The sequence below is a fragment of the Notamacropus eugenii genome, chromosome X (genome assembly GCF_028372415.1).
Source record: "Notamacropus eugenii isolate mMacEug1 chromosome X, mMacEug1.pri_v2, whole genome shotgun sequence".
Taxonomy (NCBI): Eukaryota; Metazoa; Chordata; class Mammalia; order Diprotodontia; family Macropodidae; genus Notamacropus; species Notamacropus eugenii.
Genome location: NC_092879.1, coordinates 9,001,817 through 9,073,905, shown reverse-complemented (window position 1 = coordinate 9,073,905; position 72,089 = coordinate 9,001,817). Strand labels below are relative to the sequence as shown.

At 38.7% G+C, this 72,089-nt stretch overlaps 2 pseudogenes; both read left to right on the top strand.

Annotated features, from left to right (window-relative positions):
- The first annotated feature begins 23,311 nt into the window (after positions 1 to 23,311).
- Positions 23,312 to 39,910, top strand: LOC140516243 (peptidyl-prolyl cis-trans isomerase FKBP7-like; annotated as a pseudogene).
- A 5,821-nt stretch (positions 39,911 to 45,731) lies between these two features.
- Positions 45,732 to 47,134, top strand: LOC140516181 (Y-box-binding protein 1 pseudogene; annotated as a pseudogene).
- Positions 47,135 to 72,089: the final 24,955 nt, after the last annotated feature.

The window sequence follows — 72,089 nt, the reverse complement described above, 5'->3', positions numbered from 1 at the left end:
AGTAAGTACTACACATCCCTACGCGTCCTTGAACCTCTGGCTCCTCTTCAATTGAATGGGTAGGTTAGATTTGATGGCCTCGGTGATCCCTTCTGCTTCTACCTCTATGATCCTTTGAGATTGTCTGAGCCAGAGTTTTCTCCATGTGCAAAATGAGGTGTTTACTTTTTTTTCCCCACCATTACGAAACTGGATGAATAGTAGCAGCAAGCCAGTCCTAACCACGCATTCTACATTCTAAGGATGCACCTTGCTCCGACCTGCCAGTTTTTCTTTTCACTTTATTATGTGTCTTAAATTTAAAATTACATAAAATCAAAAACAGTTTCCCCTTTAAATGCTGGGACCTTAGCACCTTATACTATTCAAAATATACTCCTTAGTTATTACCAGTATTTGCAATTAATGAGTCTTGTCTAGAACAGTTAGGTGCTGCTGCAGTGGACAAAATGCTGGGCCTGGAGTCAGAAAGACTCCATTTTATGAGCTCAGATCTGGGCACAGACACTTACTAGCTGTGTGACGCTGGACATTTCACTTACCCCTGCTTGCCTCAGTTTCACATCTGTAAAATTAGCTGGAGAAGTAAAGACAAAACCACTCGAGTACTTTGCCAGGAAAACCCCAAATGGGATCAAGAAGAGTAAGACATGACTGAAATAAATGAAGAGCAAGACTCACCCAAGAAAGGAAGTGCCCCTGCCACCATGATTGGCTTGGAAGCTTATGCCAAGTGTCCAGTTTAACACAAGTGGCCCCTCAAACTTACCTCAACTGGAAAATTGAACAAGGAGGGCATAGCATCAAATTGCATTCCTTGTTGGTTTTTTGTTGTTGTTAATATAAAGAAGGCTCAATATCTTCATCTTCACTCATTTCCTGGGTGGCTTAGCACCTGAGTTTTCCTTCAGAGCATCACCATCTCGGTGATAGAAACTATATTAAATGTTGCATCTCATGCCCAAATTATACTTTCATTTTTCTCTAAGTTAACCTTTCCCCAAATTTTGGCCCATCTGCCCATATAGAAAACTTTCCTAGCTACAATACGATGTGTGTGTAAGCTCCCCCTAACCTCTGAATTTCTGTGTTCTAAGAGTCCTCCCAATTCTGACATCCTTTGGTATTAAGACCACTTCTACTTCTGATATTGTGTTTTCTAAAAGTTCCCCTAGCCATGATACCTCTTGCTGCCAATGTCTTCTTAACTATGACCCAATCTTTATTCTCTGTGATGACTCTCACAACAACTTTCTGTGTTTCAAGGTTTCACTGACTGTGACAATTTGTCAATTTACCACTTTGTCTCAAGTTCTATCCTCCTGGAACTTTCTGTATTGTATGGCTCCTCCTCACTCTCCTTTCCTAGGTACAAAAACCCTACCCAGTTCAGGTATTCTAGGTACTTAATTTCCTTTAAGCTCCAACTTTTTATACCTTAAATACCCTCCGAGGTCTAAGGTTATCTCTCCTAGTTCTGGCCCACTTCTAGACGAAATAACACTTCCCCATCTGAAAATCTTATTCTTAGTGCCTCCAACAACATTTTCTCCCATGAAATTTACCCTCCATCTCAGACAATAATTTCCTCAGTCTCAAAATTGTTTGTTCTAAGAAATGACCATTCTCTTATATCTCAGAGGATTTGTTTATTTTTTAAAGTTATTTTCCCTTATTACTCTCCATGTAGCATCATAAATATATAAAAACACGAATGATGTTCCTTTAAAATTCTACCCACATAGAAAATTGGCACTTTAATTCATTGTTGGTAGAGTTGTGAACTGATCTAAGCATTCTGGAGAGCAATTTGGAATTATGCCCAAAGGGCTACAAAACTGTATATACATAACCTTTGACCAAGCAGTAACACTTCTAGGTCGGCATGCCAAAGAGATCATAAAAACTAGAAAAGGACCCTCATGTATAAAAATATTTCTAATAGCTTTTTCCGTGGTGACAAAGAATTCAAAATTGAGGGGATGTTCATCAGTTGGGGAGTGGCTAAACAAGTTGGGGTAAATGAATGGAATGGAATATTATTGTGCTATGAGAAGTGATGAGCAGGCAGGGTTTAGAAAAACTTGGAAAGACTGCAATGAACTGATGCTGAGTGAACTGAGCAGAACCAGAAGAATATTGTACACAGTAACAGCCACATTGTGCAGTGACTGACTTTTATAGACTTAGTTTTCTCAGCAATGCAAGAATCTAAGACAACTCCAAAAGACCCATGATGGAAAATCCACATCCAGAGAATGAACTTTGGAGTCTGAATGCAGATGGAGCCATAATATTGGCTCTTCTTTTCTTTTATTGTTGCATTTTGTTTCTTCTTTCTTGTGGTTCCTACCATTAGTTTCTAATTCCTCTTTATATCATTACTAAGGTAAAAATACGATTGTCTTTTTCCTTCCTTTTCGAAGAAGACCATGATATCAGAAAAATGATGACATGACTTGCACTGTACTTCGTTTTGAGTGAGGGAGGGCTGTGCAAGGTTACAAGCCTCATTTTCCCCTCCTGAGCCATCTGAATCCAGTGACCAGATATCCCCCAGGATGACCTGGACAAGGCCCAGGATGCAGTGGGAAACCTTGGCCTAATCAGGAACTCACTTAGAGTGAGATAATGCCCTTTCAGGTCTCTTTAAGAAGTAGCCAGGGAATGTTTCATTTAATGAGAAAAAGAAAAAAAAAGATAAGTAAATCAAACTGGAAGGGGAAGAGCAACAGTTACTATTGATAATCATTCTGAAGCTAGGAAGGTCCTGAAAAGAGCCATTAAGAGGAGTTTGGGCAGGGCCCAATTATTGTGCAATGTATGGGCTTCAGAATGAACTGGGTTTAAAGTTTTGGGAGAGAAAGAAGGGAAGAAAGAAAGGAAGAAAAAGAAAGAAAGAAAGAAGGAAAGAAAGAGAGAGAGGAAAAGAGAAAGAGAGAAAGAAAGGAGGCAAGGAGGGAAGAAAGGAGGGAAGGAAGCAATCTGACCCTTAAACTCCAAGTTAACTGGACCTTCTCGGGCCATCCAAATTTACTTTCCTTTGGAGAGGAGAAAGAAGGGATGGTGGTGGCAGAAGGGAGCAGATGAAATGAGTTACCTAGCTAGCTGAGTCCTCGTTCAGGCAGCTCAATCCAGTCACAGTTCTGTGTTCAATATGGTTAATATGAATGCATAATTAGAACCTGTATCAGATTGCATGCCATCTTGGAGAAGGAGGAGGACAGGGAAGGGGAGAAAATTTGAAATTCAAAATCTTGTCAAAGTGAATGTTGAAAACTAAAAATAAATTAATTTTTAAAAATTGTGCCCGTATCTCAATTTATTATAAAATTCCCTATTGAGAAAAGTGACTCTTTTTCTATTATATAAATAACTAATTATCAAATTAAGATTGAGGTTTTTCTTTTCTATGTCCTCATCCAAGGGCCAGTCTCTATAGGTCATTCAGTCAGTCACTGAAGCATGAGGTTCATAGATGAGTTTGGCCTAATTCTTGGAATACATGCTCTTGATCTTAGGTAAGATCTCACCACACTTGAAGATCTAACTTTTGTTTAAGGTCTAAAGAGAACCTAATCTAGGTGCATTTCAACCTCCCAAGCATGTGGGTCCCTCTCAACTCCCCTCCCTGTGCCCTTGCAATACTCCATTGCAGTCTAGGGGAACTCAATTAATGAAGGAGAAAATCAACCAGAGTGGTCTAGGTAAAGATGGAGTCTTTGTCTGGATTGCTGGAGGTGACTAAGGCTCAGGATCAAGTCACATTCTAGCAGAAGGTGCTAAAGACTTTTAGCCCAACTTCTCATTAATATGTCCACACTCCCTGATTAATTGTTCACCAATCAGGGTTGATTTCCACCTGTCAAGGCCACACCCTTTTCCAAACCATTTAAGCATTCAGTAATCTCCATGGTTTTGTCTTTGGTCACTGAGAGAAAGCACTAACCAATTCAGGTATTTCTGATACTTAATTTCCTTCAAGCTCCAACTTTCTATATCCCATGTCTTTGAAGGAAAGGAAGCTGTAGAAAGGGGCCAGACTTAAGCAGCTTGTTTCAGGAGTCATTAGAGAGACCATTTTGCAAGATATATTGCAGATTATATCTAAACATCTCTGGGCATTTCAAAAGTGCTTCTGCTGTGAGAGGAAAGGTCACATTACTGAAGACCATTTTAAGAGAAAAAGGTATCCTAGAAATCAAAAGGAGAGCGGTCCGTAAAGGACAATAATACAGGGGGAGAGAGAGGTAAGGATCTCAAAGACAGTTTTAAGTTGAATAACTACTCTTTCTATTGTTAATTACCTAAGCTGTTGTGTTTGTTGTTGTTGTTGTTGTTGTTATTGTCGAGTTTGTCCTTCGTTCTCAAAGAGGACCATAACATCAAGAGGATGACATGACTTGCAGTTGACTTTGATTTGAGGGAGGGAGGGCTGTGCAAGGTCATCAAGCTCATTTTCTTCTACTGAGCCATTTGGATCCAGTGCCCTGATGCTGCTGGGAGATGATGCGAGGATACAATGGGAGACCTTGGACCTTTCAGGCTATGGTCCTGTAGTATTGCCACTTTGAGTGAGATACACCCATTCAATGAATAGGCTTCTTCAAATAGTTGCTCAAGGGATGGCCCCTTTAACAAAAAATAAAATGAAAAGAAACTGAGATTTGTGATTTGATTTCAAAGCCAATAAGAGGATTAGGAGAAATTTGATAAACAAGGTCTTCTTAAGTATGACAACTAGAATAAATTACTGTCACTGAAAATCTTTTGAAGTACGTTAGTAGATTAGTAGAAATAGTAAAGCTCATAATATGAAACGGTTTGGAATAAATGACCTTTGAATAAAATATGATACTAAATAATTGAAACTATAAATTGAGGTTCTCAATGGTAAGATTTGGAAAATAGGTCCAGATATAACTGAATCAGTTTCGGTCACATTTTAGGTGGAATTCATTATTATCATTATTCTAAATCGGGAAACTTGTAGGTTGGGTGATTTTAGGCCTAGTTACCGTTATGTGATGTGTAATGTGTATAAAGAAAAGTACCTAACATTAATCTGATAATTCATTATATTAGAAATATTATTAGAAAAGTAAACTCTTGAGCAATTCTTTTCTGTTATGGATGCAATTGTTAAAAGAATGATGTAAATATGTTATTAAAAAAAGCCTTTTTAGAACTATAGAAGGTAGTAATAACATTTATCTGTGAATTTGGCATAGTAAGGAGCCTTTCAAAATGTCCTCATCTGTGAAAGTCAGAGCCTTAAAATCTTACCAGACTGCTCATAGTTTAAAGTAACATTGGGTGTTTACCTTTGCAGCAGTTACCTTGGCAACTAAGTAGGGTGTCAATATTTTAAGACTTCAAGATCTAACGCATGCTCAGCTTAAAGTACATTGACTGGATATTAGTTAAGACCCAGACATTACTGAGGAAAATATTTTTATTCCTTAAAAATAAAAATCAAATATTGGTCTCGAACCATTGGACTATACTAGCCTGAGGAAGATTTTTTTTCAACTTTTGCTTTAGTTTAGTACTTGAGTTTAGTTTAGTACTTGAGTACTGTTATATAAGGATCTGATTAATTGTGTCAGCTCACCTTTCAAGATGGTTTGTAGGCAGCTCATATCATAGACCTCATATTATAGACCTGCATAAATAGTAGATATGGTGAAAAATATTGCGTATTGTGATCTGTGACTATTATATAGGACCTTAAGTGTTTTCTTGAACTGCTCAAGTTGAGAATTATTTAATTAACTGGTTCTGTGAAAATTCAAAGATTCCTTCCTGGGGAAACACCAGGCCCTACCAATATTAGATCAAATTAATTTGTTAGGTCTCTTTTTTTGCCTCAGCCAAAAATCAATCATCTAGGATCTTAGAAGAAAAAATTCTAAAAGCAACGATATAATACATAGCCCAGAGTATTTTAAACTAACCAAATGATAACAGGCATTAATTCAAAATGGTTTGTATGCAATTCTTTACTTGATAATATCATCATGAATTGAAAGATAGACACTTTGTTTATTTGAATGTTGTTAGGTCTTAAATTCAGTGTTAAATGAAGGACGAACACAGACAGATTTCACTTTATACAGATTATAATAATGAAAAATATTTCTTCTTTGTTTCTATCTGGATTTTTATCTACATTTTTATCAAATATCTTATTTGACAAGGTTATAAATTAAAAAAAAAGTTCATAGATCAGTTTGTGGAAGTTCCACTTAAATTTGTTCAGAATGATTTTCTGTGTAAAGTAATTTATAGATACATTCAACTGACTTGAGATACCTTGACTAGAAATGGGTTTTATGTTTCAAAATCCATGATATTGTTTATGACACTGTACAGATATACTATTGCTACATTATGAGTTTAACTGTTAAAAGAAAAAGAAAAAATGTTTCCAAACTGCTGTTTCTGAAGTACTTGTCTACAGCAAAGAGAAAGTTTCATCTAAAATCATTTAGCTTTCACTTATGAAAATTGTAAGATTCTTGATTAAATTATTAGGGGTTATTTTAATGAGGCTAATCTAACTAGGTATATTTTTAGCATTGCATTCCTTAGAATATTACATCTCGTTGTAAACACTTTTTCATGAGAAGGAATTAATTTTGTTTGGTAATTTAGAATTTATTGATGAAATTTAGGGCATTTTATGCCAAATTAGGTTTAACAGAGTCCAATTTTTTTTAAATGCATTTTTGCTTTAATGTTTGAATAGGACATAGCTGTCAGTCTGGAGATTTACAATTACCATATAAACAATTTCTGTGAACTTACAGCTATCACATATTACTTCAGTAGGTTCTAGTAACTGCCCTTTTACATCAGGGTAAATTTTAACTTGCTTTTGAGAAAGACAAATACTGGTGGAAAGGAAAGTGAAGTAAAATCTTCTGAGTGATTATTTTAGAAGGCTTGATGCATTTTAATTTGCTAGCTAATTTATTGCAATTGTTGTGTCTTGCCCTACTGTGATTAGTGAGACTTTGCTGTTTGATGTGAAACCTTTTTAGGCTTCTGAATATTCTTTTTGAGCTTCATTCTTAGGTTTGTTCTGTCCTTGGGTCAACCTCAAATGAGCACTTCACACACACACACACGCACAAGGAAACAAAAACAAAAAAGCATCCGAAATTCAACGACAGTGTCATTTGTGATCTAAGGCCAATGGCCATATCTGTCACAGTAAATAGGGTTAGTAGGGTGATCTTGAGAAGGCTAAAGATAGACTATCTTAATTCATTTTCCCATACAAGAAATCTGCCCACCTGGTTCCATATACTTGGCTGTTTATGAAGGCTACTGAGCCTTGGGCCTACGCATTTAGGATCAATGTATGTAAAATCTGTCAAATGGTGGCTTTCTCTAGCGTGGGGTAGGGAGAGAGTGTTGGAGATATATCAGAACTTAAAATGTTAAAAATAACAAATTTAATTTAATTTAAAAAATTGTTAAGGGCTTAGTACATGCCAAGCATTGTATTAAGTGATTTCTATAAGTTAAGAAGTTAGAAACAAATTCATCTGAGGGGTTGAAATAAGTAGGGACTTTACCTGGGAGAAAAGGAGAGTCCCCAACCTTGGTCTCCTTGCCACTACCTCTGCCTCTATTTTGGCTGGAGGAGAGGGACCTCGTGAACAGAGAGATCAAGAAGATATTGTACCTCATATCTTCCCACTGTGTCTGGACATAAAGACGAAGGGAGGGAGGGAGAGAGACAGAGAGAGAGAGACGGAGGGAGAATCTTTCCTTTTGCTGTTGATCTTGCTTGACCATCCTTCAGTAAAGAAATAGATACCATCCTTGCTATCAATACAATGCTCTGTTCAGACGTAACAACCTACATCCTGCTTTATTCTTTGCTGCTATTTCTTGAAATTAATCAGTCTGTCAGTCAGTCAACAAGCTTTTATTGAGGTTAGAAAGCAGTAGGGGATAAGAACCAGTTTCTTGACTGGGATAGAAGCAGATATGAAAATGGCTAATCTGAAATACACGAAAGCAAAATAAGCGCCCTATCTCAGAAGCTTCAACCACCTGCTAAGGTACCCTGACTGGTCCTGCAGAGGAATCAATGGTGGTAAATGGTGGAATGACGTCAGAGCTAGTTGCCACATTTCTGACCTTACAAAACTGAGTGAGGATCTCTGCAGAAAGATATGATTCTGAACAGCCACCACGGATGAGGCCTGACCCCGCAGCACTTTCTGTGAGGGAGGAACTCAGTTTCCACTGAGGGTACAGAAAGCAGCAGCTCCTGTATATTTTTTTCCATATTGCAGCAACACTAGGAAATGGTCAAAGTATAGACCTCTCTCCACCAAGGGCTTAGGCTGGTGGTGTTGGGGGTGGGTGAGCTTCGATGCTGAGACCCTGGGTGACTCCTCACTGCAACACATGCTGCTACGGTTTCTTAATAGCCTAGAGTTATTTTTGAGATTTTTGTCCCATATTTTTTCCTTATGTTTCTTCAAAGATAGCAAAGATGGTGGCAGCAGCTTTTTCAATGGATTTTGCAATCAGATCTCAGCCAATAACTGGCTGTTAGTTTGGAGGCAGTTTGCCAATTGAATTCTGATTTTTATTTCAGAGGAGATGCTCTCATGTGCTAGCATAGAGTCTTAGAGTCTTGTCCTTCACTGAGGGTGTCAGCTCCTGGAGCTGGAAGACAGCTGGAGGGCACAAAACTTTGTGTCTCCTGACTGCCTCCCTCAGGTCCCAGCAGGGATAGGTGCATATTTAAGTGGCACCACGAAGATTTGAATTCAGGGCCCTGGGTTCCACAACATAACATTAGGCAAAGCACTTCTATTTTTGAGCCTCCTTTTACTCATCTGCAAAATGAAGTGATTGATGTAGATGAGTATTAAAAGTTCTTCTTTCCTCAGGCACTCTATGATTCTATATAATGTCATCTGATTGATTTCAGTCAATCTGAGGAGGGGAGAGGGGAGGGTATTTATTTACTAAATAGTCAGAAGGATCTATGATCTCATTGCAGTGGATACTCCCTAAAATGATGGAAGGCAAACCCATCCAAATGGTCAATTCTAGGTGATTTTGGAGACAGCAGAGCCAAGATGAGGGATCAGAGACCGCAACCCAGATGAAATCTCTCAACAATTTATAGTGCTAGAGCCAACAAAAGGTCAGGGTGAGACATTTTTACAGTCTAAAAAGCTTGGAAGGTTCTGCAGTAGAGGGCTGTGACACCATGGTGGAGGCCTCTCATCAGATATTGATTGCAGCAGCTGCTTCAGGAGCTCTGAGACAGGAGACAGAAAGGGGGTCAGAAACTGGATCAGAAAGTGATTACAGGGATCTTCTTCCTAGCACTTGGTACAACTGGTGCTGATTGGCAACCCTATTCCCCATAGTAATTCTGGTTGTGGTTCCATGATGGAGAGGGGTGCTAGTGCTCACAGGTACAGGGGAGCAGGGACCACATCTTTGCCAATATCTGATCCACCTTGGAATCATCAAAAACTTGTTGACTCCCAAAACTAGCTCTGAAAACAGCAGTGTAAAAAAGTTTCAAGATTTGTAGAGTGCTTCTGCATACCCAGGGGAGATGCCCAGTTTTAACACATAGTTCAAAGTCAATAAATAGTCTGGAAAAATGAGCGAACAACAACAAACAAACAAACAATACTAAAAAAAAATCCTTGACCATAGGAAGCTACTGTGGTGGCAGGGAAGATCAACACACAAAAATCAGAATAGGGCAATGGGTAAAAAGTTGCAGCCAAAGTCTCAAACAAAAATGATAATTGGACCCAAGCCCAACTACAATTCCTGGAAGAGCTAAAGGGTGGTAGAGGAAAAATTGGGAAAATGAAAGAGACTAATGCAAGAAAATCATGAAAAGAGAATTAGCAACTTGGTAAACAAGGCACAAAAAAAATAAGTGAGGAAAATAAAAACTTAAAAAACAGAATTGCCCTAATGGTAAAAGAGGCACCAAAAATATCACCTAAGAAAAGAACTCCTTTTAAAGCAAATAGGCCACAATACAGAAAGAGATACAAAATCTCACAGAAGAATATAATTCACTAAAAATTAGAATCACGCAAGTGGAATCTAAGGATTCTGTGACAAAACAGGAAGAAATATAACAAAGTCAAAAGAATGGGAAAAATGGAAGAAAATGCTAATTATCTCATCAGAAAAACAACTGAGGTGGAAAATTGATAAAAAATAGATACAATTTAAGAATTACTGGGCTACCAGAAAGCTATGATTAAAAGAAAAAAGCTAGACATTACAGTTCGAGAATTCATAAAGAAAAATAGCTGAATATCTTAGATCCAGAGGGTAAAACAGAAATCAAAAGAATCCACTGATCACCTCCTAAGCAAGATCTCAAACGGAAAACTCCCTGGAATATTGAGGCCAAATTCCAGACCTCCCAAGTCAAGGAGAAAATATTGTAAGAAGCCAGAAAGAAGCATTTCAAATATTGTGAAGCCACAGTCAGGAGCACACAAGATTTAGCAGCTTCCGTGTTAAAAGAAGCAGAGGACTTAGAATATGATATTCCAGAAGGCAAAGGAGCTAAAAGTATAACAAAGAATCACCTACCCATCTATACTAAGTACAATCGTTCAGGGGGGAAAAGGATATTTAATGAAAGAGATGTCTTTCAGGCATTCCTGCTGAAGACTAGAGTGGAATTTAAAATCTGACATTCAAACAGAAAATTCCAGAGAAGTATAAAATGGCAAACATGAAAGAAAAATCATAAAGGAATCAATAAAATTAAAGTGTTTACATTTCAATATGGGAAGATAATTCATGTAACTCATTAGGACTTTCTCATTATTAGGGCAGTTAAAAGGAGTACACATAGTCAGAAGGTATGAGTGTGAGTTGATTACGATCTCCAAAAAAATGAAGGTGGGAGAAAGAGGGATGTAGTGAGAGAAGGGAAAAGGAAAGGTAGCATGAGGAAATTTTCACATAGAAAAGAAGTACAAAAGGAAGAGCTTTTACAATGGAAGAGTAAATGAGATGGGGGGGGGGAATTCTTGCACCTCACTCTCATTGGAAATGGTTCAAAGAAGGAAGAATATATATACACACACAGATACACACACCCATGGCTGTGTATAGAAATCTATCTTACCCAATAGAGAAGTTTGAAGGAAAGGGAACAAAGAAAGAGGGAGGGTGGAATCAAAGAGTCAGTTGTTAGAGCAAAATAGACTTTTGAGGAGGGATAGGATAAAAAGAGAAAGAGAAGAAATAGAAGAAAACGGGATGAAGAGAAATAACACAGTTAGTGATCACAAATGTGAATGGGATGAGGTCTCACCCATCAAACAGAATAAGATAACTTGGTTAGATGGAATGGATTAGAAACCAGAATGCAACAATATATTGTTTGCATAAGACAAATTTGAAACAGAAACACACACAGAAAGTTAAAGGACTGAAGTAGAATCTAATGTGCTTCAGCAGAAATAAAATTACAGCAATAGCGATCATGATCTGAGACAAAGCAAAAGCAAAAATAAACCAAACAAAGAGATAATGGGGGAAACTATATTTTTAAAAAATGTACCATAGACAGTGAAATGATACCACAAAATTTTTGTAGGTAGTTTCTCTGATAAATATATTAATGGTTAAATATTAAATCAACCATTCTTCAAATATATAGAGAATTGAGTCAAATTTGTATAAAATAGCATTCATTCCCATATTGATAGATGGTCAAAGGATATAAACAGGCATTTTTCAGAAGAGGTCAAAGCTATCTATGAAGTTTTATGAAACAAAATGCTCAAAATCAGTCTGGATTAGAGAAATTCACATTGAAACAGCTCTGAGGTATCTATGATGAATGACAAATCTTAAACAAATGTGGCAGTCAGATATCACTAGTAACTTGAAAAATCAGTCACTGCTGAATGAGGCTTTAGAAACTCAATGATCGCTATGCCCCATTCACTATCAGAATGAAGATCGTTCTGAGCGACCAGACCGTCGACATCCCAGATAATGTTGACATCTCTCTCAAAGGTTTCACAGTTATTGTGAAGTGGCCAAGAGGAATCCTCCACATGGACTTCAACTGTATCAATATTGAGCTCAGTCTCCTGGGAAAGACGAAAAAGGCTCTGGTGGACAAGCGGTGGGGAAATTGAAAAGAACTTGCAAACACGTGAGCACAATCTCTAATCATGTACAAAACATGACCAAAGGCTTTACCCTGAGTTTTCCTTATGAGATGAGGTCTGGGTGTGCTCAATTCCCCATCAATGTTGTTATTCAAGAGAATGGCTCACTTGCTGAAATCAGAAATTTCTTGGGTGAAAAATATATCCAAAGAGTGAGCTTGAAACCAGGTGATGCTAGTGCTTTTGCTTAGGCCCCAAAAGATGAGTTAATTCCTGAAGGAAATTATACTGAAATTGTTTGAAACTCAGTTACCCTGATTCAACAGGACCCACAGTCAAAAACAAGGATATCAGAAAATTTTGGATGGCATCTATGTTTCCGAGAAAGGCATAGTGCCACATGCTGATGAATAAGTTGGAAAAGGTAAAGCAAGAGATGGACTTTCAGTGTGTGTCACGTGACGAGATGACTTAAGAAGATAAAGTATAAAGCATTTTGAAAAAACCTTGAAGCACTGTATAAATACGAAGTTATTTCGATGAGAGTATATTGTATTATAAAGACAAGACTGGCATATTTTGCCATGGTTTTCTCGATTTCCTTCACTGATCTGCAAATGTTTCTCATGTGTATTGGTCTGTGTCAGTTCTATAAGAATTTTGTTTCTTTCTACAGATGCCAAAGGCTATGAACTGAGGATGTCATTCAGATGCCAAAATAAAAATTTCTTTGTCCAAAAAAAAAAAGAAACTCAAAGATCTTTGTTGAGCAAAAGCTAAAAAAAAATGTATAGTTAGTCTATTCCTTTGATAATCATAAGTTCCTTTTGGTTTATTTCTGTCTTCCATTCATCTGAACTTTAACTCTTAGGGTTTTTTTTTTTTTGAACAATAAAAAAATTCTTTTCAGTTTGCTTATAAATAAAGAAGTTTGCAAATTTTCATTTGTGCTGTATGTCACAAGAATGAAATTATTAAATATTGACTATTATACAGATTTTTATATCTTTCATATTTTGCCTTGCTTGAAGTCCTGCTGCATCTTTTGAAAGTGATTACCACTATTCTCCTCAATTAGTTTCAACCTACGTTTCTACTAATTGTGTTGTTTTACAGAAAATTGTGGAAATAAAAAATGATGCATATGCTGAAATCACTTAATATTTTCCACTTCAGAATTCCACCTGGAATGATATGGATATTAAAATAAAGGCTCACCTTAGGAAAATTAGCATTCTGGTTTTGGGGAGGCAACAAAATTGATATTTACAATTTTAAATGTTTAGAAAGTGACCAGAGAGACCTGAAATGTGTGTGCTTTTCTCTCCCTCCTTCTTCTCAGTAATTGATGGAATTAATATTTTCCGACAAATGTATAATTTCATCATCTGTATACATTCTCTGATTGGATGTGTAAATTAAGCTACAGATGAAAACATTAAACCACCTACTTTTTAACCGCAAATGATTTGCTGCAGTTTTACTGAAAAATGATTCTAAAAATAGAGTTTTGTCATCCCTTAGAATAGTCAGTTTTATAAATATGACTCTAGATCCCATTGAAACTTTTTGAGCATTGGAGCGTCATGGTCACACCTATGCCAGATGAACTGGATAGAAGAAACTCCTGAGCCAAGAAGACTAACTGTGGATGGTGATGGGGGAATGGTGTGGGGGGTGAGGAGTGGAAAAATTTTTTTTATTATCTTTTATTTTAAAATCAGTCATTTCCAGCCACACCCCTTCCTGTCTACCTCCCCAGCGAGCTTTTCCTGGTAACAAAGAAAAAGTTATAGAAAAGCAACTGATTTGGCAGCAGCACACACAACATTCCAAACCCATATAGTCCCCCACCACTCCAGTGGAAAGAATCTCTTCTCCGGGGCCAATTATAATTGGTCATTGTAATTAGTTGCATTTGTATTGCTTCTACATTCACATCATGTCTCACAAGACTTGGCAAATGATCACATTTTGGAGATGAGGAAGGGTAAACATTCAAGGATAGTTCTTAAGTTTCAAACCTGGGTTGAAAGGAAGGATGGTGATATTCTTGTATGACAAGATGAAGTTAATGTTTTAGGAAATTAATTTATTAATTTATATATATATATATATAAATTAATTTATCTGGATTGAAGAAGGGAAGAGATGGTGATATAGGGAGAAATGTGATGTCTAAAGGGAAGGAGTATTTTAAATGTGTTACAAGTTTTTTCACATAGCACTTTTTTTTTCAATCAAGGAGGTAGACATATTCCTGGAGTTTTATAATCAATGTACACGGAGGTCTACAATCTCTATCACCCTTGTAAAAGGCCCAGTGTTTCACAATATTGCTAAATCGCTTAGTTTTATTTTCTAGCACTTATTTTCTTCATTTCACAACAAACCAAAACACAGGAAGCACTTCTGCAAATTTACATGGGGTGGTCAAGAAAAATTCAGTACGTCTTACCTTCCAGTCTCAAGTGTTCCAAGCTCCTTTCAAGAGTGACCATCTCTAAGAAAGAGAAAATGCAAATTGTACTCTTCAGCTACTTACTTTTGAAAGACCAAGGAAAAGGTGAGGTAAGAGCCATTCACCAATTGATGAAAGGTTAGTGGTTGCAAGGAAGCAGTTTTTTCGCTAATGACTATAAGAGAAAAAAAAACAACACTCCAACTCAGCAAGTGGTGCAACAGAAATTAAAACAACTGAGAGTTCACCTCCCTGGCATGGACTGGCAAAGATGAGAAAATTGGATGATGACAAATGTTGAAGGGGCTGCAGGAAAATGGGCAAGCATTTATTTTTGGGTGAGGTTGTGGCTTGCTCCAGCTATTCGGGAAAGGAATTTAAAATCAAGCTCCCAAAGTCACTCAACTGTGCATATCCAAAAATCTATAGGTATTACCCCTAGGCCTACACTCCTAAATATGTCAAAATAAATGAAGAAAAGGACGCAGCTTGTGGCAAGAAGGCAGAAACTAAGAGGGTGCTGACTAATATCGGCGTGGCTAAACAATTATGGCATTTGTAAGAAATCAAAGGGGAGGCTTTGAGAAACTGGGAGGATTTGTATGAAGTGATGCAGAGTGAAGGGATAAATAGGTGAATCATTTAAACAATGACATCAGTAAAAAAAAATAACTTTGAAGGGCAACTTTTATCCCTGATTAGGCAATGCCCACAATTCGAGAGGACCCTTGATGACGTAGGCTACCCATGTTGAATATCACATACATTTTTGGAAGTGACCAATGCAGGCAGTTTGACTTGACAAGGAATTTTTTTCTCCGTTTCTTTCTTTCTCTATCGGAGCATGGGGAGAGGTGAGAGAGAAAATGTTAGTGAAATGAATAATAAAACTCCAAGTCCTACAAAACATTGAGGGGGTAGGGTTGTGGGCACAATGCCTCTGCCAACACTCCCAGAATGCAGCCCGAACCAGCTTAAAACATGTATAATTGAGAGACGTTTAACAAAATAAATGAAAATGCAATAAAACACAGAGGATGTTAATGTATGGTGCTCTAAGTCAATAAGAGTCCCATGCGGACGGAGGCCTCAGTTTCTGTTTTATTCCACTGAGGCCACCCTCAGCCAGGGGTGTCCAGGAGAGGATCCTTCTCTCCCGTGCCTGGAGCCAAGCACAAAGTAGACCCTTCATAAATCCGGGAGAAGATGAGAAAAGTGGCGGTGCAGTTGAAGCAGCTGGATCTCTCCCTTCGCCCTTTCCCCCCTCCCTCCCACCCACCCCCGTTCGGCGCTCGCTCCTCCTCCCCCTCCGCCCACCGTGACTTTGCGTCCTCACCGTGACAGCAGTAGAGTTAAGGTGCTGGACAGCGAGGGAGCTACAGAGACCCCAGAACACGTGCTTGACGTCTTCCTGCCCTCTGCGCTGCCTGTCCGCTCCCAGCCTAGGAGGTCCAGTGGCGCCGCGCGCAAGCTGTTCCCTCCCCTATATCTTCAGGAGGGCTGCGCCAGCACGGGAGCCCAGAGGGGGCAGAGCTCCGGGAGAGGGTCCTGAGCCTGCAGGGCACTAGAGAGCCCCGGCCCCACCCGGGTCCAAACTTGGTAGCACCTTGCCCCAGCACACCCCGTCCAGGCCCAGGTCCGACCCTGCCCCCAGTCCCGCCCCTGCCCGTACTTGGCCACGCCCCATAGAGAGTGCAGGGCAGGGGGGAGTCCAGCGTGCCCTCTGACAGAGTCGCTGCCTTGCCCTTCTAAGGCCCCGCGCCCAGCATGCAACTGAGAAACAAGACATAGTCTATGGGGTATAGAAATTGATCTTGCCCTACAAAAGAGTAGAAAGGAAGGGGATGAGAGAAAGGAAGTGTGTGATAGAAGGAGGGCGAATTGGGGGAAGGTTTAATTAGAATGAACTACGTCTTGGGGTGGGCAGCGGGGAGAGGTGGGGAGAAAATTTGGATCTCAAAATCTTTTGAAAGTGCATTTTATGAAAGTGATTGTAGAAACCTAAGAATAAATTGATCAATAAAAAAGAACCCCTTCCCCCCCAAAAAAACAAAAAAAAAAGCTAAACAGTCAGACAGATGGAGAGATGTATAGATAGTTAGAAGATAGATGAATAAAGGTAAATAAAAAAAATATGAGAATGGTATGCACATGGGCATCACTGATGATGAAGATATGGAACTTTCAAAAATGATCTACAGTATATTGCATTTTTACTATCACACAATTGTTTCAGAGATACTGAGAATTTAAGATGCTGTTTTTGTTCAGTCGTTCAGTTTTGTCTGACTCTGTGTGACTCCATGGATTTTGTGCATGGAATATTCTTGAATGCTTTGGCAATTCCTTCTCCATGTAATAGAACATCCTTCTGCACTTATGTTGTGTGTTATCGATAAAAGAAAGCATCGGACTTGATAGACACAAACCTCTCTTTTCATTAGGCTGTTTCCCATAACCTATCAAAACTATTAAAGATTCCTTGAATCGTATAACAATAGAGATATCTTTCGTATCTCACTGACCATAAATGTCAGGTGAGTTTCAAAAGGGGGAGAAATATGATGACCAAATGTGGTCACCACATAGGGGCAGCTAGGTGGTGCAGTGGGTAGAGCACCAGTGCAGGAGTCAGGAGAACCTGAGTTGAAATCTCACCTCAGACACTTGAGCGACCTTGGGCAAGTCACTTAACTCCAAGTGCCTCATCCTGCGTCATCTCCAGTCATCCTGATGAATATCTGGTCACTGGATTCAGATGGCTCTGGAGAAGTGAGACTGGTGATCTGGCAACGAAGGACGAACACACTTTTCTGTAACTTTTTCTTTGTTCCCAGGAAAAGCTCACTGGGGAGGTGGTCAGGAAGGGGTGTGGCTGGAAATGACTGATTTTAAAATAGATAATCAAAATTTTTTGGTCCACTCCTCACCCTCCATACTGTTCCCCCACTACCATCCACGGCCAGTTCAGGATCTCTTTGCTAGGCTACTTACAAAACAGCAGCCTTCAGATTTACTCTTCCTGACTCAGGATTTTCTCCTTTCCAGTTCATCTGGTATGGATGTCTCCATGACACTCTGATGTTCAAAAAGTTTCAGTGGGATCTAGAGTCAAAAACAAACTCTTGAGTTTAACACATACATACACAGGAAAACTCTTGCTTCTGCCTTCCTTTTCAGATTTTTTACACACTTCTCCCCTCCATGCAACCTATTTGTAGCCAAACTGCCCTACTTGTAGTTCCTCTAAACATTCTATCTGCTGTCTTCATGCCTTTTTATCAGCAGTCCCTATTGCTTAGAATTCACTCCTTTATAGGAATAAAACAATCATAGGAGTATAAGACTTTGAAAGACTAAGTTTCTCTTTCTGGCAGCTGGAGAAGGGAGGATTGACTAAAGATTAAGTTCCTCTTTATTCTTATGTAAGGTGTCAGGCATTGGTCTATGCCTAGTTTCTGCCACACTGGCTGAATAAATTTCTGGTATATGAGTGTAATGGAATACTATTGTGCTATAAGAAATGATGAACAGGAAGAATTCAGAGAGGCCTGGAAACACTTATACGAACTGATGATGAGTGAAAGGAACAGAACCAGGAGCACAGTGGGCGAAGGATTTTTCTGGTAGACTTAGTATTTCATTGCAATGCAAGGACTTAAAAATTCCCAATAATCTCTTAAGACAAAACGCTTTGCACATCTAGAGAAAGAACTATGGAATTCGATTGCAGAATGAAGCAGATCATTTTTTTTGTATTATGTTTTGTTTTATGATTTCTCCCTTTCATTTTTAGTTCTTCTATGCAACATGACTAAAGTGAAAATGTATTTAATAGGAATGTATTGTAGAACCTATATAAAACTCTATTTCATCTCAGGGAGGGAGTGGGGAGATTGGAGGGAGTGGAGAGATAGGAGGGAAGGGAGGATAGAGGGGAAAAAATCTAAGATATATGGAAGTGATTGTACAACACCAAAAACAAGTAAAATAATAATAATAAAAAACAAAAACAAGATGAAGTTCCTCTTTCCAATCTTAGTGGATAAGGTTTTTTTTCCTTTTCTTTAGCTAGAAGTTAAGTCTAAGTTGAGTAATGAAATCTTCTAAGGTTAGCAACTGGAAGATGGGGCAAGGGATGGGGTAATGGTGGGTAGTATGTGACTGCTAACCACAGACCACACACTTCTTTTCCAAGTAAGCATTCTGGTTACAAAAAGGCAGAGCAAGGACTTCTGGCTTAATCTCACTTTGAAAATTTGGGTAATAAAAGCCTGAGAAAAGCAAACTGGTCAGATGACCTGTCTTATCCAGTTGAATGGTGTTCAAAACAACTATGCTGGCTTGTTTATTTTTTTAAATTCTTCTCTGTTATAAAAATAATCTATTTGTATCACTCCTTAGTCACTAATGATAATATCGAAGATCATATTTGGACATTAATAAGGGCCAGAGCTTGAATAAGAAGATTCAATGAGAAGAAGAGTCTGGATCTAACATCTTTGTTCTCTGAAGGAAACGCAGAGCATACTTCTTCTTATATCAACAAGGCCAGATGGAACTGACTGAGCATACTTGATGAGACCTGTAAACCGAGACACTCTCTTAAATAATGGAACTTTTTCCACATCTTCTTATTTTGTGGAAATATGCTGTGTAATGCCATGTTAATGGTGAAGAACACACAGATATCCTGGTTTGTAATTTCATTTGAAGCTTTGTCAACTGTGTTATCTTATTGTATTTACAACCTAACTAATTAAGAAATTCCTCACTCATGGTATAATTAAATATATATGGAGACCATCAAGATGAGGGACACACACACTCTTGGATTGTCCTTCAACAGATTTAAGTCATGTTATTCCTGTAATAGTCAGTCAGAAGTTTTTCCCGGCTTCATGATCATGTAACTGCTAGCTTTGAGGGAATAAACAATATGTATTTAGCCTGTTTACTGTTTTTAACCAAACTTTCAGGTCGACAGGTACAGTACTGTGACTCAGATTGGAACTGATAGACTAGGATGGAAGAGCTCCCCACTTAACAAAACCAAAAGATTTAGGCACTTCAGGATTCATTTTTCCTGAAGTCTTAAACCTTGATGGGGTCAGGTAAGTCCTACGATTCCCAGGTTCCAATGGACTCCCACTAGTTTAGTTGAAGTCCGAAAATTTCCTTTAAGCTAGCTTGGGGGGGGGGCGGGGAATCAATTCGTGTTAAATCACTTTGCATTATTTAGGTCTCCTTTGACAATCAATCTTAGGAAAATTAGCACAAGTGTTGTTAGCACTAGTGGCAGTTAACTAAAGATGGGCTAAATTATGTTGGGCAAGATAGGGCTCTTTAGGACTGGTCAAAGTTGCTTTACCTTAAACCAAATTAATACAAAGGCCAAGAAAACATCTAGCCATCAGTGGGAATGTTTTCATCTTGGACTTCCTGACATGGCTGAGGAAGGACAAAAGGCAGGAGTCACTTCCCTTAAGTCTCCCAAAGCTGTTTCAGCACCAATCAATTACTCACTAGCTCCCTCTACCCCAAGAGCCCCAGTCTATCCTTCCCTTTCACTCTCTCTGCCCTATTCCTCCCCTCCTTCCTTCTTCTCCCTTCCCTTAAAGACCTTGATCTGGGAGGATGACTGCACCCATCTTTATCTCCTCCCTCCTCACCTTCTATTACTGCTCTAACCCTGAGGAGGATAGCTTTGTTCTGCCTCAGTTGCTTCCTCCTTCTGCTCCTTCCCCTCTCTCCCTTAAGTGCTCTGGTCTTGAGGAGGACAGTTACAATTCACCTACATACTAGAGGCCTGGATGTATTCCCATGGTGCCTGCAGCTTTAAGAAAGTCAGGAACTTTAGGCGTGCCAAGGCTCCCCACCCTTCCAATGACCATAGGGGTACCCCGAGCAAAGGGTGCAGGATCCACCCTTAGTCTGGCAGGTCTTCAATCCTTGCAACCCCCTTTCCTTGGAATAATAATAGTCAATTCATGATGAGGATTTTTTCACAAGCTTCTGATTCCCCATCTCTCTGTTGTTGTGAGCGCTGTGTGTATTTCACCTGTCGTTAATTGTCAATTTGTCTGTCAGTGTATGTCTCTGTATCGTGTGTGCTGTGAATGAGTTTGTTATCTTGTAAGATCTAAAATGCAGGCAGCCAGAGACTCCTAAGGGCTGCAGCTAGGGAAACAAAGTAAAAAAAAAAAACTTAAAGAGTTTCCCTTGTTATTCTGCTCTGGCCAACCTGGATTTACAAAGAAAAAATGAGAACATTTTAGCTGAAATCATCTTAGCAGACTTTGTAGGTTGTGAGATGAATCATTAAAAAGTCTTGAAACTGATCATTTGGAATTATTGGAATAGGATTCCTAAGAGTGTTAGTGGCTCCAGGAGCTCACCTTGCTAAAACACTGCCTTCCAGTCCTGATCACTTAGGATTCCCCACTCCCTCCAAGAGTTAAGAGAGTATCTCAGAATGGGATAAATAAAGCCCACAAGGGTTATGTTAACCCTTCTCATCCCAGATCAGATTAAGAGAATGCAAGAGAAGTGTAGGGCAAACTTAAATCACCTTTCTCCAGCTTGCAGTAGGAAGTGTAGGGGCAGCAACTCGCAGACCAGCAATAATTCTAACAGTCCTGTGCCCTTGGGCACCTTGTAGCCCGCCCTTCTATGTGAAGCTTGGAAATATCACATAAGTCCTATACATTCTGCCCACCCTGTCCCAGCAGCTGCAAACCGCCCCAAACTAAGTAAATTCTGCAGCTCTGCAGAAAGGGAGAGGTGGATGGATCAGACCTGTGACCTGCATTCCCTATTGCCTGCGTACAAGAATCATCACCCCTAGGACACCAGCCTCTCTGCTCTTGGTAAACTTCAAACTTCTTTGTTCCAACAGCAAAATTTTATTTTATCTCTGTTTGACCCGTTTCCTAATTTGTAAAAGTAAAAATAAAAATGGTTGTTATGGGATCAAAATAATATAATGATTGTAAAATGCTTAACATAACGCCTGGTATGTTACATCCAATATCACTTTCTGTGTATAATGTAATTGGTAACTTTGAAGTGGTTTTAATTATCAAAAGTAGTAAGATGAATAATTTGTATATGTGATAATCTGGAAATGCAATTGATATCATATGAAATCTGTTGTTTGTGTTAAAACATGATTTCTAAGTTCGTATTTCTGAATTTCTCTTAGATTTTGAAATTTGAAAGACAACTGTAAAGTAGAAATGTTGCCAAAGCAATTTGGATCTTCTTCCATATGAAATGCACTTTTAAAAGGATGTGATGAAGTTAGATGATTTGATATATACTATGACAGCAAATTTTTCCATTTGCAATCCTGGCTATTATGACAATATATGGTGGTTTAAAATTCCAATTTCCACGTACTATGCAAGTTGATTTATAAATGCATTAACATAAAGTTCTTATAAAACCTTGTGCAAAAGTTTCTGTGTTCTTGAATCCTTGTTTAGCAAATGAAAATCATATAAAAAATAGGGGCGTGTTTTTCAAGGTTGTTTCATCTGAAAGACATATTAAAGTATGCTAATTTGAAGTCTAAGTGACTATCAATGTGAAATGACAGAATGTACTAAATTTCTTGAGATATGTTTAAGAAAACATTGAGATTGTGATTAGGCTAAATTAATTGGATATGTCCTTCTCCACTTAGAGAAAATAAATCTCCTTTCCATTGCAAACACCTTTTTGACTTAGAAATTTTTTGATATCTAAGAATTCTGTAATAACTAATAACTTAGTTTTGATACAATACTTTGTGAATTTGTGTTACTTTACACTAACTTAATTTTAATGAATTCCATCGAAAGGTTCATTTTTGCTTTAAGAAGGATGAAAGAGATATCTATCATTTTAAAAGTTTCTAACTATTTTGCTGCATAAGAGTTTAGCAAACATCAGAATAAATTTTAAACTCTTTTTAAAGCAGGGGAAATAGTTTTAGAAGAAAGGTTTTGAGAAATTTTCTGTGATTTTTTTGAAAGAGGTCTATTAAATTTCCAAAATAATTTACTGTTAAATTAAGCTGTAGAGCAGAAGTAATCCTGCTGTTTGGATCTGAATTTGTTGTCATTCTATGGCATAAACAAGAGTTAAAATTTGTGCTTGAACTTATTATATGTAAAAGATTTAATTCCTGAAATATCTTATGGTTCCAGAGTGAACATATTTAGGGAACAATGACAAACTTGTGAAACAAAGACATAATTCCATCAGGCTATAAGGTTAGCGATTAACCACCTCGTTTTGTTCAAGTTATGTTAGTAAAAGTAATAATTGGTGAGCTATCTCGTCTTTTGGATAAAATGTAAAGGAAAGTTGGATAATCTGAAGAATAGGATCTAGAGACTTGGTAAGATAATTAAAGGTCTGATTCAAAATGTGGAAGGCAGATAATAAGTTTTGGGAACAAATGTGCATTATCTAAATCCCTCTTGTCCCTAGACAGTTGTTATGGATGCTTTTTGATCAGTTTCAGATGACTTAAGTATATTTAGAGAGTGTGGTGTAACTTGATTTGATAGTTCATAGCTCAGTCAAATTTCAGATGGCCCTATCTGAAGGATACCAGCCAATGGTTATTGACTAGTACTGTGATTCACTATTGTTTGAAGCTCTGATTACGGGAATAGTTGTCTAAGTTACCGTGAAGCCAATTGGCATGTGCTGCAGGCTGAGAAGTGTGGAATCCTGGAAAGATTTTGGAGACGACTTTGGACATAACCTGGGTAGAATCTTCCTAACTCTATTTCTCAAATGTGCTATTTCCTTTCTGTTAAAAGAAATGACCAACTCGATTTCAGCACTTAGTGACTATAATTGGCTATTAGATAATGACTCATTCCTGGACAAAAACAGAGCTAAGGAAGTCCCCTCCTTCTGTTAAATTTTGTTGCATTGTCCCCCTTTTTTTGTATAGAATATGTCTATAAGCAAGAAGTACTGTAAGCACCAGGATAAATCTATTAAACAACGGATGGATATCGGAACATCTTGGAGTTACAATGATGGGATTCAAGAATGAATAGCTTACAATTTTAACTTATAGTCATGCATGGCCACATAAATAAATAGATATAATATAGAGATAACATCCTCTAAAGGAGAAAATGATTAAGACAAAGAAATTAGAAAAAAAATATATGGTGATAGATGTTTAATTAAATAGGATAGCAAATTTTGAGAAAAAGAATGAGGATCAGACTGATTTCTCTAAGACTTAGATACAGATGTACATGATGGGCTTGTAAAAATTTATGACGTTGTAGTAATAAGATCTTAGATTTGGATTTTTTTGCACAAAAATTGTATAAGATTGTTGTAAACGTAAGTGAAATTTTTTTTCTTTATTAAAGTAACTGTGCAATAATTTTGAATGTAGATGAACTAATTTTATGGTTGAACCCCCACATGTTATTTTTTTTAAATTTATTTATTTATTTAACTTTTAACATTCATTTTCACAGAATTTTGGGTTCCAAATTTTCTCCCCCCTTGTCCCCTCCCCCCACACCAAAGCACCGAGCATTCCAATTCCCCATCACCAATCTGCTCTCTCCTCTATCACCCCTCTCTGCCCTTGTCTCCATCATCTCCTCTGTCCTGTAGGGCCAAATAACTTTCTATACCCCTTTACCTGTATTTCTTATTTCCTAGTGGCAAGAACAGTACTCGACAGTTGTTCCTAAAACTTTCAGTTCCAACTTCTTTTCCTCCCTCCCTCCCCACCTCCTCCCTTTGGAAGGCAAGCGATTCAATATAGGCCAAATCTATGTAGTTTTGCAAATGACTTCCATAATAGTCATGTTGTATAAGACTAACTATATTTCCCTCCATCATATCCTGCCCCCAATTACTTCTATTCTCTCTTTTGATCCTGTCCCTCCCCAAGAGTGTCGAACTCAAATTGCTCCCTCCTCCCCATGCCCTCCCTTCCATCATCCCCCCCACCCTGCTTATCCCCTTATCCACCACTTTCCTGTATTGTAAGATAGGTTTTCATACCAAAATGAGTGTGCATTTTATTCTTTCCTTTAGTGGAATGTGATGAGAGTAAACTTTATGTTTTTCTCTCACCTCCCCTCTTTTTCCCTAAACTAAAAAAGTCTTTTGCTTGGCTCTTTTATGAGAGACAATTTGCCCCATTCCATTTCTCTGTTTCTCCTCCCATATATTTCTCTTTCACTGCTTGATTTCATTTTTTTTAAAGATATGATCCCATCCTCTTCAATTCACTCTGTGCCCTCTGTCTCTATGTGTGTGTGCGTGTGCGTGTGTGTATGTGTGTGTAATCCCACCCAGTACCCAGATACTGAATAGTTTCAAGAGATACAAATATTGTCTTTCCATGTAGGAGTGTAAACAGTCCAACTTTAGTAAGTCTCTTATGACTTCTCTTTGCTGTTGACCTTTTCATGCTTCTCTTCATTCTTGTGTTTGAAAGTCCAATTTTCTTTTCAGCTCTGATCTTTTCATCAAGAATGCTTGAAAGTCCTCTATTTCATTGAAAGACCAATTTTTCCCCTGAAGTATTATACTCAGCTGTGCTGGGTAGGTGATTCTTGGTTTTAGTCCTAGTTCCTTTGACTTCTGGAATATCCTATTCCACGCCCTTCGATCTCTTAATGTAGAAGTTGCAAGATCTTGTGTTATCCTGATTGTATTTCCACAATACTTGAATTGTTTCTTTCTAGCTGCTTGCAATATTTTCTCCTTGACCTGGGAACTCTGGAATTTGGCCACAATGTTCCTAGGAGGTTCTCTTTTTGGATCTTTTCCGGTGGTGATCGGTGGATTCTTTCAATATTTATTTTACCCTCTGGTTCTAGAATATTAGGGCAGTTTTCATTGATAATTTCATGAAAGATGATGTCTAGGCTCTTTTTTTGATCATGGCTTTCAGGTAGTCCATAATTTTTAAATTGTCTCTCCTGGATCTATTTTCCAGGTCAGTTGTTTTTCCAATGAGATATTTCACATTATCTTCCATTTTTTCATTCTTTTGGTTTTGTTTTGTGATTTCTAGGTTTCTCATAAAGTCATTAGCCTACATCTGTTGCATTCTAATTTTGAAAGAACTATTTTCTTCAGTGAGCTTTTGAATCTCCTTTTCCATTTGGCTAATTCTGCTTTTGAAAGCATTCTTCTCCTCATTGGCTTTTTGACCCTCTTTTGCCAATTGAGTTAGCCTATTTTTCAGGGTGTTATTTTCTTCAGCATTTTTTTGGGTCTCCTTTAGCAGGGTGCTGACCTGCTGTTCATGCTTTGACTGCATGTCTCTCATTGCTCTTCCCAGTTTTTCCTCCAACTCTCTAACATGATTTTCAAAATTTTTTGTGCTTGAAGCACTAGGGGCGGAGCCAAGATGGCGCAGTGAAAGCAACGACTCACCTAAGCTCCTGGAAAAACTCCTCTGGATATCTCTGAGGGGAGAGTCTGACCAGACTTTGGAGGTGGAGAATCCAGTGGGTGACGGACTTTGACGGATTCGGAGCCCAGGCTGGACCGGAGGGTCCACGGGAGGGATCTGTTCCGCGGGGGTAAGACCCCGGCGCACAGCGCAGCGCGGTCAGCGGGGCAGGGCGGAGGGAACCAGAGGAGCCCGAGAGTGGCGGGCGAGACCAGCGGAGCAGGAGATAAGCCAGGCCGAGCCGGTGAGAGCCGCTGAGTGCCAGACATCAGCGCAGCAGCCCTTGAAATCTTCAGCCTGAAGACGGACTTCGGTGGGTCACTACTTGAACTTCCAGGAACTGGGATGGCAGAGTGATCAGTAAGTGCTCTCTCCTCCCCCCTGATGACCGTGAGGGAACCATAAAATTCTTCCCCAGATTAATCCTGGATCAGCGGGAACAGCAGAAGGGGGCGGGTGGTCTCATAACACCAGAGGCTGGAAAAGTGGCAAAGGGGGATTCTTCCTACTGTGGTGGAGGCGATCTGGAGGGACAGACGACCCAGGGCAGAGAAAATTCGTACTGAGACCCAGGCAAGCCTCAGAGCCGGGAGATGAGCCCCAGGAGGGGCAGGAACACGCATTAGCTTCTAGGCGTGCCCCAACCCTCCAGGGGAAAAGGGAAGACAATAGGGAAGCTGGGATCACCATCCCCTGACCTTGCCTTTGTCTCAAGTCAGCTGAGGAGATATCCTGAGACCAGACCACACCTCCCACACACCTAACAAGCTAACCCCAGGGTTGATCTGGGAAACAAAAAACAAAAGCCTGCTTTTAGCCCAGACACACATCAGCTCAACTTAAAGATCTGTACCTTCTGACTGAAAGAACCAAAAGCTACAACACTCAGCCAACATCATGAATCGGAAAAAGCAGACGAAAAGTGAAAAAAACATAGAATCTTTCTATGGGGATAAGGAACAAAACACAAACACCAAAGAGGTTAGAGCTGAGACTGTACTTCCATCTGAAACCTCAGATGGGACTATGAATTTCTCGCAAGCACAACTAGATTACCTGGAACGTCTGAAGAAGGATATAAAAGAAAAACTGGAAAATGATTTTAAAACTATAAAAAAAGAATTCACTGATGAGAACATCACCCTGAAAAAGAAAATTGAAGAAATGGAAAAGGAAGTTGAAAAATTAACTGGAGAGAATAATTCCCTAAAAGGAAGAGCTAATCAAATGGAAAAGGAAACCCAAAACCTAATTGGGAAAATTGATCAGATGGAAAAGGAAACCCAAAACCTAACTGGGAAAACTGGTCGAATGGAAAAAGAAGTACAAAAATTAAATGGAGAAAATAGCTCCTTAAAGGGAAAAATTGGTCAGATGGAAAAGGAGATGGAAAAGCTAACTGAAGAAAACACTACGATGAAGATTGGAATTGGGCAAGTAGAAACTAATGACTCAATGAGGCAACGAGAATCAGTCAAACAAAATCTAAAGAATGAAAAGATAGAAGAAAATGTAAAATATTTAATTGGAAAAACAACTGACCTGGAAAATAGATCCAGAAGAGAAAATCTAAGAATTATTGGCCTGCCAGAAACCCATGATGAAGAAAAGAGTCTGGACAATATCTTCCAGGAAATCATCAAGGAAAACTGTCCAGAAGTACTAGACTCAGAGGGCAAAATAGTCATCGAAAGAATCCACCGTTCCCCTCCCGAAAGGGATCCCAAACTCAAAACCCCAAGAAATATAGTTGCCAAATTCCAGAGCTATCAAGTGAAGGAGAAAATACTACAAGCAGCCAGAAAGAAACAATTCAAATATCAAGGACACACAGTCAGGATCACACAGGACCTTGCAGCTTCTACATTAAAAGATCGAAAGAATTGGAACCCAATATTCTATAAGGCAAAGGAGTTGGGACTTCAACCAAGGATCAACTACCCAGCAAAGTACAGCATAACATTTCAGGCAAGGAGAAAGTCATTCAACGAAATAAGGGATTTCCAGAGCTTCCTGACCAAAACACCAGAACTCAATAGACAATTTGATCTTCAAATGCAGGTCTCCAGAGAATCATAAAAAGGTAAACAGAGGGGAAAAAACCAAAACAAAAACTTGCTACTCAATTAGGGCAAACTGTTTACCTCCCTATCAGGGAAGATGATACCTGTTAATCTTGAAAACTGTGCAGCTATTATGATAAAAGGGATATATGTAGAGGGAACGGGCATAAAGTAAATGATGTCATGTCAAAAATATGATTTAAGTATGAGAAGGGAATGTAATAGGAGGTGTGGAAAGGGGGAAGCAGAAAATGGCAAATTATATCACAGGAAGAAGTACAAAACTATAGTAGAGGGAAGGAGGGGAGGGAGATGAGCATTGTTTGAGAGGTACTCTCATCTGATTTGTTCAAAGGAGGGAACAATAATCTTAAGTAGATAAGCCTAACTAGCTCTATAGGTAGTAGGAGGGGAAGGGGGAAGAAAGGGGAGGGTGGCTAAAAGGGAGGAAAGAAGCAATAAGAGTAAAGGGAACTAAAAGGGAGGGGGGTCAAAAGAAGGAGGGGAAGGCTGCAGGAGGAGGGGGAGAAAAGTGAATACTATTGAGGAAGGGAAGGGAGACGGGAGAGCTAAAAGCACAAATGGTGGGAAAGAGGTTGGAGGGAAATACACAGATTGTAATCATAACTGTGAATGTGAATGGAATGAACTCTCCCATAAAACGGAGACGGATAGCAGAATGGATTAAAAGCCATAATCCAACAATATGCTGCTTACAAGAAACACATTTGAAACGGGGGAATACACATAGGATAAAGGTCAAAGGATGCAGCAGAATATATTGTGCTTCAGCTCATGTAAGAAAGGCAGGAGTAGCAATCCTAATCTCAGACAAAGCAAAAGCAGAAATAGATCTAATCAAAAGGGATAAGGATGGAAACTATATCCTGCTAAAAGGCACCATAGACAATGAAGCAATATCATTACTAAACATGTATGCTCCAAGTGGTATAGCATCCAAATTCTTAGAGGAGAGGTTGGGGGAGTTGAAGGAAGAAATTGATAGCAAAACTATACTAGTGGGGGACCTCAACCTCCCCCTCTCTGAACTCTATAAATCCAACCTAAAAATAAACAAGAAAGAGGTTAAGGAGGTAAATAAAATTCTGGATAAGGTAGATATGACAGATCTTTGGAGAAAATTAAATGGGAATAGAAAGGAATATACTTTTTTCTCAGCGGTACATGGAACATTTACAAAAATTGACCATACACTGGGACGTAAAAATCTCACAATCCAGTGCAGAAAGGTAGAGATAATCAATGCATCCTTTTCAGATCATAATGCATTAAAAATTACATGTAATAAAAGGCCATGAAAAGAGAAACCAAAAATCAATTGGAAACTAAATAATCTAATTCTAAAGAAGGGTTGGGTTAAAGAAGAAATCATAGAAACAATCAACAATTTCATTCGAGAAAATGACAATAGTGAGACAACATACCAAAACTTATGGGATACTGCAAAAGCAGTTATTAGGGGAAGTTTTATATCTCTGAATGCTTACATAAATAAAATAGAGAAAGAGGAGATCAATGACTTAGGCTTGCAGTTGAAAAAGCTAGAAAAAGAACAAATTGAAAATCCCCAAGTAAATACCAAATTAGAAATACTGAAAACCAAAGGAGAGATTAATAAAATTGAAATAAAGAAAACTATTGAATTAATAAATAAAACCAATAGTTGGTTTTATGAAAAAACTAATAAAATTGATAAACCTTTGGTCAATCTGATTAAAAAAAGAAAGAAGAAAACCAAATTACTAATATTAAAAATGAAAGAGGTGAACTCACCTCCAATGAGGAGGAAATTAAAACAATAATTAGAAACTACTTTGCCCAACTTTATGCCCACAAATTCGATAATCTAAATGAGATGGATGAATATTTTAAAAAATACAAATTGCCCAGATTAACAGAAGAGGACGTTGAATACTTAAACAACCCCATCTCAGAAAAAGAAATTGAACAAGCCATCAATGAACTCCCTAGGAAAAAATCTCCAGGGCCAGATGGATTCACAAGTGAATTCTATCAAACATTTAAAGAACAGTTAATTCCAATACTACATACACTATTCTTGAAAATTGGGGAAGAAGGAGTCCTCCCAAATTCTTTCTATGATACAAATATGGTTTTGATACCCAAACCAGGAAGAGACAAAACAGAGAAAGAAAATTATAGACCAATTTCCCTAAGGAATATAGATGCAAAAATTTTAAATAAGATTCTAGCAAAACGAATACAGCATCTTATCACGAGATTAATACATTATGATCAGGTAGGATTCATACCAGGACTACAGGGCTGGTTCAATATTAGGAAAACTATTAGCATTATTGATCACATCAACAAAAAAGCTAACAAAAATCACATGATTATATCAATAGATGCAGAAAAAGCTTTTGACAAAATACAACATCCATTCCTACTAAAAACATTGGAGAATGTAGGAATAAAGGGAACTTTCCATAAAATAATAAGCAGTATCTATCTAAAACCTTCAGCAAGCATTATATGCAATGGGGATAAGCCAGATGCATTCCCAATAAGATCAGGGGTGAAACAAGGTTGTCCATTATCACCACTATTATTAATATGGTACTAGAAATGTTAGCTGTAGCAATTAGACAAGATAAAGATATCCAAGGAATTAAAATAGCCAAAGAAGAAACTAAGTTATCACTCTTTGCAGATGATATGATGATTTACCTAGAGAATCCCAGAGATTCAAGTAAAAAATTACTAGAATTAATAAACAACTTTGGCAAAGTTGCAGGGTACAAAATAAACCCACACAAATCTTCTGCATTCCTATATATTAGCAACAAAGTCCAACAGCAAGAGATAGAAAGAGAAATCCCATTTAAAGTTAGGGTAGACAGTATAAAATACTTAGGAGTCTACCTGCCAAAACAAACCCAGGGATTATATGAACACAATTACAAGACACTTTTTGCACAAATAAAGTCAGATTTAAGTAAGTGGAAAAACATTAGTTGCTCATGGATAGGCCGTGCTAATATAATAAAAATGACAATTCTACCCAAATTAATATACTTATTTAGTGCCATACCAATTAAACTATCAGACAATTACTTTCTAGAGCTGGACAAAATAATATCAAAATTCATTTGGAAAAACAAAAGGTCCAGAATATCAAAGGGACTAATGAAAAGAAATGCTTGGGAAGGTGGCCTAGCGCTACCAGACCTCAAACTGTACTATAAAGCAGCAATTATCAAAACCACTTGGTATTGGCTAAGAAACAGAGAGGTAGACAAGTGGAATAGACTTGGCACTCAAGATGCAGTAGGCAAGGAATATAGCAACCTTCTGTTTGATAAACCCAAGAACCCCAGCTTCTGGGATAAGAACTCATTGTTTGACAAAAATTGCTGGGAAAACTGGATAACAGTGTGGCGGAAATTAGGCATAGACCCATACCTGACACCGTACACAAGAATAAAGTCCAAATGGGTACATGATTTAGGTATAAAGATTGATACCATGAATCAACTGGAGAAGCAAGGAATAGTGTATTTATCAGATCTATGGAGAAGGGAAGAATTCTTTACTAAAGGAGAGATAGAATGCATTATGAAATGCAAAATGGATAACTTTGATTACATTAAACTGAGAAGTTTTTGCACAACCAAACCCAATGCAACCAAAATCCGGAGGGATGTAGTAAATTGGGAAAGAATTTTCACAGCTAAGCTCGGGGATAAAGGCCTCATTTCTAGAATATATAGAGAACTGATCCAAATGTATAATCATACAAGTCATTCCCCAATTGATAAATGGTCAAAGGATATGAACAGGCAATTTTCAGAGGAAGAGGTTAAGGCTATCTACAATCATATGAAAAAATGCTCTAAATCACTATTGGTTAGAGAGACGCAAATCAAAACAACTCTGAGGTACCACATCACACCTATAAGATTGGCAAACATGACAGAACAAGAAAATGATAAATGCTGGAGAGGATGTGGGAAAGTTGGAACACTAATTCATTGTTGGTGGAGCTGCGAGCGCATCCAACCATTCTGGAGAGCAATTTGGAACTATGCCCAAAGGGCTACAAAAATGTGCATACCCTTTGACCCAGCAATATCGCTACTAGGACTATATCCCCAAGAGATCATAAAAATGGGAAAGGGTCCCACATGTACAAAAATATTTATAACAGCACTCTATGTAGTTGCCAAAAACTGGAAGTCAAGGGGATGTCCATCAATTGGGGAATGGCTGAATAAATTATGGTATATGAATGTAATGGAGTACTATTGTGCCATAAGAAATGATGAACAAGAAGACTTCAGAGAGGCCTGGAAGGACTTATATGACCTGATGCTGAGTGAAAGGAGCAGAACCAGAAGAACTTTATGCACAGCAACAACCACAGTGTGTGAGAGTTTTTTCAGGTAGACTTAGATTTTTGTAATAACACAAGAACTTCTTACCAAAAAAAAAAAAAAAATCCCAATGGAGGATCTCAAGGCAAAATGCCTGCCACACTCAGAGAGAGAAATATGGAAGTCACTCACATATTGTAGCAGATCATGTTTGTGTATGTGTATGTGTTTGTGTATCATGTTCTGATTTGTTATACGATTTCTTTCATTTATCTTAGTCTGACTACATAGCATGACTATAGTGAAAATATACTCAATAGGAAAGTATATGTAGAATCTATACAGAATTGTATGCAGTCGTGGGGAGGGAGGGGGGCAGTGGGGGGTAGTTGGGGGGGATAAAATCACAATTGTATGGCAGTGATTGTTAAACATTACAAAATAAAAAAAAAATTTTTTTTGAGCTCTTTTTGAGCTCTTCCATGGTCTGAGCCCATTGAGTGGGCTGGGATACAGAAGCCTTGACTTCTGTGTCTTTCTCTGATGGTGAGCATTGTTCTTCTTCATCAGAAAGGAAGGGAGGAAATGCCTGTTCACCAAGAAAATAACCTTCTATAGTCTTGGTTTTTTTCCCTTTTCTGGGCATTTTCCCAGCCAGTGACTTGACTTCTGAATATCCTCTTCACACCCACTTCGCCTCCAGATCCGCCCAGCCAGCTCTTGGGGTCTGAGATTCAAATGCTGCTTCCCAGCCTCAGGGCTTTGGGCGGGGACAGGGCTGCTATTCAGTGTGAGATTAAGTTCAGGTGCTCAGGTGGGGGGCAGGGCTGCCTCTCGGGCTCAGTTCCCTCAGGGGGTTTATGCAGAGACCTTCAACAATGGATCCAGGCTCCTGCCCGCTTGGGGAGCCCGGGTTTGCTCCCACCTCCCCTGCTGCCTCCCGAGGGGACCTGAGTTATGGGGGCACCCCACTCCCCTCTCAACCAGCCAAAGAGACCCTCTCACCGACCCTTGTCACCTGTGGGTGGAGGGACCCGCGTGGCTGCTGGAGATTCTGTCCCTGAAGCCTGCTCGAATCTGCTCCCCCCTCGGATCTGCTCCTCTTGGTGCCAGGGCTGTGCTCTGCTCTGCGTCTGCAGCATGAAGAACCTTTGCGAGAGGTTTTCAGGCTCTCTGGAACAGAAATCTCGTCTGCTCCACTGTTCTGTGGCTTCTGCTACTCCAGAATTTATTTGCAGTTCTTTTTTACAGGTATTTTATGGGCTGTGGGTTCAGAGCTAGCGTATGTGTGTTTCTACTCCGCCATCTTGGCTCCGCCCCCGAACCCCTACATTTTAAAAGATTCTTATACCAGGTAAATGCTGACTAGAATTCCTGAGAAAGATTAAGTTAGGATATGCATCTATTCATGAATCATCTGTATAAAGATGATACTTTGAAAGCACCGGAGCTAAGATCACAAAAAGTCGAAGACTATGGACAGTACTTTGGGGCACCCTCATGGAAAGGGGGCAAGAAATGAGTGATAATCCCCTGTAATACACTCCATATTAATCTTAACCTTATGACAGTTTTTGTAATACTTTGCTGTACCATTCATTTTGACATATTGTCTTCTCCTGTTACTTAAGTAAGTCTTGTCTTCTCTCCAATAGGTCTAGTGAGGTGCTTTTTTCTAGTCCCTTTAGTATCTGGAGTATTGTAGGTGCTCATGTTTGGAATGAATTAATGAGGAAAGACACAGTAAGTGTTAGTTTCTTTCATATATTGCTTCTTTTTTGTATCCCTCTAGGAAGGTTTTCTACTTGGGGAAATGAGAGGTCAAAGAACAGCATTACAGACTCTCAGTTGAGTGATGTTGAAGCCGTTTATACAGTGGGTGAGTTTAGATTATGTGTTATCCTTATGTCCAATCAGTGTAAATGATGTTTTAAAAATAATTAAAAATAAAACTTTTCAATGGATGTTGTGAATAAAATGAATGCACTCCCTATTCTTCATTTAAAGTATTAGGCAGAATTTGGGTAAAGTGTGAAAAAAAAACTGAGGGCAAGTGAATAGAAAGAACTGTGAATCAAAACTTTGAGAGACAGAGTTTCTGGATAATTAATAATAAGCTGATTATTTATACTAGCAAATAATCAATAAAGTGAAGTCAGTAGTTTCTCTCCTAACCAAAGACGCTGAATGGAAGTCCTTGGATGTTGTAAATATCTTTGGAAAAGGGGATGTCCCTGAGGGTGAAAATCAACTCTGAGTGGTTAAAAATTAATAAGAGAATGAATACAGTAATGAGAAATGAGTGGCTGGGGATGTGACTTTGATCATGTGGTCACTCCCAAATCATACTCCAACAGCAGTCTGTACCAAAGAATCTGTTCTCTACCCAGTCTTACTTGCATTTGAGCAGTGGTAGGGTTTCAGTAAGAATTCAACCTAGCAAAGGTGGTCTGGGAGGGGTGAATTTGCAGGCTAGGTAGGCAATGCCCTTGAGAAACTAGACTTTGAATGAGCAAGCAAAAAGAGGATCTTTGGGCTCCATGTATAAAATTGGTTATTAATGTAATAAAAATATTTTTTCTTAGTATTTCATACATTTGTTATCAATTTCAACGGAATTTCTTTATCTCTTCCTGGTTGGCTTTATCGGTAATATATGGTAATTCTAATGATTTACGTGAATTTATTTTATATTCTCTAACTTTGCTGAAGTCTAAAGTAATTTCGTAGTTGATTCTCTACTCTTCTTTAAGTAAACTATCAATTGATATGGAAAAAGCAGTTACTGTGTTTGCTTTTTGACTGTGTTTATTCTCTCATTTGCAATTCGCTATCTTGTTGTGGAAGCTCTAGCACTTCTAGCATTGTACCAAATAGTAAAGCTGCCTGTTTTACTCCTGATCTTACAGGAAGCGACTCTAGTTTACCCACAGTACATCGAATACTAGCTCTTAGTTTTAGACAGATACTAATTACTCCTATGTTTCTTGTGTTTTTGACAGGAATAGATATTTTATCTCATCAAAAAGCTTTTACTCAGTATATTGATATAGTCATATGATTTGATGTTGTTCTCATCACTTATATTTATAATACTGAATCAACCTTGTAGTCCTCATAACCATTGTGACATGTTGCTGTTGTTATATTTCATGTAAAAATGTCACATTGTGTATTCTTCTGGTATAATGTTCTTTTTTTTTTACTCTCCCTTGTTAAAATAGGAAGACCATATTTCATCACAGAAGGAATTTTGGAGGACACCTACTTTTCCTAATTTTCTTTACAGTCTCTGTAATATTGAAACAAATCATTTTCTAAATGTTTGATGAAATTTCTTTTAAATCCATTTGGTGCTTCAGGCGGTTTTATATATGTCTTGCTTAAGTTGTTTTTTCTAAAAATGGATACTTAAAATATTCGTTTACTTGTTACATTAGTCTGAGGCTTTTTATTGTTATAAATATTTATCCATTTCATTTCAATATGAATTTTATTGGCAGATGATTGGGTGAAATGGTTTTATAATAATATCTGCTACTGCTTTATTTTTAAAAAATCCTTTGAATTTTAGACGTTAGTAATTTGTTTTGCTTTTTAATCGAATTAGCAAATGGTTTATTCCCTTCCCACCTCCCCCAAACAAAACACAACTAGCATGTAGGTTTTTTCAGTAAAAAAGTTTGTTTTCCTTCTCAGTTTTGTTAATCTCTTATTTTGATTTAATGGGGATTTAATGTTTTAAAATTATTTTGTTATGACAAAGCCTAGCTTTCCCAGTATCCAAGAAGGGCCCACTTTCCCTGCTCCTTTGTTGAAGATTGTAAATTGTGATGAAAGCTGCTTCCTTTGTGTGCACAGCATTGTAGCAAGGGCAGTGCTTCAGCTGGACTAGTGGAAACAGCCATTCCATTACAACAATGACAGTGTACTATGTGTTTGCAGTTAGACTTGTCTAGTTAGAATTGCCTGAGGATCGTAGGTGGAAGTCACTGTGAGAACTGAGTCAAATTTATAAGAATACAAGTCATTCCCCAATTGAGAAATGGTCAAAGAACAAGAACAGGCAGTTTTCAGAAGAAGAAATTAAAGCTATTTATAGTCATATAAAAATGCTCTAAATCAATATTGATTAGACAAATGCAAATTAAAACAATTCTGAGGTACCACATCATACCTATCAGATTGGCTAACATCACAATGCAGGGAAATAATAAAGGGGAAAGGGCTTTAGGGCACGTTCAGGTTACAGAAAAAACTTGGGGCTTCACAAAGCATTGCAAAAGCAACCCTAAATATTATTTTCAGCACTTTAGGCGCTGTTCGTAGCCACATCACAATCTTCCAAGGAAACCTATTCCACTTTGGGGTAGCTGAATTGTTAAGAAGTTTCCTTCTTACCTCGGTCAACTTAAATCCTTTGCTCTTAGATCTATCCTTTGAGTACAAGCAAAGGAAGTCTGATCCTTTCTCCACAGGTGGCTGTGTCGGTGCTAAATCTTACCTTCTCCTAAATAAAGATCCCAAGTTCTTTCAGCTAATCCTTATATGGCACGAACTCAAGATCCTTTCTCATCCTGGCTGCCCTACTCTAGACGCCCTTCAACTTATTGGTGACCTTTCGTAAAATGTGCTTCCAGAACTGAACAGAATACTGTCTTTTTGGTCTGATCAGGGTAGAGCCTCTCACTTTCTGCTTCAATAATTCTATTTCCATACACATTTTTGGTTGGGTATAGGTGGTTTTTTTTAAATCATAGAAGATAGTATGCCTTCCAGTTGCACTAATTCCATCTTTGAAAAATGATCATATTATAAATTAAAGGTTTCTTACAAATGAAAAGGCAAATATAGGGTTTTTGGGTAATTAGTAAGCAATTTGTTAATGAAGCTAGCAAACAATCAACAAACTGATGGTCAGTGGTCTCTCTTGGTAAGGAAAAAGAAAATCACGAAGATTACTGAATTCTTAAATACCTTTGGAAAAGCAGGTGTCCCTGACAGATGAAAAATCAACCCTGATTGGTGAGCAATTAATGGGGGAAAGGGAGTTTGGAGATTTGCTGAGAACTTGACTTGATCAGCTGCCTCCAGCAATATGGACAAAAGAATCCATCTCCACCCAGACCACTCCTGTTGAACCATGGGAGGAGCCTAATGCTTTAGGTCTAATATTCATCAGATTTGATGCACACTGTAATCAGAAATATCCTCCACCAGTTGGATAGAGTCCTGTAGGAATGTTCCCAGAGGAATAGGCCAATCTCTTTATCAGCCCTGCACTTCAGAGACTTACTGACCTACTCGTCCCAGAATAAGGCAATAGGAAGGCAACAAACGTCAATTCTAATTAGGTTATTAATATAATAGAAAAATAATTTCTTCTCTATGGTTTTCATGGGGTGCTTGGGTGCTTGTGCTTGGAACCAATTCCAATATCACATTTCTCCTCAGCTTCAAAACACTATCTCTGATAGTTTTCTCCCCAGCCCAGACACTATGCCTAACAATAACTCATGAGTGGGCCCCAGGAAAACAAACTATCTTTCCCTACCCCAAGAACAAGCTGATCTCTGAAAAATCCTCTTGTAAAAACAAGATTATCTAGTAACCACAGTATTATCTTGTATTGATGCCCACAGTTATTATATACAATCTAAAGGTCAAGTTACAGACATCAACTCTCAAAGCTATCTTACTACAGAGGGAGAAGACCAAAAATACACCCCTGAGAAACCCCTTTCCTTAGTTTGCAATAGTGAATGAAGTCAGTGACCAAGGTTGTAAGTTATCATGTAATTAGCATGTCTGTCACATAATGCAGTATTTTTCTTACATAAACTTTAGCATCATTCCTGTCAAGTTGCAAATTCCTTAAGGAATGCAAGTTCCCTAGGGGCTCTGCCTGCTATATTGGAGTTACAATAGACCTTGGGCAACTTTACTTAGAGAATGCTTGAATCCATGAATTCATTCAAGACGAACTTGTGTGGTACTCTGGTCTTTGGGACGTCCCTGAACTCCTTCAACTGCATCAATTTCAGGACAAAAATTACAAAGTTCTCTTAGTAGGACTCCTTTTTCTCTCTTGAAATTGTTTTGGTAAAGTCTGAGGAATGCATGAAAATATTGGAAGTACAAAGTGACTTTTCTCCTCATCCCCCTCCTTTCTCCCTCCTCATTACTCTTCCTCTCCCTCTCCTTTTCCGTCTCCCCTTTCTCTTTTCTCTCCTCCTCCTCCTCCATGTCCTTCCCTCTTCCCTCTCTTCCTCTTCTCCTTTTTCCTACCTCAACTCCTTTTCCCTTTCCTCCTACCCATTCCTCTTTCCCCTTCCCCCTCTCCTTTTCCCTTCTCTTCCCCCTCACCTTCTTCCCCATCCCCTCTCCTTCTTCTCCTGCTTCCACCTCTTCATTCTCCCCCTTCCCCTCTCTTCCCCCTCCCTTTTGTCTTCTCCATTCCCTTCTCCCCATTCCTTTTTCCTCTTCCCCTCTCCCTCCCTTCTCCCTCCTGTACCCCCTACTTTCTCCCCCTCAAAGGAAAATAAAAAATCCCCAGGGGGATTGTCATCCTGCCACTGCTGGCCCTGCTTTAAATCTGAATCCCAGGGTATAGGCTCTTTTGTCCACCGTTTCTGGCTCCTGCTACCCAATGACAATCTCGTATGCATGTAATGCTTTAAAGGACAAAATGTAGAGGAAGTTATGAATGAAAGGAAAATAGAAGGTTTTCATCTTCCAGAAAACTATTCTCCCAAAAGCGGGAAGGGGGACCTGCTGAATGCCCATTATGACGGCACGGGAAAACAGCTCCCAATTCTACTGCAGCCAGACACAAATTAAAGGTCATCCAAAATGGTTTGTTTCTGGTGTTGGGCAAGTAATCAAAGGCCTAGATATTGCTATGATGGGTATGTGTTCTGGAGAAAAAATAAAAGTGACAATATCTCCTTCTCTGGCCTATGGAAAGGAAGGCTATGGAAGTTTTCTTCCTGCGACCAGGAGAGTATAGCTGGACAAATTAGAAACATGAAAATCAGTTTTCCAGAAATCATCATTGACTATTTAGCTCTTTGCTTATAGGTCAGGACAAGGCTTGATTCCACCAGATACAACATTGATTTTCAAGATTGAACTCTATGCTGTGACCAAAGAATCCTGAAACATTTAAACAGATCGATGTGGACAATGACAAGTAGCTTTCTAAAATGGAGATCAATTATTACTTGAAAAAGGAATTTGAGAAAGAGGATAAACCATGTGACCAGTCATATCGTGATTCTGTGTTAGAAGATAATTTTAAGAAAAATTACCACTATGGAAATGGCTTCAATTCTTCCAAGGAATACAATTTATATCAACATGAAGAACTATACCATATCTTTCTAAATTCACATGGCTATCTTTTGTATTATGTACAAAATTATTTTTAGCCAAATTTTGCTTTTTTTTTTATAAGGCCAAATTTTGATAACCTTGAAAAATATTAATTTCTGAACTCTATGTAAATTTTTAGTATTAAATTATAATGTACCCCAAAATGTAGTGGAAAATTTTAAAAAATATTGGAAGTAAAACTAATATTTATAAATGTGGAGTGTACAAAATGTCTATGTTTAAATCCTTAAGCTTCTCAACAGTTTTTCTAAATGTTGATTGTTGTCTTTGAATATTTTGTTGTTTATTTTTGTCTCATTGTGATAGTATAGTTTTAAATAATAGAGACATTAAGTTTCATTCCCCCCCCCCAAGAAAGTGATTGGATGACACAAATTCAGACACAATTCATATCAATTGATGACATTTCGAGAGGGGATTAATCAGGCAAAATTTATGTCATCTTTCAAATCAAGGACTTATTTTTCTGCTACTAACGTCAAGTTCAGAAAGATGTCAGGAAGTATAAGTGTTGCCTTATATTTCTCTTAGCTAGTAAACTTCACGATGTGATTTTTTCAATAGTTTTCCAGTATTTTATATGATTGCTTAAGTTGGTATAACAATTGCTTATTCACGGGTATATGTGAGATGGGTCTTTCCCTTCCATATTTGAATTTTCCTGAGGACGAGGGTCAGAGAGATCCCTGGTGCGAGTAGGAGGAAAATTATAAAAGGGTAGTACTGCCTCACGTTATACAGATACCTTTTCCATGCAGCATCAAGACTTGTCAAAAATGTATTGACTTGATAGGTTTTTTAAACTAATGGCTAATGTCTTAAACCAAAATATTAGCCTAACTGTAGCTGTTAAGTGAACTAATCACTGTAAAATCAACAAATGATGTAATTGCAATAGGTATAATTGACAGTGTTGTAGATACAAGTACTTGCTTATAAGTTGCATCAGTTTTAGTGGAATAATCATTTTGGACTAGTAATCAAAGACGGTTTGTCTACAATGAATGGAAAACAAATAGAATGACACTGACAATTTTTAAAGTTGCTTTAAACTTTTATCAAAAAATGTTTTTTATACTTTTCCTTAACATGCTGTTAGTCGTGACAAGCTTGGGTATGTTAGGGCAGCAGGGATATAATACTGTATCAGTTTCCTGTAGATCCACTGCATTGGGGCAAATCATTCACACACATAGGTGGGATGTTTCCTTAACCACTGATTCCTCACCTTACCTATTTCAAATATGTTGTTGTTCAGTCCTTTTGTCAGTTGTGTCCAAGTCTTTGTGACCCGATTTGGGTTCTTCTGGGCCAGGATAATGGAGTGGTTATCCACCTCCTTCTCTTGCTGATCCAACAGATGAGGAAACTGAGGCAAACAGGGATAGGTGAGTTGCCCAGGGTAATACACCTACTAAGTGTCTGACGTCAGTTTGAAACTCAGGACCATGAGTCTTCCTGATTTCAGACCCAGTGATCTATCCACTATGGCACCACCTAGTTGGCCTAAATTTCAAATATACTGATTTTCTCAAAAAAGATGTTTTTTTGTATCATTAAATCTAAAAAAGGATCTAAACTTCAACTAATAGAAAGCTGAAGTCACTATGGATATAGTCTGTCTACAGATTTATGCTGTCTCACTGCAATCAAGTCCTCAGGGCTTCCTTTTTGTCCTTCTGTAATTGCCTATCATCTCAGTAGATAATTAGGGGTGAATAAGTGTCTCCTTTGTGTCAGACTCTATGTTAGGTTTACAGGGCAATAATTCCTGTTCTCAAGGAGCTTACATTCTTTTTGTGGCGAAGCAACATATTTACAGATGAGGGAAATACAAATGATATATACAAGGTGCTTGAAAAGTCAAAGGTTTCATGATATCTCTAAAGTGGGGTCTGGGGCCTGCCCTGCTGGGAGACATGGCTTGACCCCAAAGAGTGAGATGGGACACATTAACCTCCTTTTCTCTCTTATCCAGGGTAGCCTTGCTGCCAACAGTATCACAGTACCCCCTTCAACACACTTTTCTCTCTGTCTCCTCTCCCAGCTGGCCTTTAGTGGGTGCACCAGGCTTCTGCTCCTCAGGCCTATTTTGTAACCTAATTTCACCTAATTTTAAAGGCAAATAGATATTCCGTATTTATTATAGAAGCAATAGGAGCCAGGGACTGGAGCTTCTTTTCATGTATTTATTTTTTTCATTAAATTATTTTATTTGTTTTCAGTGTTCTACAATCACTTCCATATATCTTAGATTTTTCCCATCCCTCCCACTCCATTTTTCCTCCCACCCCACTCCCTCCTTGACAGAGCATAAAACTGTATATAGGTTCAACGCATAAATTCCTATTAAGTACATTTCTACCTTAGTCATGTTACATGGAATAATTAAAGTGAATGGGAGAAATCATAAAGCAAAACAAAACATAATAAAAAAGAAAATGGTCTGCTTCATTCTGAGATCAAATTCCATAGTTTTTTCTCTTGGTGTGGAAGGCATTTTGCCAGGATTCCATTGGGAATTTTTTAAGTCCTTGCATTGCAATAAAGTACTAAGTCTACCGGAAAAATTCCTCTCACACTGTGGTTGTTGCTGTGCACAAAGTTCTCCTGGTTCTGCTCCTTTCGTTCAGCATCAGATCATATAAGTCTTTCCAGGCCTCTCTAAGTCCTCCTGTTCATCATTTCTTATAACACAGTAGTATTCCATTACATTCGTACATCAAAATTTTTTCAGGCATTCCCCATTTGATGGGCATCTCATTGATTTCCAAGTTTTGGCCACCACAAAATGAGCAGCTGTAAATATTTTTGTACATGTGGGACACTTTCCAATTTTTATACTCTCTTTTTGATACAGTCCCAGAAGTGATATTGCTGGGTCAAAGCATATGTACATTTTTGTTACCTTTGGAGCTTAGTTTCAAATTGCTCTCCAGAATGGTTAGATCAGTTCACAGCTCCACCAACAATGAATTACTGTTCCAATTCTCCCAAGGCTTCTCCAACATTTATCATCTTCCTGTTTTGTCATGTTAGCCAGTCTGATAGGTTAGGTACCTCAGAGTTGTTTTGATTTGCATCTGTCCAAACAATGGTGACCTAAAACATTTTTTTCCTATGAGTATAGTAGATAGTTTTAATTTCTTCCCCTGAAAACTGTCCATTCATTTCTTCAATTGGGGAATGGCTTGTATTCTTTTACATTTTACTCAGTTCTCTATATATTTTAGAAATGAGGCCTTTATCAAAGACAGTCATTGCAAAAATTCTTTTCCAGTTTTCTGATTCCCTCCATATCTTGATTGCATTGGGTTTGTTTGTGCAAAAACTTTTCAATTTAATGTAATCCAAATTATTCATTTTGCACTTCATAATGCTTTCTATCTCTTGTTTAGTCAAAAATTTCTTCATTTTCCATGAATCTGACAAATACACTGTTCCTTGCTCCTCTAATTTGTTTACATTATCAATCTTTATACCTCGAACATGCACCCATTTGAACTTTATTCTTGGGTAGAGTGTCAGGCCTTGGTGTATGTTCAATTTCTGCCAGTTTTTCTCAGCAATTTTTGCCAAACAGTGAGGTCTTATCCCAGAAGCTGGAGTCCTTGATTTTATCAAGCAGTAGATTGTTATATTCATTGAGTATTGTGCCTTGAGAACCTAACCTATTCCACTAGTCTACCCTTTCGTTTCTTAGCCAGTACCAAGGGGTTTTGACAATTGCTGATTTATAATACAATTTGAGATCTGGTAGGGCTAGGACGCCGTCCTTAGCATTTCTTTTCATTAGTTCCCTTGATATTCTGGACTTTTTTTTCTTCCACCTGAATTTTGATATTATTTTTTTGATCTCTAGAAAATAATTATGTGATAGTTTGATTGGTATGGAACTGAATTAGTAAATTAATTTAGGTATGTATGATTGTTGCCTTTATTATATTGGCTAGGCCTAGCCACAAGCAACTGATGTTTTTTCACTTATTAGATCTGACTTTATTTGTGGGAAAAGTGTTTTGTGAATGTGTTCATATATTCCCTGGGTTTCTTTGGCAGGTAGACTCCCAGATACTTTATAGTGTCTACTTTAGCTTTAATGGGATTTCTCTTTCTGTATCTTGCTCTTGGGCTTTCTTAGTAATATAGAGAAATGCATATGATTTATGTGGGTTTATTTTGCAGCCAGGAACTTTGGCAAAGTGTTTTTTTCAAGTCGTTTTTTACTTTATTCTCTTCGATTCCCTATGTATATCATCATATCATCTACAAGGAGGGATAACTTAGTTTCTTTGCCTATTCTAATTCTTTCAGTTTCTTTTTCTTCTCTTATTGCTATAGCTAACATTTCTAGTACCATACTGAATAATATTGGTACCATATTGAATAATAGTTTTGGAGCTTCTTCATCAGGGAAGTGAAGTGGTCTTACTTGTGCTCTGGGCGTTCCGTACTTCCCCATCTGGCTGGATACAGCTTTTCCTTTCACTGTCTCAACTCTGACTCTTTCCTGCAAGAAACTCCACTACCTATGATATTGATAAGACAAAGCCCATTCAGTATGAGTTTCCTGGTCTTTATCATTCCTTTTCCTTCCTTCTGAAATGGCGAGGTGGTCTTTCTCTTTAAGAGTTCCACTTCATCCCATCCTCTTCACTCTTATCTAACTCATCCTACCTCCATTCCTCTAAGACCTTGTCCCATCATTGCTCAACTTTTAAAAGTTCAGACTCTAAGTGAATAATCTCAGAAAATAAGTGAACTTTGTGTCACTTTTCAGGAAGAAGAAAGGTAATTAGATTGAAAATTAAAAACTTTTTCTAGATTTAGAAATCATGCTACCTGTGCATATTTAGGATATCTTCTAGACAGATATATAGATTTTGCTTAGTGAGATCATCTATAAAAAAAAGAAAAAAGAAAAAAACTCTGCCCACCAAAATTTTTTCAATAATTTATTATTCTACACATGGATTGAAGGTTTTTTTTTTATTCAGAAAGTGTATTTTAATAAATTACTCAGCCTATAAACTAACGAACCTATATGCCTGAATTACTTTTTGGTTCCATTAAGCTCCTCCACGCCCACCTTAATTAGCTATATTGCTCTTAGGGAAAGAAGAATATTGCCGTTTCAGAAATGTAGTAGTTAGCATGTGACATGGTTAGGAAGTGGTTAAAGGTTTCGATTGTTGCCCTATTCTATTCAACCGAGTTCCTCTTCGTATATGTTACTAAATGTATTATGAGTTGAAATGATGTCTATATAATTAAAGTCATTTTCTTTCATAGAAAATATGCACTGAAGTATTATACATTCAGCAAGTAATAGAAAAAACAGCAAAGGGTATCAAGAGACTGAAAGATGAACTTGCAGCAAGAAAGAGACCAAAGTAACAGGTAAAAAGAAAAGTTAATAACCATGTTTTTTTTCCTGTACATCTTTACCTAGCACTTTCAGATTGCCAAAGCTGTTACTTCACAAGCAGACCCTGCACGCCTTATTTTGCCAAGAAAACAGCGGCTCAGAAAGGGATGACTTGGTTGCCTGCACTAATCACTTCTTAAACCAGTATGCAGCAGGCTTTGTCAAATATTTAAATAATCTCACCTTAAGAAGATTAGATGTAGTCAGCCATCTTTTGTCAGTGGCACACAAAAGACGTTTTGATAAGTGAAGACTCTTCCTTCAATTCAGGTTCAAAAGTCAACTTTGGCACATGTAAGCCAAGCTTGCAGAATATTCTAAGAAAAAGTATTAGTGAGTGCGATCAGTAGCGGGAGCAGAGAGCGGACCCCAGAGAGCCCTGAGAGCAGCCCCACCGCCGCCGCCGGCCTAGTCACCATCACGCAACAATGAGCAGCGAGGCGGAGACCCAGCAGCCTCCCGCTGCCCCCCCCCCCCCACCGCCCCCGCCCTCAGCACCGCCGATACCAAGCCTGGCATCACCGGCAGCGGCGGATGGAGCAGCAGTCCCGGCGGCCTTACATCGGTGGCGCCCGCCAGCGGGGACAAGAAGGTCACCACAACGAAAGTTTTGGGAACAGTAAAATGGTTCAATGTAAGAAACAGCTATGGTTTCATCAACAGAAATGACACCAAAGAAGATGTATTTGTACACCAGACTGCCATAAAGAAGAATAACCCCAGGAAGTACCTTCGCAGTGTAGGAGATGGAGAGACTGTGGAGATTGATGTTGTTGAAGGAGAAAAGGGTGCGGAGGCAGCTAATGTTACAGGCCCTGGTGGTGTTCCAGTTCAAGGCAGTAAATATGCAGCCCACCGTAACCATTACAGACGTTATCCATGTCGTAGGGGTCCTCCACGGAACTACCAGAGGAATTACCTGAATAGTGAGAGTGGGGAAAAGAACAAGGGATCAGAGAGTGCTCCAGAAGGCCAACCCCAACAGCGCCGTCCCTACCGCAGGCGGCGGTTCCCACCTTACTGCATGCGGAGACCCTATGGGCGTCGATCACAGTATTCCAACCCTCCCGTGGAGGGAGAAGTAATGGAGGGTGCTGACCACCAGGGTGCAGGAGAACAAGGTAGATCAGTGAGACAGAATATGTATTGAGGTTACAGACCACGATTCCTCAGGGGCCCTCCTCGTCAAAGACAGCCTAGAGAGGAAGGTAACGAAGAAGACAAAGAGAACCAAGGAGATGAGACCCAGGGTCAGCAGCCACCTCAACGTCGATACCGCTGTAACTTCAGTTACAGACGCAGAAGCCCAGAGAACTCTAAACCACAAGATGGCAAAGAGACAAAAGCAGCCGAACCGCCAGCTGAGAATACGTTCGCTCCTGAGGCTGAGCAGGGTGGGGCTGAGTAAATGCTGGCTTACCATCTCTACCATCATCCGGTTTAGTCATCATACAAGAAGACAGAATATGAAATTCCAGCAATAATAAGAAATGAACAAAAGATTTGCAGTGGAAGACCTAAGTGCTTGCTTTTTGCTGTTGACCAGATAACTAGAACTCTCTGCATTAATCTATTCAGCATGGGGTTTTTATTATTTTTATCTAAAGAAGTCTCTTCTTTGGGAATGACAAACGTTTTTTAAAAAGCCTGGTTTTCTCAATACACCCTTAAAGGTTTTTAAATTGTTTCATATCTGGTCAAGTTGAGATTTTTAAGAACCTCATTTTTAATTTGTATAAAAGTACACCTGATTTTTTCAAAAATCCACAAACTGCAAGCACCTATTAATAAAGGTCTTTAAATAAAAAAAAAAGAAAGAAAAAAAGAAAAATGTTAGTGTGGATAAAATTTTGGAATTGGACTCTTAGATCAAATAAACCATGAAGGAAACTGAATCCTCACCTTCCATGTCAATCTGAACTTTTCCATAATGTGAATAATAATACAATGTGTTATTTGATTGAGCAGGAAGAAATGGTGAGCCAGAAGCAGAAGAGAATGTTTTACTCTGTCAGGCTTTAGGTACATTATTTCAAAGTCAAGACTTTTTTCTTTCATGTATCGTTTCTTTGCAAGGCAGGCAGATTGCTAATAAGTGCTGTAACATTCAGTGCAGTGAGTGAGTAAAGTCTGATGCTCAGAAAACCCTGATTCTTCAGATGATGGAACAAGATGCCAAGTTCAGCAGACACTTGTTGACTTCAAGAACCAAAGACCATTCAAGAAACGAGGAGTGTTATATCTTCAGAATCAGTCCCTTTAAAGGGATGATGAAAACAGAGATAGGGGAAAATTGCTGGCTGAAAAGTGAAGAACGTCATTGAACTTTCTGAACCTTTCATACAATTTTTCTTACTGTCCTGACTGACAAAAACGGAACAGGGGAAAAAAGTTTACTGTGTTGCTAACTGGATAAGTCCTAATAATTTTCTGAAAGTATTGCTTCATAGAAATAATTTTGGAAAATTAGTTATTGCCACATTGGCAATATTTTTTATTACAGTATTCTAAGTGTATGAGAAAAATAACTAGTTATTTTCAAAGTTGTTTTTTTTTGTGTCAATAACAGTTTTCATTGAAATATTTGAATTATACATGAATTATACATACACTTTATACATGAAATACTTCTGTAAAAAATCCTAAATCCTAAAGCTATCTTTGTGGTCTAAGAAATCCAAGCCACACTAGAAAGTTAAATTTCAGAATTCAACTTCCCTAGTTTTCAGGGCATTCCTTTTGCAGCTATTAGATTTCTAAACTAATCCTCTATCAAGAAGTTCATGTATCCACCTTTTGAGCCTATGTACATATTTATTTTCCCACTAGAAATCAAGTTTCTCCATGTGAGGCACTATTGCAGGGGTATCTTTAATATATATGTATGAATATATGTAGGTATGTATATGCACGTGGGTGTATGTGTGTGTCTGTGCATGTGTGTGTGTGTATACACATATGTAGATAGATAGACAGGTATGCAGACACACAGACACACACAGATATAGACTGGGGGCACAAAGTAAGCTGAAAATGAAGGGAGAATACCTAAAAATTAAAATTTACTGTTTAGTGGAATGTGGTAGGAATAAGAGAAAGGGAGAGGTAGAATATAGTAAATCATCTCACATGAAAGAGGCAAGAAAAAGCTTTTACAATGGAGGGGTAGAAGGGGGAGATGAAAGGAAATAAGTGAATATTACGTTCATGAGATTTGGTTTAAGGAGGAAATAACACACACTCAATTGGTTACACAAATCTATTTTACTCTGTAGGAAAGCAGGGGGAAGGGGATAGCAGAGGAAAGACAATAGAAAGGACCATAAATTGGGAAAAGGGATAATCAGAAGCAAACACTGCTGTGGGGGGAAATGTCAAGGGAGAAAATGGAATAAATGGAGGGCAGGTCAGGACAGAAGGAAATGTAGTTAGTCTTTTGCAAGAAAACAGTTATGGAAGTGATTTGTATAGCCAAATATGTATGATCTATGTCAAATTGCCTGCATTCTCAATGAGGTTGGGGAGGGGAAGAGGAAGAGAGAGATAAAGGAAGTCAAAGCTTTAAAAATGAATGTTAAAAATTATATTTTCATGCAACTCGGAAATAAGATGTACAGGCAATGAGGTATAGAAATCTATTTTGCTCTACAGGAAAATAGAGGGGAAGGACATGAAAGAAGGTAGGGTGATAGAAGGGAGGACTGATTGGGGGAAAGATGCATGGGGTGCACACTGTCTTGGGGTGGGGGTGGGAGAGATGGGGAGAAAATTTTCAGTTCAAATTCTTGTGGAAGTGAATGTTGAAAACTGAAAAATAAATAAATTATATAAAGATTCTTTTCTCCCGATGTTAAAAGGAATAATCACTGTTATTTCCAAGTAAATTAGTTGGAAACCTCTAAAATCATAGATCTCTCTCTCTTTTCCAACTTAAAGCAATGATAGGTCTTTAAATTTCGAATTTGTCAAAACAAAGTTGGAGTAAAATATCCTTCTAATCAGGGAGATTTTCGTGTGTAATGTGGATTCTTTTTATTCTTTGTTAGAGTTTAGTTTCACAGAATTCACGGACATAAGTATCTTTATTTCCCAGACTAATGACTTGTAAACATCTCCACCACACTTGCACAGCATTATATAATGATAAATGATATAAACATTTGTGTTTAAATTGTAAATATTCACTGCACTGTGCAGTGAGGTATCATGGCGAGATAATGTAAATTTGTGAGGCTATTGCTGGTAATATGACTTCTAAGTCTGTTTACCTATAAAGCAGGTAGGCACTGATGAGTGAGTGGGGAAATCTTAGGGTTAAATGTACAACCTGGAATGCTGTTTGTTTGTGCTTGATCAGCCCCTGTCAAGGTTTGGGGGAAATGTGTTTTGGCCTCAGTTGACCCCAGTTGAAGCTTGAGAGGGTTTAGGGGAATACACAAGCTGTGCTTATCTTGATTGACCCTGTCAAGAGGTAGGGGTAGTCCCCCCGACCCCTTTTTTATTGGCCCTTACAAGAAGGGCGATTACAGAATGATGTAGGAGTGTTGGTGTTCCCATTATCAGCAACCTCCCATTGAGAAGACTAGACTAGAATAAAATACTATCATTAACCCCGTCCAAGGTGTTTTCCTTTCTTTCCTGTCTGACCACATCAAGAGTGAACATGTGTTAGCAGCCCTCCTGTGTGTTTATCTCTCTTATAGTCGTTAAGTAACATAAATAAATCCCCAAAGTACTATGGTAAACTAAATTCCAACTTACCACAAAATTTCTAGTTGCCACCTACCTCCAGTCAAAAAGGTGTTTGTAATGGGGAGAAGATTCAGTTTTTAAAACCCTTGAAGAACATATACAGTTGGGTCAACCTTTACAATGTCTGAGGCAGACTTTCCACCTCTTTTTTCATTTCCTAACTTATAATGTTTACATGTAAACTAAAGAGGGTGGAGCTTAGGGTTTTTTTTTGGGGGGGGGGGAGGTTGTTTCTTCTTTCTAAGTGTCAACCCTGCCTCCCAAATGCATTCATAGCCATCAAATTCAATCCACTGCGTGTCACCAAAGCCTCCCAAGAATCTTTTTTGGACCTTCTGGATCCACTTCTTTTCTCTCACTCTACTACTACACTCTACTATTCTCTGATCATCTCCTTGGGCTTCCATTATTTTTATGTAGATGATTTCCTGTGTGTGGATGTGTGAACCCCAGTGGAAGGGAGGAGGACACATTCAGCTTGATCTGGGCTACCCACAAGACATAATCCTGGGGTGGGGGGCACCTAGAGTGTGGTTCAGCTCAACCTAATCAAGAGTAAACATTTTAAGAGTAGGAATGTAAGAACATCACTGAAATGCTGATATCACAAGGATCATTTAAGGGAGGGGCAGTTTATATTACATTTCGTACTAACAATTTCTTTTACTATATTAACAACTTTCTGTCTCCCTGTCAAATAAATCTTCAAAACACCTCAAAGTTGCTGTTGAAAGTTCTGTTGGCTCAGAATCTCATTGTTCCCAACCTTGCATATCAATCAATGTTGGGGGAGGCTCTGATGGGGAAGGAGACACCAAGTCTGCAGCTATTTGTATGACCTGCTCTTTGTCACACCTGTAAAATGTCATGTTCTTCTATGCCCAAAGGGCTACAAAAATGTGCATACCCTTTGACCCAGCAATATCGCTACTAGGACTATATCCCCAAGAGATCATAAAAATGGGAAAGGGTCCCACATGTACAAAAATATTTATAGCAGCACTCTATGTAGTTGCCAAAAACTGGAAGTCAAGGGGATGTCCATCAATTGGGGAATGGCTGAATAAATTATGGTATATGAATGTAATGGAGTACTATTGTGCCATAAGAAATGATGAACAAGAAGACTTCAGAGAGGCCTGGAAGGACTTATATGACCTGATGCTGAGTGAAAGGAGCAGAACCAGGAGAACTTTATGCACAGCAACAACCACAGTGTGTGAGAGTTTTTTCAGGTAGACTTAGATTTTTGTAATAACACAAGAACTTCTTACCAAAAAAAAAAAAAAAATCCCAATGGAGGATCTCAAGGCAAAATGCCTGCCACACTCAGAGAGAGAAATATGGAAGTCACTCACATATTGTAGCAGATCATGTTTGTGTATGTGTATGTGTTTGTGTATCATGTTCTCATTTGTTATACGATTTCTTTCATTTATCTTAGTCTGACTACATAGCATGACTATAGTGAAAATATACTCAATAGGAAAGTATATGTAGAATCTATACAGAATTGTATGCAGTTGTGGGGAGGGAGGGGGGTAGTGGGGAGTAGGTGGGGAGGGATAAAATCGCAATTGTATGGCAGTGATTGTTAAACATTACAAAATAAAAAAAAAAGAATTCAAATGATTCACCAAAAAAAAAAAAAAAAGTCATGTTCTTGCTACCTTGCTGACAAAACTGTGAATATAATTGTTAATGGAATGACAGAAAATGGTTAATACCAATTGTAATTTGGACTGTCTAAACTTTAGTCATCATGGAATTTTAGTCAAAATTCCAATAATGTCTTTATATTCCTATCTTTAAGGTAGTGAGATTAGGTTGAGCTAACTTATACCTTAGATCTCCCATCCACGGATGTTGCCTTGTGGACAACCCAGCTCAAGCTGGATATCACCTGCGAGTCTACTTGCACCCTTTCATTGGGATTCATGTCATAAGGGGCCAAACAGCCAGAATGAAGTGACTTTCTTTGCTCTGGTTGTCAAGGGCCACTTGGGTTTCATGACCAGGCCTTACCACTTCATACTCTCTCCCCCTCCTGTCCTCCTAAAGATATAAAAAATATTTTCATGTGTCTGTTTGGTTTGGGAAATCCCTTGGACATCCCCCAGGGTGGGAGATTTGCTACCCTGTTTTCTCAATTAAAGATGCTTTATTCCTTAATTCAAGGCTTTGATTTGTTTGAGGACTTGACAAGGGGAAAGATTGTAAATGTCACAAAGACCCAATGCAGAGTCAGTAGGTTATATTAAGGTGCTGAGTTAGAAAAAGAGATGAAAACTTACAGAGCATTTATAAGAAATCTATACAAAAAGATTTTTCTCTTTTCAGCACAGTGAAGCATTAAAAAGTTGATTCACAGCTGGATGGACAAGCGTATTTCTCACTTTTTCTCACATGATTAGCCTCTTATCTTGCTGGTCTCGGTACAGATCTCCCAGTGCAGCAGGAACAGAGAGAAGAGGAAAGGGAATTTTCCCTTCTGCAGTTTTGTTTCCTGAGAAACCCTGGAGAATGACGAAAGAGTGTCCTTGGGAGAAGTGTAGTCTTTTGGTGACCACGATCTCCACGACATTCCATTCCTTTATAAGCAGCAAACTAAAGCTAGTTGATTTGCTTTCACTTTTAAAGTAGAAATCATTCAAAGATTCTGTGCTCAGGTCGAGTACGGCAGCCTTCCTCCAGCAATGAGAACAAACTCGTGTGGTTTGATGCTTATTTATTTTTTTCCATCCATGATGCAAAATTACTCTTGTTTTTACAATATATGGATATACATATTAACATAGGAAAAGCAAAAATAAAGACAACCTCAGCATAACTTGTGAAAAATCACCTTGTGAAAACCTTGGAACTATCCACAATGAATCAATGTTCTCATCTTCTTAAAGGGGAGTGGGAAAAAATTTATACATATATGAGGTATTCAGGACTTTTAGGGGTATTAATGGCCAAATCAGGAATAAGGGAGCATCACAATAAATTGGAAAGTCAGGCAGAAAATGGGGGTGTCTAAGGATAAGATATCTGTAAATATAATAAATCAGAAAGCCGTATCGTTTCTGTTGTTTAGATAATTCAGGAACCAAGATGTTTTCTTTTCTCTCTGAGCTGGTCAAGACTGGTTTCAACAGTTGCAGTCATCTCTGAGTTCAGCTAAAGCTTACTTCACAAAGGATCACTGGCATATTGAGCAGCCCTGGGCATCAGAAGTCCTCTTGTTTGATTAGTTCCTTAATTGTCGGAATCATCGTCTGGTTCCCCTGTGAAAAAGGGAAGCTCTAGCATATTCAATAGATGTTAGATAGAACAAGCGTTACAAAGCCAATGTTCACAAAGCACAAATGAAGAATGTTTCTTTCAACACATGGCAAGCAACTGTCAGGAGATTGTTGATTTTGGGGGGAAGGGTTGGTGATTCACTTCTGTCTCTAACTTTGGGAGAGCCTACCCCCTCAGCGCTAGCTGGCATCCAGGCTGTTCCTGAAAGAAGACTAGAGTGAACCTCCATCCCCAACTCAGTGGGTTAGTTAAGCAGCGAAGTAACAGGGAATTTACTTCCCCAAGAGTCAGGGTAGGAAGGAAAAATTTGAGAACATGGAACCACACCATTTTATTCCTCAGTGGTTCAAAGGGGAAATGAGAATTATGGGAAAAGAATTTATATCTGATACAGCAAAAATAATTAATTGAATTGTTGCTGTGTTCATCCTTTCTTGCCAAAGAAGACCATGCCATCAGAGAAATGATGACATGACTTGCATCTGACTTTGTGTTCAGAGAAGGAGAGCTGTGCTAGGTCACCAGCCTCACTTCTTCTCCAGAGCCATCTGAATCCAGTTTCCAGATATTCATCATGATGACTGGAGATGACCCAGGATTCACTAGGAGACCTTGCGGCCTTTAGGTCAGAGTCTTTGCAGGTACTTACTTAGGGTGAAGAAACGACTGTTCATTTGCATAGGCCTGTTTAAGATCTACCCAGGGGATGACCCCTTTAATGAGGCCAAGAAAAAGAAAGACATGAGGCTGGGAGGGAAACAGCAACAGTTAATATTGATAATCACTCTAAAGCCAGGAATTTCCAGAAGAGCCCTTAGGCAGAGGCACGTTGACGATCCATCTTCAGAATGCAGTAGGTTTAAGGATTTGGAAAAGGAAAAGACAGGGCAGGGAAGGAAAGGAAAGGAAGGGAAAGATAGGGAAGGGAGGGGAAGAGAAAGGACGAGAAGGGAAGGGAGGGAAAGTGAAGGGAACGGAAGGAATAAAAAGTAGTCAGTATAAGTCAAGTCAACTCGACATCTTTTAGGCATTCAGATTTACCTTCCTTTGTAGAGGAGAAGGAAGTGGAGGGGGATACAGACAGGAGAGAAGGAGCTGAGTTACCCGGGGATCTGGGGTCCCCATTCACGCAGCTGCGTCTACTCACAGGGTTGTCTTCCTCCTTTGTTGCTGAAGAACATGCCATCAGAGAAATGACCACATGACTTGCAGCTGACTTTGTGTTGAGCGAGGGAGGGCTGTGCTAGGTCACCAGACTCACTTCTCCCCCAGAGCCATCTCAGTGAGAGGAATAGAAAAAGCTGAAGGTGCAATGAATAACAAGCCTTGCCAAAGAAACAGAAGAGATAATAACAAATTAAGAATGTGTGGAAGTGGGCAATCTAGAAAAAGAGAAGTCAAAAATAACATTAAATAAAAATATAACCATTATGCAAGCAAAATAAGGATGTCAAGGCAGGATGTGCAGTGACAACATAAGGGTCACAGGTCTCCCAGAAGAATACAACAGGACAGAAAATCTGAACATCACAATGAAGGAAATAATAGAAATGTCCAGAACTTCTGAACACAGAACATGAAAATTCCATTTGAAAGAATTCACAGAATGCTTCCAGAAGATAATCGTAAAATGATTACATTTCATTTAATTGAGAAATAAGAAGTTCTGCAAGTCATCAGAAGGAAGACCTTCAAACACAAATGAAAAAACATTGAAAGATCAGAAGACTATTCTGTGCCCAATAGAAAACCGAGAAACGAGTGGAACAATGTACTGGGCTTTGAAGAGTAATGGAACTGAGGATGCAGTTCTTTGAAAGACATTTACCCTACCCTGTAAATCTGAGCTTAACCAGCGAAATCAAGAAAGCAAAAGCAAAGGCAAAAAAGGACAAGAGCAAGGACTTTGAAACATTTTGAGAAAGAAAATCAGAAGTGAAGAGATTATTTACATTTCCAACAACCAAAGTAACAGAAAGGCAGGAGTGAAAAAATGCTTCAGGCAAAGATAGTAACAGCAACACAGTAACAACAGAGAGATCAGCAAGACTTTTTCTAAATGTGTGGAAGGAGACAGCAGTAAAGTGGAAATTTGGTGGAGGTAACAATAAAGATCCTGATGGGGAATTATGGACAGAACCTTGCAACACCTGGCCTACAGGTGAATGCTTCGTTTGCGTCACTAGGTTAGAATATTGGAAGGTACATAAAAGGGGACAGAGGACCAGGAGGAAAGAGAAGAGAAGGGGTGAGGAGGAGGATAGAAAGAATGCAAACGAAAAAGAAGGGGAAAGGAAGGGGCCATTACTTTGGAAGTGAGATGGGGTTCAACAGATGAATACTCTTAGGGGTGAAGGGAGATTAGAGTCTTACACTAGATAGGGCCCAGGAATGTTGCACTTCGAATGGCCACTTACACTGTGGGGGGGTGGGGGTGAGGGGGAACTGGAACCTCTGGGTCACCTGGCACTTGGAAGAGTGGGAGAACATGAACAGAGGGAGATTTCCAGGTAAATGCACTAAAGTAACTGAAGGAACATAGTACTGTGTTTGCAGCTGAAGAAGGAACTTGAAACTGAAAAGCTTCTGCACAGGCAAAATTAACGCTTCTAACATAAGAAGGGAAGTGGTTAAATGGGGAAAATAATTTATACCAAGTTTCTCTGATCAGAGTTAAGTATCCAAAATCTCATGTATCCCTTTCTCAACAGACGAAAGGTTAAAGGATATGAACAGTTGTCCAAAAAACTGCAAAGAACTCACAGCTGCATGAATAATGCTCCAAATGTGTAATAAAGAAGAAATGCAATTGAGACAATGATAAACTTTCACCTTGCACTCTGTAAAATGGCAAAAATGACAAAACAAGGCAAAAGTCAATGTCATAGAGGCTGTGAAAGACGGGCACAGTAATACATTTTTAGAATTGTGAAATGGTATAACTGCCTTCCAAAGGAATTTGGAATTATGCAAATAAAGTTACTAAAATGTTCATACCTTTGGAACTAAAGACTCGATTACTGAGCTTACTTCTCAAGGAAGTCATAGAGTAGAAAAAATGTCATTCTGGAGTCCAAAATACTTATAGCAACACTTTTTTATTATCACTGACAACTGGAAACAAAGTAGATGTCCATCAATCGGGGAATGCCTGAATGTAATAGCATATTACTGTGCTGTAAGAAATGATGTGCAGAGAGATGTAAATAAAAGCAATATACACAGCAACTACAACAACGTAAATAGAAGGAACGCACACACAAATTGAAAGTAAAAAAAGCAAGCAGGATTCAAATGAAGAGATAGCCCTTCATGGAGGTGAAAGGTCCATAGGTATTAAATATTGCCCATGTTTTTGGATACATGTATCAATCAATTGTGTGACCTGTTGTCTTCTTTTTCCTCTACAAAAAAACACTGTTTGTCATATGAGGTGGTTCTCTGAGAAGTGGCAAAAAAGTATACACTGAATATCCTAGTGATGCAAACAGAAAACAGGAAATATCAACAAAAACTTACTTTTGAAAATTATAAATCAGCCTCAGTCTTCTTCCTCTTGGCTAAATGGTTGGAAAGGCAGGTTCTCTGGTCTCTTTCAGTATCTGGCAATACGAGTATTCTAGTCAGAGGATGTATGGGCAGAACGCTCATGTCTTGTGGAGTGAGCAGGATGAATTGTTGGGAATGTGCAACCTTGAGGATCATATCCACGGCAATTCCTCGACTGACAGGGTCCATGTAGATATCAAATATATCCAGACATCTGAAAGGAGATTCTGTGATGGACCATAAAGTAAGAATGAAAACAAAGTTTGACAAAGAGTTTTCACTCCCTGCCAGGAATGACATGTCACCAGAAGCAGCTTTATTTCCTTCTTTAAGCTGGACTCTTAGAGAACGGGTTTTATTTTTGTGATCAAAGCTCATTTTCCTGGAGTAGGCCCACTGCGATAGTAAGTTATCCAAGGATAACTTGCATCGTAAAGCAAAACTTCTTTTAAATTGCTGGCATATTTCATATTTTTGTTTGGATGCCTGATCCAGTGATTTAGCGTACTCTTCCAAATTCTTCACTGTAACATCTAAACACGGTTGTCTTTCTTTTATTTCTTGGTACTGCTGTATTATTTCTTCTCTGCTTCCAAAAATTCTGTTTTCTAATGCTATCTTCTGCTTTAACACACTAACTATTTTTGGAAGAAAAGAGCAGGTTTCCGTAATGATTTTTCACTCTGGACAGAGATATTTGGCTTGAGCAAGCTCAGGTTCCTTGGAAAGGAGAAAAACGGCTCCTGGTGGAAAAGCGCAGGGGAAATTGAAAAGAACTTGCAAACGTGAGCAAAATCTCTAGTCATGTACAAAACATGATCAAAGGTGTTACCCTGAATTTTCCTTATTGAGATGAGCTCTGTGTGTGCTCACTTCCCCATCAATGTTGTTATTCAAGAGCATGGCTCACTTGTTGAAATCAGGAATTTCTTGGGTGAAAAATAAATCCGAAGAGTGCCCATGAGACAAGGTGTTGCTTGTGCTTTCGCTCAAATCCCAAAAGACGAGTTTGTTCTTGAAAGAAATAATATTGAAGTTGTGTGAAACTGAGCTACCCTGATTCAACAGTCCCCCACAGTCAGAAACAAGAATATCAGAAAATTTTTGGATGGCATCTATGTTTTTGAGAAAGGCATAGCTCTGGTGAATATGTTGGAAAAGGTAGGGCAAGAGATGGGCTTTCAGTGTGTGTCAAATGACAAGATGACTTAAGAAGATAATATATAAAGCATTTTGAAAAACCTTGAAGCACTGTATAAACGCGAAGTTATTTCCATGATTGTATACTGTATTATAAAGACAAGATTGGCATAGTTTGTCATGGCTTTCTCGGTTTCCTTCACTGATCTGCAAATGTTTCCCATGTGTACTGGTCTGTGTCAGTTCCATAAGAAGTTTTTTCTTTCTACAGATGCCAAAAGCCATGAAATGAGGAGTTAACACTTATTCAGATGTCCAAATAAATATTCCTTTGTCCAAAGGAAAGGAAAACCAACGATCTTTGCTGAGCAAAAGCTTAAAAAGAATTTATAGTTAGTATATTCCTTTGATAATTATAATTTTCTTTTCACTTTATTTCTCTCTTTCATTCATCTGAATTTTAATACTTAGGGTTTTTTTTAAATAAAAAAATCTTTTAAGTTTGCTTATAAATAAAGAAGTTTGCAAATTTTTGTCCGTGATGTATGTCACTAGAATGCAATTATTAAAAGTTGGCTATTATAATGATTTTTACATCTTTCACATTTTACCTTGCTTCAAATCCTGCTGTATCTTTTGAAAGTGATTACCACTAACATCCTCAATTAGTTTCAACCCACTCTGCTTTTAACTGTGTTGTTTTATAGAAAATTGTGGAAATAAAAAACGATGCACATTCTGAAATCATTTAGTATTTTTCATTTCATAATTCTACTTAGAATGATATAGATATTAAAATAAAGGCTCACCTTAGTGAAATTGTAGTCTTCTCAATTTGGGGAGGCTAAAAAATAGATATTTCCAATTTTAAATGTTTAGAAAGTGACCAGAACGACCAGAAATGTATGTACTTTTCTCTCCCTCCTTCTTTTCAGTAATTGATTGAATTAACATTTTACCAATAAGTGCATAATTCCATCATGTGTATACATTCTGTGATTGGATGTGTAAATTAAGCTACAGATGAAAACATTAAACTACCTTCTTCTTAAGTTCAAATAATTTGTTGCCGTTTTACTGACCAAATGATTCTAAAAATAAAGTTTTGTTACCCCTTAGAGAGAATACCAAGTTTTATACATATCATTTTTTTTTATTTGGAGATTCACTTTATCCATAAAAGCCCTTTCCGTTTTAAATTGTCTTATTCTACTGCATTGTACTTAATATTTGAATTTTGCTTACTGATCTGACACAGAATCTGTCATATGAAAACATATTAAGGACTTTAAATTTCATTACTAATAAACTTACAAAGCTATGCAGCAATGTAAACTATTTAAAAATGACAAATCTTGGAAGGGATGAGGGAAAAATAGGTACACTAATGAATTGTTGGTGGAGATATAAACTGATCCACCCATTCTGGAAAACAACTTGTAACTATGCCTAAAAGGCCGTAGAGTTGTGTATATTCTTCTGTCAAACAATATCACTACTAGAGCTGTATCCCAGAGAAGAAAAAGAGGCTAGAAAAGGACATAAATGTACAAAAAATACTTATTTCTGTTCTTTTTATGGTGACAGAGAATTGGAAACTAAGGAGATGTTCAAGAAATGATGAGGGAGTGGTTTCAGAAAAAAAATAGAAACATGCCAAGAAAAGTGAGAACTGGGAGAACACTGTACACAGTAACAGGAATTCTGTAATAATGATCAATGTAATGATCAAAGAGAAAATTCTTAACCACCTTCACAGAGAGAACTGATGACCTCTAAGTTCAAATTGAAATATAAATTTCTCCTTTTTTCATTTTGTTTTTTGCAATATGATTAATATGGAAATGTTTTGTGTGATTTGGCATGTACAGTTGTTATATTGTTTCCCTTTCCAGTGGGTAAGAGAAGGTGTGGAAAGGAAGGAAAAAATTTGGAACTCAAAATAAAATTCTTTTTCATCTTAAAGAAAATAATGTCAAAAATATATAAATAAAATTTTCTGAAAATCCTAGGTGATTTTGGTCCCTGTCCTCTCATTAATTCACCATAGGGGCGCTTCTGAGTTTTCTGGGGACCTTATTTGCTGTCCTTGCATTTCACTTGGATATTCTCTTCAAATCACACTCTGGGATAAATTTCCTAAATCACAGTGGTGACCACATTTGGTGATCATATTTCTCCCCCTTTTGGACCTCACCTGATATTTATGGTCAGTGGCATACGAAAGATGTCTCTATTGTTATACGATTCAAGGAATCTTTAATAATTTTGATAGATACATGGGAAACAACCTAATGAAAAGAGAGGTTTGGGTCTATCAAGTCAGACACTTTTTTTATAGATAAGAAACAACCGAAGTGCAGGAGGGTCTTGTATTATCTGGAGAAAGAATGGCCAAACCACTAAAGAAAATTCCATGCACAAAGTCCACGGAGTCACGTATAGTCAGACAAAACTAAATGACTGAACAAAACAGCATCTTATATTCTCAGCATCCCTGAATCAACTGTGTGACAATAAAAATGCAATCTGCTATAGAACATTATTTTTGAAAGTGGAATATCTTCACCAGTGATGCCTACGTGCATACCATTCTCATATTTTCTTTTATTTAGCTCCTCATTCATCTGTCTTCTATCTATACATCTCTGTATCTGTATGTCTGACTGTTTAGCATTTTTTACTTAGGCACCATTGTGTGGGGCTCACAAATGCTGCAGCAATTACCTCTCACAGCTCTGTAACTAGCCAGGTAGTTTGGACCAGGTTCTTTTCTATAGGGATTATGTCTGGTACGTGTGGGGTTCCTTTGTAAAATGTTTATTAGCTCATTAAAACCCCACCCCCTTCAAACTCAGTCAGCAAATTGTAATCAGGCAGTTAGCACATAGCTCCCAAATCTGTGGCGTACTTCAAAAAGGGGCTGGGGGACTGAAAAAAAAGATGGATTCAATGTAAAATATGAATGGGTATTATTCCTATACAGAGAAGAAAAACAAAATATTGCAAATACCCTTGAGTGTGCAGAATAGGATGCAGTAGCTTAACTTGTAACAACTCGTAGGATGGTGATATTTAAACTTCATCAGAACACAAAGCAGTTGGAGGAACTGGTGATTGGGCACTTTTCATTTCACCCCAGTTTTGCACCATCAGACTAGCAGGTTGCTGACACAACAGCTTGACTAGCGCAACCCTCTTGTCAGTGGGTGGATCTCTGTAGAACAGAAATTTCCCCTGCCTCCGTCCAGTTCCAACCTTGGATTTCAAGATCTTTCAAACCTCAAATTCTAGACACGTCTACTCTGGGATGTTCATCGCCCTTAGGTAATATGGGAAAGATCAAATACTCCAGGGGCAAAGGCAAATGAGACACTCTGGCAGAATCCCCAGTAGATCTGAGGAATCACAGTGACGACCGCAGTGGAGTATCCTTTGCTTTACTGCAGTCACATCACGCCCTCTGGAGAGTTTCAAGTGAAGGATCACAGCGGGCCTGGCGGGGCAGTGGGAAAGTCCGGGGCTTGGCCGGGGGAGGGGCGGGGGGAGGCGGCGGCTCTGTCTGAGGGCACTCTAGTCCCCTGCAGCCTCAGCACCCTCTCTCCGTGCTCTGCGCGAGGTACTGGCGCCCTCTGTGTCACGTTGCTCGCGCAGCCCTACTGAAGCTATAGGGGAGGCAGCAGCGTGCTCGCGGGGCGACTGGACCTCCTAGGCAGGGAGCGGACAGGCAGCGTGAAAGGCGGGAAGACGTCGGCCATGTGTTCTGGGGTCACTGTAGCTCCCTCCCTGTCCAGCACCTTAACTCCACCCCTGTCACGGTGAGGGGACAAAGCCTCTGCGAGTGGAGGAGGAGGTAGAGCGAGCACTGAGCGGGGGTGGGGAGAGGGATGGAGGAAGAGGGGGAATGGAGAGATGCAGCTGCTCCTCCTTCACCTCCACTTTTTTCATTTTCTCTGGGATTTATGAAGGGTCTACTTTGTGCTTGGCACGGGGTCCTGGGCACGGATGAGAAGAATCTTCCCCTGGACACTTGTGCCTGAGGGTGGCCTCGGTGGTATGAAACAGAAGCCTAGGTCTCTGTCCAAGTGGGACTCTTATTGACTTAGAGCACCATGCATTGATATCCTCTGTTTTATTGCCTTTTCATTTATTATGTTAAACGTCTCCCAGTTACACATGTTTTCATCTGGTTCGGGTTGCATTCGGGGAGTGGGGGCAGAGGCATTGCGCCCACAACCCTACCCCCTCAATGTGTTGTAGGACTTGGAGTTTTATTATTCATTTCGCTATCATTTGCTCTCTCACCTCTCCCCATTCCCCGATAAAGAAAGAAAGAAACGGAGAAAAAAATTCCTTGTCAAGTGAAACTACCTGCATTGGCCACATCCAAAAATGTATGTCTTATTCAGCATCTCGGTTCAGAGGATGGGTAGCCTATGTCATCATGGGTCCTCTGGCATTGTGGACATGGCCTAATCAGGGAAAAAAGTTGCCCTTCAAACTCATTTTTTTATAACGATGTCATTGTGTAAATGATTCACCTACTTATCCCTTCACTCTGCATCACTTCACACAAATCCTCCAAGTTTCTCAAAGCCTCCCTTTTCATATCTTACAAATGCCATGATTTGTTCAGCCATTCCCAGATCAGTCAGCACCCTCTTACCTTCTGCCTCCTTGCCACAAGCTGCATCCTTTTCTTCATTTATTTTGACATTTTTAGGTGTGTAGGCCTAGGGGTAATACCTATAGATTTTGGGGTATGCACAGTTGAGTGACTTTGGGGGCTTGGTTCTAAATTCCTTTCCTGAATGGGTGGACCAAGCCACAACCCCACCCAAGAATATACGTTTGTCCATTTTCCTGCAGCGCCTCTAACATCTGTCATCATCTAATTTTCTTATCTTTGCCAGTCTGTGCTAGGGAGGTGAACTCTCAGTTGTTTTAATTTTTTTTGCACCACTTGATGAGTTGGAGTGTTGTTTTTGTTTTTGTTTTTCTTATGTCCATTGATTACTTGGATTTCGGCCCCTTGCAGAAAACTGCTTCCTTCCAACCACTAACTTTTATCAATTGGTGAATGGCCCTTACCTCACCTTTTCCTTGGACTTTCAAAAGAGAGTAGCTGAAGAGCATCATTTGCATTGTCTCTATCTGAGAGATGGTCTTTCATGAAAGCAGCTTGGAACACTTGGTCCTGGAAGTTAAGAAGTAGTGAACTTTTCCTGGCCACCCTATATTGATTAGCAAACTTGCTTCTGTGTTTTGACAGGTTGTGAATGAAGAAAATAAGTGCTAGAAAGTGAAACTAAGCAATTTAGCAATACTGTGAAATACTGGACCTTTTAAAAGTGTGAAAAAAATTGTAGACCTCCGTGGACTTTGATTATAAATCTCCAGAAGCGTGTCCATCTCCTTGGTTGAATAAAAAAGCAGTATTATGAAAAACTTGTAACCCATTTAAAATAATCCTTCCCTTTAGCCAGCATATTTCTTCCTATATCACCATCTCTTCCCTTCTTCAACCCAGACAGATGAATTTCCTAAAACACTGACTTCTTCCTGTCACACAAGAATACCACCACCCTTCCTTTCAACCGAGGTTTCAAGCTTAAGAACCGTCCTTGAGTATTTACCCTTCCTCACCCCCAAAATGTGATCATTTGACAAGACTTCTGAGAGATGATGTGGATATAGAAGAAACACTCACGCAACTAATTACAATGGCCAATTATAATTGACCGAGGAGAAGAGATTCTTTCCATTGGAGTGGTGGAAGTCTATGGGTTTGGAATGCTGTGTGTGCTATTGCCAAATCAATTGGTTTTCTGCAACATTCGCTTTGTCACCAGGAAAAGCTCACTGGGGAAGTGAGCAGGAGGGGATGTATCTGGAAATGACTGAGTTTAAAATAAAAGATAAGCAAAAATATTTTCACCTCCTCACCCCCCACACCATTCCCCCATCACCATCCACAGTTATTTCAAGGGCTCTTCACTAGATTACTTAAAGAACAGCAGCCTTCAGATTTAGTCTTCCTGGTTTTTCCATTCCAGGTCATCCAGCATAGCTGTGACCATGACACTCTGGTGTTCAAAAAGTTTCAGTGGGATCTAGACTCAGAAACAAACTCCTGAGCTGGATATATGCATACACAGGCAAACTCTTGCTTCTGCCTCCCTTTTCTGATTTTTTACACGCTTCTCTCCTCCATGCAACCTATTTCTAGCCAAACTCTCCTATTTGTAGTTCCTGTAAATATCATACCTGCTGTCTTCATACCTTTTTATCAGCTGCGCCTGATAAGTGATGAGACTCTTGCATCGAGTCACTCTCTTGGAAAATGGAACTTTTTCCATATCTTCATATTTTTGGAAATATACCATCATGTTGTGTTGATGGTGAACAGCACACAGATATCCTGGTTTGTAATTTCAATTGAAACTTTGTCAGCTCTGTTATCTTATTGTATTTACAAGTCATCTAATTAAGAAATTCCTCTCTCATGGTATGGAAACACATATGGAGAACATCAAGGTGAGGGACACACACACTCTTGGCTTGTCCTTCAACAGATTTAAGTCTGGTTATTCCTGTAACAGTTAGTCAGTAGATTTCCTGGTTCCATGATCGTATAACCGCTGGCTTCAAGGGAATAAACAATATGTGTTTAGGCTGTTTGCCGTTTTTAACCAAACTTTCGAGTCGATGGGCACAGTGCTGTGACTCGGATTGGAACTGATGGACTAGGGCGGTAAAGTTCCTCTCTTCACAAAACCAAAAGATTTATGCTCCTCAGGATTCATGTTTTCTGAATTCTTAAACCTTTATGGGGTCCAGTAAGGCCTCCTATTCCCAGGTTCCAAAAGACTCCAGCTAGTTTGGTCGAAGTCCAAAAATTCTCTTTAAGCTAGCTTTGGGGAGGGGACCAATTCGCATCAAATCACTTTGCGTTATTTAGTTCTCCTTTGACAGTCAATCTTAGGAAAATTAGTACAATTACTGCTAGTACTGGTGGCAATTAACTAAAGATGGGCTAAATTGCGTTGGGCAAGATAGGGCTCTTTTGGACTAGTCAAAGTTATTTTACCTTAAGCCAAATTAATTCAAAGGCCAAGAAAACATCTAGCCAATAATGGGAATGTTTTCATCTTGTGCTTGCTGACATAGCTGAGGAAGAATAAGACAGGAATCCCAAAGCTGCTTCAGCACTAGTCCATTACTGGCTAGCTCCCTCTAACCTAGAGCCCCAACCTATCCATCCTTTCACTCTCTCTGCCCTATTCTTCCCCTCCTTCCTTCCTCTCTCTTCCCTTAAATTACTTGATCTGGGAGGGATGACTGCACTTAGCCTGTATCTCCTCCCTCCTCACCTTCCCTTACCTGCTCTTGCCCCGAGGAGCATAACTTTGTTCTACCTCAGTTGCGTACTCCTCCTGCTCCCTCCCCTCTCTCCCTTAAGTGCTCTGGTCTTGAGGGAGACAGTTACAATTCACCTACAGACTAGAGGCCTGAACTTACTCCCATGGTGCCTGTCCCTTTAAGAACATTAGGAACTTTGGGCGCACCAAGTCTCCCCACCCTTCCAATGACCCTAGGGGTACTGCAAGCAAATGGTGCAGGATTTACCCTTATTCCGGCAGGTCTTCAACCCTTGTAGCTCCCTTTCCTTGGAAAAATAATAGTCAAGTCATGACGAGGATTTTTCACAAGCTTCTGATTCTCCCTCTCTCTGTTGTTGTGAGCTCTGCGTGTATTTGTCCTGTGGTTCATTGTCAGTTTGTCTGTCAGTGTATGTCTTTGTCTGTACCATTCGTGATTTAAATGCATCGGTTATCCTGTAAGATCTAAAATGCAGGTAGCCAGAGACTTCTAAGGGCTGAAGCTAAGGAAACAAAGGAAAAAAAACTTTAAGATATTCCTTATCGTTCTGCTCTGAACAATCTGGAATTACAATGGAAAGTTGGATCAGTTTAGCTAAATTCATCTTAGCTGACTTGGTAGGCTGTGGGATGAATAATTAAAAATTTTGGAAACTGATCATTTAGAATTATTGGAATGGAATTCCTAAGACTGTGGGTAGCTCCAGGAGCTCAACTTGCTAAAACACCACCTCCCAATCCTGATCACTGAGCATTCCCCACTTCCTCCCAGAGTTAAGAGAGTATCTCAGAATGGGGATAATTAATAGCCACAAGGGTTATGTTAACCCCTCTCATCCCAGATCAGATTAAGAGAATGCAAGGCAGTGTAGGGCAAATTTAAATCACACTTCCACAAGGCAATAGGAAGTGTAGGGGCAGCAATTCACAGACAGGCAATAATTCTAACAGTCCTGTGCTCTTGGGTACCTTGGAGCTCACCCCTCTAGGAAAAGCTTGTACATATCACATACATCCTATATATTCTGCCCACCCTGTCCCAGCAGCTGCATACTACCCTAGGATAAGTATATTCTGCAGTTGTGTAGAAAGGGAGAGGATGAAGGATCAGGCTTGTGGTCAGCATTCCCTGCTGCTTGCTTACAAGAATCATCACCCCTGAGACAACAATCTCTGTGCTCTTGGTGAACATCACACTTCTCTGTTTCAGTTGCAAAATTTTATTGTCTCTCTGCTTGACCCGTTTCCTGATGTTTAAAAGTGTAAATAATAAAAGTGTTTGTTATGGGATCAAAATAATATAATGATTGTAAAATGCTTAACATAATGCCTGGTATATGTTACATCTAATATCACTTTCTGTGTATAATGTAATTGGTAACTCCGAAGTGGTTTTAATTACAAAAGTCATAAGATGAATAATTTCTACATTTGATAATGTGGAAATGCAATAGATGTTATATGAAATCTGTTGTTCGTGTAAAAACATGATTTTGCAGAGTGTATTTCTGAATTTCTCTTAGATTTATAAATTTGACACACAACTATGAGATTGAAATGCTGTCAAAGCAATTTTAATTTGAATCTTCTTGCTTATTTTTTATTATCAATTTATTTATTTAACTTTTAACATTCATTTTCACAAAATTTTGGGTTCCAAATTTTCTCCTTATTTTTCCCCTCCCCCCACCTCTAAACACCAAGCATTCTGATTGCCCATATCACCAATCTGCCCTCTCTTCTAAGATCCCTCCCTTCCCTTGGCTCCATCTTCTCTTTTGTCCTGTAGGGCAATAAAACTTTCTATACCTTATTTCTATGCCTGTATTTCCATTTCCTCGTTGCAAGAACAATACTCAACAGCTGTTCCGAAAACTTTGATTTCCAACTTCTCCCCATCCCTCCCTCCCCACCCATTCCCTTTGGGAAGGCAAGCAATTCAATATAGGCCATATCTGTGTAGTTTTGCAAATGACTTCCATAATAGTCGTGTTGTGTAAGACTAGCTATATTTCCCTCCATCCTATCCTGCCCCCCATTGCTTCTATTCTCTTTGGATCCTGTTCCTCCCCAAGAGTGTTGACTTTAAATTGCTCCCTCCTTCCACTACCCTCCCTTCCATTATCACCCCCACCCTGTTTATCCCCTTCTCCCCCACTTTCCTGTACTGCAAGTTAGGTTTTCATACCAAAATGAGTGTGCATTTTATTCCTTCCTTTAGTCGAATGTGATGAGAGTAAACTTCATGTTTTTCTCTCACCTCCCCTCTTTTTCCCTCCGCTAAAAAGTCTTTTACCTGCCTCTTTTATGAGAGATAATTTGCCCCATTCAATTTCTCCCTTTCTCCTCCCAATATATTTCTCTCTCACCCATTAATTTCATTTTTAAAGATATTATCCCATCCTATTCCATTCACTCTGTGCTGTCTGTCTCTCTGTCTGTCTCTCTCTCTCTCTTTCTGTGTGTGTGTGTGTGTGTGTGTGTGTGTGTATGTAATCCCACCAACTACCCAGATACTGAAAAGTTTCAAGAGTTACAAATATTGTCTTTCCATGTAGGAATGTAAACAGCTCATAATGTCCCTTATGACTTCTCTTTGCAGTTTACCTTTTCATGCTTCTCTTCATTCTTGTGTTTGAAAGTCAAATTTTCTTTTCAGCTCTGGTCCTTTCCTCAAGAATGTTGGAAAGTCCTCTATTTCATTGAAAGACCATTTTTTCCCCTGAAGTATTATACTCAGTTTTGCTGGGTAGGTGATTCTTGGTTTTAGTCCTAGTACCTTTGACTTCTGGAATATCCTATTCCACGTCCTTCAGTCCCTTAATGTAGAAGCTGCTAGATCTTGTGTTATCCTGATTGTATTTCCACCATACCTGAATTATTTCTTTCTAGTTGCTTGCAGTACTTTCTCCTTGACCAGGGAACTCTGGAATTTTGCCACAATGTTCCTAGGAGTTTCTTTTTTTGGATCTCTTTCAGCAGGTGATCATTTTGCCCTCTGGTTCTAGAATATAAGGGCAGTTTTCCTTGATAATTTCATGGGATATCTAGGCTCTTCTTTTTGATCATGGCTTTTAGGTAGTCCCATAGTTTTTAAATTGTTTCTCCTAGATCTATTTTCCAGGTCAGTTGCTTTTCCAATGAGATATTTCACATTATCTTCCATTTTTTTTCATTCTTTTGGTTTTGTTTTGTGATTTCTTGGTTTCCCATAAAGTCATTAGCCTCCATCTGTTCCATTCTAACTTTGAAAGAACTATTTTCTTCAGTGAGCTTTTGCACCTCCTTTTCCATTTGGCTAATTCTGATTTTGAAAGCATTCTTGTCCTCTTTGGCTTTTTGAACCTCTTTTGCCAATTGAGTTAGCCTATTTTTCAAGGTGTTATTTTCCTCAGCATTTTTTAGGCCTCCTTTAGTAAGGTGTTGACCCACTTTTCATGTTTTTCTTGCATCTCTCTTGTTTCTCTTCCCAGTTTTTCCTCCACCTCTCTAACCTGATTTTCAAAATACTTTTTGAGCTCTTCCATGGCCTGAGCCCATTGAATATTTATTTTGGATGTTTGGGATACAGAAGCCTTGACTTCTCTGTCTTTCCCTGATGGTAAGCATTATTCTTCCTCATCTGAAGGGATGGGAGGAGACACCTGTTCACCAAGAAAGTAACCTTCTATGGTCTTATTTTTTTCTCCTTTTCTGGGCATTTTACCAGCCAGTTACTTGACTTCTGAGTTTCCTTTCCATACCCACCATGCTTCCAGATCCACCTAGCCAGGGCTTGGGGTCTGAGATTCAAATGCTGCTTCCCAGCCTCAGGGCTTTTGGCGGGGGCAGGGCTGCTATTCAGTGTGAGATTAAGTTTAGGTGCTCAGGTGGGGGCAGGGCCGCCACTCGGGGCACACTTCCCTCAAGGGGTTTATGCAGAGACCTTCAACAATGGATGAGCTCCTGCCTGCTTTGGGAACCCCTGTCTGCTGCTGCCTCCGCTGCTGCCTCCTGAGGGGGCCTGAGTTATGGAGAACACCCCGCTCCCCTCTCTGCCAGCCAAAGAGACTCTCTCACTGACCTTTAGCACCTGTGGGTGAAGAGACCTGCACAGCTGCTGGAGATTCCATCCCTGGAGCCTGCTTGGATCTGCTCCTCTCGGTGCCATGTGGCCAAGGCATGGTTGGGCTCTGCTCTGGGTCCGGGGCATGATGGACCTCTCTGGTCGGTTTTCCAGGTCTCTCTGGAACAGATATCTCTTCCACTCCGTTATTCTGCGGCTTGTGTTGCTCCAGAATTTGTTGGGAGTTCTTCTTTACAGGTATTTTATGGGCTGTGGGTTCGGAGCTGGCACATGTGTATCTTTCTCCTCTCACATCTTGGCTCCTCCCCCGAATCTTCTTGCTTATGAATTGGTCTTTGTAAAGGATGTGAAAATGTTAGGTGAATTGATATTTAGTATGATAACAGATGATTCCATTTGAAATCTTGGCTGTGATGAAAATATATTGTGGTTTAAAATTATAATTTCCATATATTATGCAAGTTGACTTACAGGGGCATTGATAGAAAAATCTTATAAAACCCTGTGCAAAACTTTCTGTGTTGTAAAATCCTTACTGAACAAGTGAGCATCCTATAAAAAATATGGGTGTGATTTTCAAGGTTGCTTCATCTAAAAGATATTAATGCATGTTAATTTGAAGGTGTATGGACTATCTCTGTGAAATGACAGAATGTACTAAATTTCTTGTGATATGTTTAAGGAAACATTGATATTGTAATAAGGCTAAACTAATTGGATATGTCATTCTCCACTTAGAGAAGATAAATCTCCTTTCCAAGGCAAACACTTTTTTGACTAAGAAGTATTTTGATATCTAGGAATTCTGTAATTTAGTTTTGTTATAATACTTTGTGAATTTGTGTTACTTTACACTAACTTAATTTTAATGAATTCCAATTTGAAAAATTCATTTTCGCTTTAAGGAGGATGAAAGAGATGTCTATGATTTTAAAAGTTTCCAACTCTTTTGCTTCATAAGAGTTTAGTGAACATCAGAATAAATTTTAAACTCTTTTCAAAGCAGGGAAAACAGTTTGAGAAGAAAGTTTTTGAGAAATCTTCTGTGATTTTTTTGATAGAGGTCTATTTTATTTTCAAAATAATTTACTACTAAATTAAGCTCTAAAGCAGAAGTAATTGTGGTGTTTGGGTCTGAATATGTTGTCACTGTATGGCATCAGCAAGAGTAAAAAAAAGATTTAATTCCTGAAGTAACTTATAATTCCAGAGTGAATATAATTAGGCGACAATGACAAACTTGTGAAACAAAGAAATAATTCCATCCATCTGTAAGTGTGACCATTGACTACTTTGCTTTGTTGAAGTTATGTTAATGAAAGTAATAACATGACCTATGTTGTCTTATGGTTAAAATGTAAAGGAAAGTTAGATAATCTTAAGAATAAAATCTAGAAACTTGGGAAGATAATTAAAGGTTTGATTCCAAATGTGAAAGGCAGATAATAGTTTTTGGGAGCAAATGTGGGTTATCTAAACCCCTCTTGACCCTAGGCAGATGTTATGAACTATCTTGTCTTATGGTTAAAATAAAAGGAAAGTTAGATAATCTGAAGAATAGGATCTAGAGACTTCGAAAGATAATTAAAGGTTTGATTCAAAATGTGGAAAGCAGATAAAAAGTTTTGGGAACAAATGTGGGTTATCTAAACCCCTCTTGCCCCTAGACAGTTGTTACTGATAATTTTTGATCAGTTTCAGATGGTTTATGTATGTTTGGAGAGTGTGGTGTAACTTGGTTTGATAGTTTATAGCTCAATCAAATTTGAGATGGCCGTGTCTGAAGGATAACTGCCAATGCTTATTGACAGGGAATGCAATTCACTGTTGTTTGAAGCTCTGATTACAGGAACAGTCGTCGAAGTTATCATGTAGCCAATTCACATGTGCTGCAGGCTGAGAAGGGTGAATCCCTGGAAAGGTTTTGGAGACCACCTTGCACACAACCTGAGTGGGATCTTCCTAACACTATTTCCCTAATGTGCTATTTCCTTTCTGTAAAATGAAATTCCCTACTTGAATACTTCTAAGGCTTGATTTGAGCACCCAGTGACGACAATTGACTGTTAGATAATGACTCATTCCTGAACACAAACAGAGCTAAGGTAGTCCCTTCCTTCTGTTAAATTATATTACATTGCCCCTCTTTTCCTTTATGGAAAATGTCGAAAATCAAGAAGTTATGTAAGCGCAAGGATAAATCTTTTAAACAACAGATGGATATTGGAACGTCTTGGAGTTACAATAATGAGATGCAGGAATGAATTGCTTACAATTTTAACTTATAGTCATGCATGGCCAAATAAATAAATAAATATAATATACAGATAACATCATCCAAAGGAGAAAATGAGTGAGTCAAAGTAATTAGAGAAAAATGTAAGGTGATAGATGTCTAATTAAATAGGATAGCAAGTTTTGAGGAAACGAATCAGGATCAGACTGATTCCTCTAAGAATTTTATACAGATGTATATGATGTGCTTCTAAAAATGCATTATGTTTTTGAAATAAGATTTCAAATTTGGATTTTTGCACTGAAAGCGTATAAGATAGTGGTAAAAGTAAGTGAAATTATTTTTTCTTTATTAAACTAACTGTGCAATA